We start from the raw sequence: 71,476 nt of genomic DNA on the forward strand, positions 1-71,476 counted from the left end.
TCTAGAGGCATCTTTCCAGAGTCTTTCTAGATGGCCACAGTGCCCATGGAACTATCTCCCTTCATTTAGCTTTGTATTTTCTGGAAGGCTGTGCTACCCATTTCAGTGCCAAACATACACTGTTGGGGACGTTGAAGGGACTGCACAATGCAATCAGGAACTATTTGTGTCTGTGATAAAATCGATCCTGGAAACATTGCTTATCAGATCTCTGCATGCAATTGACAACACCAGAGAAAAAATATTTTTAGAGGTTGCTGACAGGAAAAGTATGTTTCTGCTAATTAATTAATTCATTTCATTTACTCAGGCACAGAGCATTTCATAACCAATTAAGTTTAGGTTCGGGCAGTGGCAGTTGGAAATACGCCATCATCTCAGACCAATGGGCCTCTGGTCACCCTTTCCCTCCTTCAGGGCTCCATCTGGCCGAACTGTGTTCCAGTGAGTCCCGCTTCGCCTCCCCCAAGGCTGGATCGAGTGGCCCTGTCACTCCTGAAGCGTACGTATGCCACAGAAATTCTCCCAGAGCATGGTGATGGTCTACTTTCTTGTTCCCCGTGGGACCCTGAGCTCCTTATGGGCAGGAGTAACAAGCCTGTTATGTCTGTATTTCCTGAACAATGCACGATGCAGAAGATGTTGTCAGGGATATTTGCTGATTTAATGTCTGATGGAATAAATAAGCAATGGAAGGAAGGAGGAAGAAAGGGAAAGAGGGATGGAGGAAATGAAGTTGGAGAAGGAGGTCAGAACTGAATTTGTGTTCAGTTCTAGGCTATTTCCCCTTTCCCCTCATTGTCCTTTGGTTTCTATCCTTAACGTTGCATATAATTATTGTGTCAATGAAGGAGTGACCTAAGACAATTAATAATTACATGTAAGGTCTCTATGGGATGACTTAGCTATAACATTACCAATGAGAGTGACAATTTTGCTAACCCAGGTCTCACTGCAACACAGAATCACATGGAGGTGAGTTGTTGCTACACCTCTGTCATGGGAGCTAAATAGGCCACAGGGAAACTGAGTCAATAGGCTTTATGGCTCAGAATGGCCAACTGTATTTTATAACAAAGATGCAACATCCAGGCCCTTCTCCCTGGGAAAGGCATCTGTAAGCTGGTGGAAAGGCCAGTGCCTTGGAGACTATGCTTCCTAACATGCAACTAAGCATTGCCAATCGCAGAGAAAGGCCAGGCCGCTCCTCCTCCTCCTCGCCCTGCCCCCACTTGTTTTAATGATGTCTACAGTTTCCACCCACTACTCCCCCGAGGCTAGCTCTCCCAATAGAGTATTTCAGAAATCGGCAAAACAGTTGTCAATCACACTTGAGTTCAGAGAGTCTAAGGGATTTCCCCAAATTCACACATTGAAAGAGTAGCAGCATTTGAAATTTGAGTCCTGCTTTTCTCATTTCTCATGCATCACAGGGCCTTGTAATTGCCAAGGGCCACTGGAATCTCCCCAGGCGCCCCACACTGGTTATGGAGTCAGTTGGTCTGCTGTGGTCAGCTGGCAGGTTAACACTTGCGAGAGGGTTCCCACAGGCCAGTGTCAGAATCTTATCTGGGGTGGATGATATGCTTGAGGCTTGAAAAAGTATGTTTAATAACACAGCAAGTTTATACTTAGAAAATGAGAGATATGCATTCTAAAAAAATATGAACTACAGAAAATAGAGTTTCATGAAGTTCTCCTCATTATGCAAATAAGCTGAAGATAAACTCTTGGGGAAAATATCAGAAAATCCAGCTCAATGGATGGGGTGTAAAGATGGCCAAGCTCTTCCCAGGGAAACCCACTGTCCTTTCGCAGGTTCTTCCACCAGGAGTGGCCTCAGGATTACCCTGGGCTGGACAGCATCTCGATAAATTTCATACTGACCTGGTGAGCATTGTGAAAATCACATGAAAAACACTTTCTCGTGTTGAGACAGTTTGCATTACTCTCCAGAATAACATCTCTGGCAAAAAGGCATCAAGCTGCATTGGCTTTGGGAAGAAACAATAGTCTGTTAAACCTAGTGTTCAGTCTGTCTGCAAATACGAGGTCTGTCCGGAAAAAGTCCAGCCATCGTTAGTGTAACAGGAATGGTTTGCACGACATCGATGTAGCCTGGCAGTGAAGGAGAGTGGACTGGAATGCACATTCATGAACAATGACAACATCACTGTACTAGTCAGTGGGGGCGGTAGATGCCATGGAGTGAGCATGTGTACTGTGTGGCCATGGCATTCAAAATGACTGGGCAACTAGAGCAACAAATCTGCATCAAATTTTGTGCTAAACTTGAACATTCCCATGCAGAAATTACTCAGATGATTCAGAAGGACGCAGCTATGGGCAACTGGTGACTGGCAGCTTCCTCATAACAATGCACCCGCTCATGCATCACGTCTCATGCAGAGTTTTTTTGGCGAAACATCAAATCACCCAGGTGACTCAGCCCCCCTACAGGCCAGATTTGGTGTCCTGCGACTTCTGGCTTTTCCCAAAACTAAAATCACTTTTGAAAGGGAAAATATTTTACACCATTGATGAGATTCAGGAAAATATGATGGGGCAGCTGAGGGCTATTCCAACAAAGGATTTTACAGTGTTTTGAACAGTGGAAGAGATGCTGGGAGAACTGTGTGAGGTCCCAAGGTGCCTACTTTGAAGGGGACTGAGGCATCAATGTCCTATGTACAATGTTTCTTGTATCTTGTATCTTCTTCAATAAATGTCTCTAGCTTTCATAGTCTGTGGCTGGATACTTTCTAGACAGACCACATCTCTGTTGCTGGCCAGTCACTTTCCAGACTGCACATGAAGGTTCAAGAATAAGTCTATCGTGGGGCCTGCGAGCAGCCTGGTTATTCTGGAGTTCCGCCTCTGGAGGGGTGGGAAGAGTTGAGACAGTCTATCAGCTCATGGCTCTTAGTCTTTACAACTCTGCACCGCCCAGCTGCCAGCTGGATTCAGCATGTTAAAAATGACAAACCCTCCTATGTAATGAAGGAAATTGGAGTGATTTTTAGAAAGGATCCTTTCTCCAGCTCACCAGTTGTCCTTTGCCTTTCCTCCCTGCCCACCCTCCCCGCCTTGGCATAATCATCTCAGCTGCTGTGTTGCTATCAGACTCCTGTGTTCTGAAAACCATGGGAGACCCAGCTCTCCGGTTGGCCCCCGACAATGTCTCTGATCGATCTTCATTCATTCAACACACATGTGATGAATCCCGACTCTGTGTCCAGACTGGCGTGGGCCACTGGAATCGAGAGAGGTGTTAGTTAGCCTGGGCCCAGCCATCAAGGAGACCACAGTCCAGAAGTAGAGTGTGGCCCCTGGGTGGCTGGTCGAGCAGGGCTTTCTGGAACAGGTGACTCTGGAGCTGTGCCTGGAAAGGCCATGTTGTAAGGACAGCTACTAAGTTCCTTTCCCTTCCTGGCCTTCAGGGCCCTCATCCACATCCATGGGGACCACACCAGGTGAGTTTGAAGTTTCTGTACCACCCAAGTAGCACGTCTGTAAAGATAGGACCTGTGCACTGTAGGTCACAGGGAAGACTTAAGGTGTGTGTCCATTTGTGTAATTACTGAGGAGCTTATATTTCAAAATTCTTTTTCATGCCTTGAGTCTGGTTCAGCTAGGTGAGCATTTGACTAGACGTCAGAAGACCGGGGCCCTGGCCCTGGCTCTGTGTTCTTGGGAAAAGATGCTAATCAGTGTGTCCGAGAGCAGGCCTGGCAGGGCGATCCCCCGCCCTGCCCCATCTCTGCTTCCCAGGGCACTATAGGGACACCAGTGCTGACAACAGAACATAAATATCCACAATACTCAGGAGGCAGGTGGGTCTCCTCCTCCCAAATCCCTTCCAGACCCCTCCCTATCAAGTCCTCCCAGGCCACCTTTCCAGCTTCCTCTGGGCCCCAGGCCTTCTCAGCCTCCCCAGCCAGCAGGGCAGGGGGCTCCAATACCCTGCCAGGCCCCAGAGATTTCTGCTTCCTTCCCAGAAAAGAAAAGCTGGCCTAAGGATGTCACCCCATTGTTTCTCCTTCCTATGGGCCGGGGTGTTCCAGGGAGGATGTGTACTTGCCTTTGAAGTCTGAATGCATTTCTTTTTAACCAGGAGTGATCGGAGAGCTGGGAATCCCAATGGCATTGAAAAATGGAAAGCCTTCAACCTGCATCTCTCCCACCAGCTCACAAGCTTGCGCAGAGCCTGAGCCAGACATCAGTAATCAGGACATATTGAAATTGAGAAACCAAATCTTTGGAGTGGAATTTTTGTTTTCCTAAGAGTCATCTGCTCGCTCTACCTCACAAATGGTGTGGATCAAGCCAGTTGGCAGCTCACAGCTGTTATCTTGTTCACGTCCAGCTCAGCTTTGGAGCTGAGGTCTTGCTCTTCCCCAGATGGCCCAGCCACCATCTAAGCAAGAGGCTGGTACTAGGGCCCAGGCTCTGACGACCACATGGCTGTGGGCAGGCTGCCCAGCCCTGCTTCCTCCAGCTTCCTTTCACTGGGATTTCTCCTCAATAGACCTCCTACATTCGCGATTCCAACTTAACTTCTGCTCGGTGAAGATGCAACTGACATAGTAACACCAAGAGTGGGGTGGTCCATGAAAGCAGGTGGTAAGACAGAGCTTGGGGCTGGATCACACACCACCCAGCTGCCCTGAGGACTCCAAACCAGGAGGTATGCAGAGCCCAGAAGGTCTCTAGTACAAAGTGGGGGCACAATTGCTAAAGCTTTCGGTAGTGGCAACTTTGAGAGAAGAGATACACCCCGGTCAATGCACCGATTCAGTATTTGGAAAGTATGGGTGAAGAAGGAGTACAAGGACGATGGGATGGCATTGCAGTACAGAGAGGCAATGAGAGGTTTAGGGCCATTAACAAGCAACTGAAAGCTGAGTGCGAAGACCAGAGGGCCTCTTTGGTAGCTCACTGAGATGCTCTTTTCTGGTTTAGTGGCAGAACACAAAATGTTGAAGTTCAAGCTCGGGATTTAGTACTTCGTGTAGAGCTTCAAAGATAAGTGAATGTGCCACGAAGGCAGGTTATAATGAAGTCAAGGTCCTGGTTGGGAAAATCTGGGCCCCTGATGCATCTTGGTGGATTAAACCAAAGGTTTGGAATCCCCAGAATCCAGATGCCTAAAAGTCTGAAGACATGGCCCTCCTCTCCTGTTGAGAACCGACATTCCTGTGGGGGAAGATGCTGCAAGACTGCAGGGTTCCCTTTTGGATGCCAACTCAATAACTAGTATGAAGTAACTGCACAACCCAGGTACATAACCCGCATCAGCTGATACTGGAATGATCTCTTAGACAATTCCTCTGCAAGCTGCAGAAACATTTGTACAATGGGTGGGAGAGGGGAGAGGGAGCTGTAGTCACAGCTTCCAGGTTTCAGCATTTAGGTCTCTGTGCTGAGAGCCATTTCCTTCACCAGGGTGGAACGGCTATAGGGATTGGGAGACCAGGTTCAAATACGGGAGTTGGTGTTAACTCCTTCACTGGGTGGCATCCTTCAATTAATTTGGTCTCTTGGAGGCTCACTTGAGTAACATTTGCTACCTGTTTTTAAATTCTGGATGATGATAATAATAATTGATGGATTAAATAAGAGATGTTGGTCCCTATTCCCCCTTCCCCTTCATCTCTTAGGCCAGGTCTTTCTTTCAAAGTTAGGTTTCCCACAGTGACAGCATGTATATTCACCCTGGGGACTCAAGTGCACAGAAATGACCCAGACTTGACAAGGGTCGTCCATTGGCTCAGAGAGGGACTCAGTGTCCAAAGTTGAGTTACGGGGCCCTTGCCTCCTGTTGGGACACAAGACAACCATCCAACTTGTATAAATAAGAGCCTCTAAAAAGCACAATAACTAAGCACTTTGGTTTAGACAGTTAATGCATTGATATATAGTTCATAATTATTGCAGGTTATCATCTGACGCCCATTAAAGATTGGTCACCAAGCTAGTTTCTGAAGAGAAGGGGCTGGCCACCATGGGAAAGACCTAGGATTGTAGTCAGAGGAGTTGGGAGCACAACAGAACCCCTGGTATGTGTATAGGGACCCCGCTTACAAAGCTCCCACACACCTTGGCCCTCCATTCGGAGTCCATTGCCTACTCTCTGGGTGACTCCTGATGTCCTTGATTTCTCAGGACCTTGGTTGCTTTGTCAAAGTTGCTTTGCCAAGCCTTCATTGAGAGTGAGACTTAACCAATAGTTTCAAACACATCTAGCAGCAGAGCCTTTGTCTTTCTTTCTATAAATCCACATTAGAACTACACATGAAACACTGTAAAAGGGAAGCTACTTGGGAGGAGGCAGGGGAGGGGTCTCGGTGGGTCCCTGTCACTCTCCTTGAATGCACTCAATCAATTCTCAACTCCAGTGCCATTCCCCAGTTGAAAGAACTCCACCCTATTGTGTCTTCAGCTGATCAGTAACAGTCAGTGTCCCAGGCTGGCACAGGCCTAAGCTCTTGACACACCCCAACTCAGTTAATCCTCTCAGTGGCCTTGGTCCTTATAAAAGTGATTTGCACAGGGACCGCCAATAGGAGAATAAGAATTCAAAGCCCAGGCCAGCTACTTCCCCAGTCCCTGCCTCTCTCCTGGTGGCCCAGGCCCCATGCCCTGTCCCAGGTCTGGACTAAGTAACAAGGGGGTGAGCTACCTATCCCCAAAGAGATTAGGGAATAAAAGGTTTCTGGCTGGTTCCAAGCCTTGAGACATTAAGGGGGAAATAGCTTGCTGGTTCTGGGTCCCCACCAAGGTGGAGGCTCATTACACAGAGGCTGGGAGTGTGTGCCCACAACTCCTTCCCCCAGCAGCCCCACATGCGAAGCTTTGACAGAACACAATTCAAACGGCCGCTCATTAGGCAGCAGGCCCGTTCTTGCTTAATCACAGGCAGTGAAAGAGCAAAGAAATTGGATCAGCCCATCTGCACCCTAACAAAAGCCACTGGTGGGCCTCAAGCCCTGCAAAGCTATTTTCTAATGATGTACCTCCTAGAAACCTGGGGTTGGAAGGAAATTCAGCAGCAGAGAGTCCCCAGCACCCATGATACCTCCCTTAACGGTTGTTACTGAAAACCTCCCACATGCCCAGCACTGGGTTGGGTGGCACTGGGGACACAAAGGTGACATCACAGGATGATAAGCATTTTGTGGATTTAGAGGACTGGTCCCATGGGCTAGAGAACCTCCATTTCAGCCATGACCTCATGCACCGACCCATCTTTGCAAGGGCTGTGGATGGGTTTACCCACAGGTTGGCAGCGACAGTGCTCACCTGGGCAAGTCTCTGCACACTTCTCCCACACCGATCTCTCTGCTTAGGATGGTACTGCGGTTCCTCTTCCTTCATTCCCAAAGCCCATTCTTTCTGGACCCTGATGCAGCTGCCACCTCTTCCAGGACACCTCCTGACAGACTGAGGCAGGTGGGTACGCATCCTCCGAGCCTCCGGGAATCTGTGTGCCTGCCCCACTCCTCCATTCTGCCTGTCTGCTGCCTCTGCCCCACCCCAAGTCTGTTCCTCCAACCTGCACTGGGATGACACAGGAGGCTCTGCCTTAACATTTCAGGACTGACTTCGCCCCCTGGGCTGCCGATACTTTTGTTAAAGGAGGACCACAGTGGACGGAGTTGCCCGAGGCACCCACCAAGCTGAGGTTCTGTGGATCTGAGAGAAGGGCTCCTGGGAGTTAGGCGATCTCCTCCTTGGACGTTTCCCATCAGGTTCAAAGTTGATGTGGATTTTCCTGGGGAGCCATGTTGCAGCCTGGATGACAGGGTCCTGGGGAAGAATAGCCACTCGTGAGCTTCTACGACACTCGCCCTGAGAACCTCTGGACTCAAGTCCTAGAAAGCATAATGGGCTTCGGGAGTCAAGACTTGGAGTCCACGCCTGACTCTATCCCTTACAGGTGATATCCAAGATGAAAGTTCCGTATCTTTCTGGGCTTATTTCTTAATCTGTGATAGGAACATAATTCAAACCTCCAAAGGTGGTGCTGGTGATTAAATCAGTGAGATATTACTTATCAGTGAGATAGTCCATCTAAATTGGCCAGCCCGCGCCCAGTCATAATAGAAGGGAGCTTTTGCCTTGTATAAACAGTAATCCTGGCTCACCCTAACAGGGGCGTCCCACCTGCTGCCCACACGCAGCCCATGACGGCTGTGAATGCAGCCCAATGCAAAAATCATTCACTTGCCTCAGTCTGTCACATGCAATGTAAATTCACTTAAAACATTCTGAGATTTTTTTGTGCATGTGATTACGTGTCACAATGTATTTAACGTGTGGCCCAAGACAACTCTTCTTCTTCCAGTGTGGCGCAGAGATGCCAAAAGGTTGGACACCCCTGAGGGAAGACCTCAGAGAACATGAGTTCCCGACCAGTGTGCAGCGGCCACAAACCACCGACGCAGAAAGTCATCATTGGTGGGACCCCGGAATTTTAGTTAAATACGCACGATTTTATTGATTGAAGAGATTAGGACAAAAACATTAAACCAAATACAGGACAAAGCACCAGAGGCCATAGATCCCCGCCATGCATGTTACCAATCTTTCCTCCTCCAGGGTTCTTAAAAAACAGGGGAGGGAGAAGAAAAACAGGTCCTCCTCGACACAGCACCATCTTCAGGGTGTGAAACACCTCTCTCCTTCACATCTTCCATTGTCAAAGCAGAATCAAGGGCAAATCCATGGCCGCCTTGTCTCCTGACATGAAGGTTAAGCCGCCCTCACGGGAAGGTGAAGGCTGGGCTCCTGCTGGGCAGGCATAAAGCATCCAGGTCTGCACATACATGCCACATACTATAATGGAGAGCACAGATTCAAGTAACATTTACATACTAGAGTCCACATGTGACCTACCCAAAAACAGGACCATTTCACAAAACGCATACAGGCAGTAAAATCCAAACAACTGAGGTACTGGAAACACAAATACTTATGCCGAAAGAGTTCTGCATCATACAGCGAGAGAAAAGCCGTTAATTAAAAAAAGGAAAGAAAAAACCCAATGGGCCACTCAAAATCAAATAAAGCTATCTAGAAAAGCCAAAGAAAAGGTTATTTCAGGGACAGAAATACTCAAAACAAGAAAAAAATATATATATAAATGTTAACAACAGCATGTAACATGTCATCCCAAGTCAACCCGTAATTGAAATACTGGCTTAATACATCACAATGTGACATTTTCCTTAATAAATAGAAGAGTTCTTGAAGATACAAAGGTGCGTATTGGGATAGAGAGCTGTTTTTATTTATATCACCCTAGCTTTCAGCTTATTTTCTTTCCCGCTTGTCTCTACCGAGGGTTTTTGTCCAAACCAGAGGGCCTTCCAAGCCAAAAGGATCATTCTTCATAAAGAAAACGAAATAGCTGCCCTGTATTTGATACGTGTGGGACAACCTGCTTTGTCTCACTGGTCTCCAATAAAGCAAAGACAAAAACATTGAACTGAGGGCCAGGGGTTGCAAAAGCATCAGACTCCAAAAGCTTCCCACCACCTCACACCACCGCTCTGCTACCACGCAGGTCAAGAGGACGCCTGCAGGACCACCCTCATCCTTCAAAAGAAAAAACAATTAAGGAGTCGAATGTCTCTTTTCCTCTCTTCCTTTTTTTTTTTTTTTTTCATTCTTTAAATTATGATAGCAGTAATGCATCTGGAAGTTTGACTTCTAATAGCTTCCTGCCACAAACCAATTGACAAAAAACAGAATAGCTTATTAAAGGACAGACTGTTCCCCCCCTTCAGGGAGCAAATAATTAACATCTCATTTCCTGACTGGGATATTAAATAGTTTTCTTAGAAGCAGTGAGTCGAAGAGAGTGATTAAGAGACACAAACTGGACTTCTATGTTCTTTTAGTTTAGCACCCAGGTTTCATGTCAGTCTGTGTGCACCGAATTTGGTGTTGAGTGAACATTAATTATCAGATAGGTGGTTGGTTGGCTTCTTTAAAAAGGAGAAAAAACAAAACAAAACCCTTAGCCAATTGTACCTTCCCTGAATCATGACAAGAAGTTAAATGCTAACAGTGCGATGCCAAGATGTGTGTTTGAGGCAGAGTTTCGATTCTGTCAGGATCTGCAGCTATTTTTGAACAAAATGAAAAGTGGGGTAGGCGGAGCCTGACTGACAGGGGTGGTCTCTGGGTCCAATCAGGGAGGAGGAGCTGCAGGGGCTTCCCCCCTCTGACCCAACCCCAGAGCCGAGCCCCACCCCAACACCACTTGCCCCCTGCTACGTGTTCCGCCAGCTCCTGTAAGATTTCCCTTCTCTGAACCAAGATACATGTGAGTGTCAGTGTCTTTCTTGCTACCGAGCCAGGGGACGTGTGTTCCCTGGAAGAACTCCTTTCCGCTGCCCTCTTTCGCTCCTGGTACCAGCTCCGTCTCTGTGGGGCGTGAGCTCAGTTAAAGAAAGGGTCCAAGTTCTCTTCCATGTTCACATCCGGCACCAGCTGGTCAGACGCCTCCTTAGCACCATATCCTGAATTCGAGACGCTAAAATCTGTAGAAAACCAAGGATGGTCCAGAATTTCCTGCGAGGTCAGCCGCTCGGATGGCTCCCTCCGCAGGATGCTTCGGATGAGGCACTTGGCCTTGGGCGACAGAGTCTCTGGAATGTTGAACTGGCCACGTCGGATCTTGCTGAAGAGGGAACTGGGCTCAATGTCATGGAAAGGGTACCGCCCTACCAACATGGTGTACAGCATCACTCCCAGGCTCCACACGTCGGCGGCTTTGCCCGAGTAGCTGCCGCTGGTGTTCAAGATCTCCGGGCTCACGTAAGCAGGGCAGCCATGCTTGTCGGAGAGGGAGTCATCATCTCCCCGCAGGATGTAGGCATCTTCCAGGCTTTCCAGCTTGACCCGAGTCCTGCAAGAAAAGGAGCAAAACATGAGCTCAGAAACATCAGGATCCCATCATTATATCATAGCTCCTGCAGGGTTTCCAGTGACTCTCATTCATTCAGCCAGGCAAACTTCACTTACTGAGCACTTTCTAGGTACCAGATGCTCTTCCGGGGCTGGGGACACAAGAGCAAACAAGACTGACTAGGACTCTGCAGGGAGCTTATAATCTATTAGCAGACTCAAACCTTTAGCATGTAAACAAACCACAACACTATCACCCCATCTTAGTGCTGAGGGAACAAGAGATTAAGTAAGTTTCTCAAAGTCACATCTGAGAAATGGTTGGGATTCTCAAGATTTGCACTCAGACCCAACCAACTGGGAAGCCGACAGAAGCTCGGCCCACCGCTTCCAGGAAACTTCCGGCATATGTGACGTAACAGTCTGCAAGGACCTTTCACGTTACTCAAGTGAATTCTGGTCTCACAACAATACTTTTGTTAGAAATGGAAGGTTTTACTATCCTATTTGACAGACAAGAACATTGAGGCTCTAAGTCTGAGTAACTTGCCCAAAGCCTTTTAGCTGGGAAATAGAGAAAATTGCCGGAAGGCCTCACGTCTTCCTAGGTCAGCCATGGGCACACTGGTGTGTGTGGGGTGTGTGTATGAGTGATAGCATGAGCCCAAGGTCCTTCTCAAACTCATTATCCTGTCCCCAGTTTTCTCCCTCCCACTTGAGGACAACGCACATGCTGGCTGACGGGAATGTAGGACTCTCCTGGGTGCACTGGCTAAGAACAGAGGTGGGAAAATCTCATTAAACTCTAAGTCCCTAGAACCTAGCCCTCATCTTTATACGGTAGGTCTTGACATCATCATTGGGTATAACATATAGTAAGTGCTCAGGAAATACTTTTGGAAAGGAGCTGAATTCTTCTCATTAACTACACCCAATTTTCAGTGAATGGAGTTGAGAACCAGGACGTGAAGTGACTTGTGCCAAGACTGAGGGCTGTCCCCCACCCAGGACCCTAAGCTCATAGCCCAGTATTTTCTGCTTAGCCCAGGCGCCTCTGAGATTCCTGTTTCCCTGTCTTGCCATTCTTTAAAGAGAAAATTAGGAATTCCTACCTTTCAGTGCTTATAACTGAAATCGTCCCGGCCAGAACACTGTCACCACCGCAGAGATCCAGTGGTTCCCAAGCCCCATAAATTCAGTTAATCCCATTCCATCACACTAATTAAGGCTTGCCACGAAGGTGACACAGGACAGGGCAGAGGGACTGGAGTTAGGGGTTAGAACCTCATAAATAGCACCAGCCACATCCGTATCAGACACATCGGTTGGTTCCTTCAACTCAAAAGTGCATTTCAAAGCATCTACCCTGTTGCCCCAGGCGCCCTGAGGCTCAGGGGAACAGAGAATAGGGAAGTGCTTGGAAAAGCCACCATAAGGCTTTAGTCCTAAGTCAGAGCCTGCAACTCAGGTCCATCCACCACTGTCTCTCCCTTCCCCCTACTGAGGATCTTAGTCTTTTAGGGCAATCAGCATGGCCCCTTAGAAAGCTCCAGAAGTGAGTCACAGCTCAAATTAACCCAGGGAGATCTGCTGGGAGCTCTCTATAGAAAAGGTCAGAAAAATCCTCAGTTGATTCTAAGATCTCACATATCCAAATGTCTTCTAACACAGGAGTTTCAGAGACCAAGGAGTGACAACTTCCCTGTACTCATCGCCACCAGTGAGCGAGATATGGTACGGTCAGTGGAAAAGGTGCTGGGTTGGAACTAGGAGGGCAGACTGAGGCCAGAGCTCTCTCACCTGCTTTGTGGCTGTGGGTGAGTCCATCAACCTCGCTGTTTCTCAGCCTTAAATAGGACTGTTGGACAAGGTAGTCCTTCTTTGTTTTTAATTTTAATTTTTTATTGTGGTAGAATATATGTAAGATGAAATTTCCCATTTTAACCATTTTTAAGTGTATTGTCATTGTTGTGGGCCTATCTGGGCAAGACTGTCTTAAAATCTCTGCCAGACTGAACATTCTGGAAGTCTATAATAGAGAGCAGCCAATCTTTCACGTCTGCTCACCTAGGCTCGGCTGTGATCTACTGCATGCATGATTTTCCCACCTCGAGACAGGTAACGATCTGTAAAGATAGTAATGGTCTAGACACACTCATCTGAATTTGTGCTGATGAAACCCCCATCCCCTCTACCTTTTGCCTTTTCTCCTCCAAGGTGGGGGGCAGTGCTGCCCACACACCACCCTCCCTGCATGTCCCGACACTGGAGGTGAGCTGGAGACACTCAGCAAGCACAGCTTCCTCCACCCACCATCACCTTCAAACTCTCCCAGCTTCAGGAGCCAGCCAGGCTCCTCATCTCCAAGTTCACTGCCTTGGCAGCAGAGTAGCTATGGGAATAATGATTGCAGAGGAAATAGTAGTAGTATCAGTAATAAGCCCACCCATCTGTGTGACAAGGGACAGTCCGGTAGAAGGAGCACCAAACCAGAATCAAAGGACCAAGTCCAGGGCTGGGTCCCTCTGCCAAAACCTGCCCAACTGGGGCCAACATTGAGGCTGCCAGGTGGCCCACAGGCACCTCAGCCACATCTTTAGCCACACTCCCTGTCTACCCCAGCCTCTTTTCCGGCCCTCCAATATGCCAACTGACCTTGGCCCCTCCCATGGCCTCTGCTCAGGCTTTCCCCCGACCCCCACCCCCAATGCTCTTCCCCAGACATGTGAGCAGCTCCCTTTTATTCATGTCTCTGCTCAAATGAACTTGATTGAAGAGGCCTTGCCGAAGCATCCTATAGAAAGTAGCACCGCCACCCTGCTCCCACACCCTCGTCACCACCTGAATACTAGGTATTCGTTTTTCTATACTGTTGCATGTGTACTTTATGAATGATTCCAGTGGTCATCTCGAGGTGATCAATCACCTCATTCCTCCCCTACAGGAGCCTTCAGGCAGGTGACTGAGGTCACCTGTGTCACCTATGGTTAATGCCATACCTTCAGCACCTAAAGGAATACTTGGCACACAGCAGACACCCAGTCCACAAGTGAAAGGGACAGTCACACAGTTAAGCCCTAGGAGCTTCAGTGGGCCCTGTTTTCAAGAAACAGGGCCCAGCTCTGCCTGCCTGGCCAGGATTAAGTGGAGGTCAAGTGAAGGACCCCAGGGGGCAGCTGTTGTAAATTCTGCCTCAGACACCTTCCAGTGATGGTGGAAGGAGACATGAGTCAGCCCGTTCAGGGAACAGACATCAGCACCTCAGGCTCTCTTTTTAGCTGAATTTATTGGGATGACATTGGTTCACAAAACCATACAGGTTTCAAGTACACAACTCAAAAAAATATCACCTGCACAGTGCGTCCATCGTCCCAAGCAAAGTCTCTTTCCATCCCCATTTTCCCCCTCTTGCCCACCTCCTCCTACCCTCCACCCCCAGCTCTTTATGTGAAGCCAGATCTAAAGCCCTTCCATTCTTATCCCCATCCAGGGCACAAGCCTAGGTTCAGCCTCGCTCCTTTGCCCCGTTGCCCGCCCCCCGCCCCCAACCGCCAGGCAGCAGAGGCCGCACTTGCCTCCTAAGCCCTCTTCTGAGCCCATCTCCAGGTCAGAGAAAAGGGCCCTAGAAAATGGTGAAGGGCTCTGTCCTAGCAATTAACCCCCTCACTGGGGCTCACCACTCCTCCCCCACCTCCAGACAGGTCAGCAGCTATGCAAATACCTAAGGAATCTGAGAGGGAAATAAAAAGCCACTCCACTCGCTGAGGTTCAGCTGTCCCTAAGCTCATCCATCTGCCACAGCATCTTCCTCCCTTCAGAGGCTGGGCTTGCTGTCCCCATCTGCCTGTCACATCAAGCAAGGTAGGTGTGGGGGTGTGGCAGCCACAGAGTCCGGCCAGTTCAGTGTGAAAATTACCAGGCATCAAAGATCAGACATCCTCCAGGAAGCTGAACATGTGCTAGGCACCTACATCTATTTTCTTTTTAAAGATCGTAAAATCAACCTCCAAAGCAGAAATGATCATTCCTTCCCATGGACCCTGAGCCTAATGCCGAGGGTGGGTGAGCCTGTGCAGCCAGTAAGACTAGTGGGGACTGAGTGCTCACCTCTCCCTGGGCTGTGCGCACCTGAGGGAGGAAGTCTCGCCATCAAGGAAGCTCCATCAAAGTGGGTGGCGCAGGTAACCCAGGGTCAGGGCAAGGCAACCTCTGGGGCAGGAGCCGGCTCCTTCATCATAGGGACACACGCACCCCAGGCAGGGGAGGGGAGAAGGGAAAGAGAAGCCTTTTTTTTTTTAAAGGCAAGGTTGTTTTAATAGACGCTATGATTTGTAAATCTGAAATTTTTAACGTTTTAGAAAGCAGTAATTCTTGTCATCCATATAAATATATTCATGGAGAACTCAATAGGATTTGAAAACGAAGTCCAAATTTTTAAATAGAGTAGACACCATGTCCTTTGTTGGAGGTTTCTGAAAACAAATTTTTGGTAATATCTCTTCAGCATAAAAGATTTTATGAAGTCCAGCTTCTCGAAGCACTAACTCAAAACGAAGTCTAGGGTCGGAAATCATCTGCCTGGAAACAGCATCGCAGGCGATCTGGCCTCGCCTGCTTCTTGGAGCATCCTGCACTTGTTTACATCACTCCCAGGCAAGGGCTGAGGCAGGCGGTCTGGATTACGTCTCCAAACAAGGACCGGCCAGCGCACACGTGTCAGGGACCCGAGGCCGGGCTGGACTGGCAGGCCAGTCCCTGTGGACTTGTTACGCAAGGAAGGTCTCTGGACCTTGACTCCCCCTCTGGGAATGGGGGCCCCTGCCCTCTATAGAGTGGGCGTGGGGAGGGACCAGCAGAGCACCTGCATGGGTCCGAACGGGGGGAAATAAATGAACCTGCTTTCCACTTCTGACATCCCGGAAGAGTCTGAGGATGATAAACTTCAAGGCAAAGAAGCTGATTTTCATAAAAAGTCAACAAGAGCATGGGTGGCCCTAGTCATTCAAATGTCCCAGTCATCATCGGGGCATTTAAACCAGGAGCTGGGGCTACAGATGTGACAATAACACCCATCTTCTTGGTTTCTGTGAGGATCCAATGCACAGTGCTTGCACAGGGCTTTCAAAGTCAAGTCAAGTTTACAGTCACGTTTACAGTATCTACCAAGGAGCCTAGCAAACTGGCTGCAGACGGTGGCCTTTCTGACCGAGTTTGCTATTGCGATAAGGTCCCACCTTCGACTCCAGAGCCTACAAGGGAAGGGAAGACAGATGGACAAGCCTCAAGCAGATGGAAGTGGATGTGAATTCTGTGCCCAGATTCCTTCCTAGGCTCCCTGCACTTGCTTTCCCCTAGCTGGAATGTTCTTCCCCCACACATGGGCCCAGCTCACTCCCGCTCACTATTCAGTCCCAATGAAGGTCTTCAGGGTGGGCTGTGTGGAGGTAGTGGTACATGAAGAACAGAGATTCCCAAAAGTGACAAGGGGAAGGGATGGTGAAGATGTTTGTGACCAAAAAGCTGTAAATGACAGTGATTATCTCCTGCAGCTTCTTGGAGGAAAGAGCCACGAGCCCGCGGCAGGATGGATTTGGCCGAGACGCTGCATCCCGCATGCATCTTACAACCTGCTTTGCTTTCGACCTCTAATGAACAAGGCTCACACGGGTAGCCTGGCACTCGAGGCCGGCCTGGTGCCAGGCCTTGTGTCACTGGATCCTGAGCCAGGTGAGGAAGCCACACCCTGCCTCCAGGGAGCTGCAGCATTGGTGCCGAGAGCCCGACACCCTGCCCACTCTCTACAGAGGCTTGGAGGGCTGCCCGGGGGGAACCCAGTGGAACCAGCAGTATGACCGCAGATTCTTTCAGCCTCAGTTTCCCTTTCATGAAAGGGGAAGATATGGCTACACAGACTGAGAAGGGCTCTTCCAGCTTTAAAATTCCTGATTTTAAGTTTAATTTTTAAGTTATAAGGGTAGCAACACTTTCTATGTGACATCCTCACAATAATGAAAATAATTATAATTAACAACAGCAACCATGAATATCTAAAGGCTGGAATTTTTGTCAGTGTACATTTCTATCACTCCTAACGCAACTGAAAGGCAAATATATACGTGCAAACTTCCTACAAAATAAGGAAGCCGAGGCACAGAAAATGAAATGTCCTAGGTCCTATATAATAGGGTAATGGAAAAATCTGAGCTCTGAATCCACATAAGGAGGGTCCTAACGTTGGTACCCTCTCCAAAATACACCCTGGCACCAACACCACAGTTTACTCGGTCAAAAACCGGGGAACTTTTAAGGAAAAACCCTGGGTATGGGGAGACAAATAGGGCCCCAGGTTTATTCAGCAGTGGGCCACATACAAAACCATACACATGATCTAATTGTTGTAGCTCACAAGGTGGATAGAGGAAACTGGACCTGCCCATTTACCAGATGAAGAAACCGATGTACAGAACACAGATGTGACTGGTCCAAGGCCACCTGGCAAGTGAGAAGCGGAGCTCAGATTCCAACCCAAGGGCTTAACCTCCAAATTTAGTGCTCCTTCCAAAACATCACCAATGGCCTACACAAGCAAATCAGCCTTGGCTTTTAAACCTTTAAACGCCTCTGGGCAGGAAGCGATCAGGACAGGGTGGGCCAGGGTGGGGCCGGGCTGGGAGTTCAGCCAGACAAAGTGGGCCTGGCCAGGATGGGAAGTCCGGTGGCTTGAGGTCAGTGGAATCCGGAGAAGTCATTGAAGGCCATTCCACAGGAAGGGTCCAAGCCGGTGAAGGGTCAAGGAAGGAAGATCAGCTGCAGCCAGGCCTGGCCTTGCGCTGCCCCGCTGCTGCAAAGCTACCCTTGGTGCCTTGGCTACCAGTCCTGGTGCAAGCAAGGGCCCACCTGGGGCTATTGCTGGGTGTGAGGGACAGAGAAGGACTGTCCCAGCACCATGCCAACCTGCCAGCTACCACTGGGACTCTGGGCTGCTAAACTCTGCCCAATAAATCTTCACTCCTTTAATTCTATTTCCTACACACATAAATTTTTCCCGCAGTCACCTCTGAGAGCCACCAATTCACCAGGTCCTATAGATTCGGTGAACAGTCCCAACTCCAAGGCCAAGCTGCTCACAAAGGAGCAGAGAGCAACCGGTAAACCCATAAGGGAAAGAAACACTTCAGAGCAGGGAGAGAACAGTCTATGGGGAGGGGTCACAGGAGAAGGGCTGGTTAGTTGCTCAGGGTGGTCGGTATACCCTCTTGGGACCTTACACACAATTCGGGAGGAGGGGGTTGATGAAAGAGAAAAATCACAGCTTAGAAAGATGAAGTAACGTGCTAGGTGATCGCACAGTTGGGATGAGAGACTCAACCCAGATCCAGCACCCAGGTGTGTCCCGGGCACCTGCGGCCCAACCCCCATGCAGGGGCCTATGTTCTCTGCCTGCAGCACAGCGGCAGAGTCATCATGGCCACAGGAGTGCGGGGAAACCATCCACCTCCGACGCCTTTCCTTCAGGAAGACACCAGGCAGGCAGCCTGCCGTCTCCATAGGAACAGACAGGGAATCCCCAGAAGACAAAGCAGCTCCGGACTCCTCATCCACATGCCAAGGGCCTCTTGCTCCCCTGCATTTAGGCCTGGCTCCTGGAGGATCCCTGGCCCTAAATCAATTATCAATCGATGGCCTCTCAGAAAAGCTTCTGCATACCATCTAACTGCTAATGCGGGACAGCCAAGGGCCCAGCCAGCCCTGAGTCTCCCAGACAGCTAGGCGCACCTGGAGGTGCTACCCCTGCCTAGCTGCTGAAGGTCTAGAACTTGCCTTCCATGCCCCATGGGTGGGGTGTGGGCAGGGCTCAGGCCAGTCCCTTTATCCTCTTCTATCCCTGCACAGTACCCTCCCCCAGCATCTCCCTCCCTACACACAGCATGTCCAGGCTTCCTGGCCTTTGCTCGAACTTTCTGGATCCCCTCCCCCTTCCCTCCTACATCACTCAGACCAGCCATGAAGGAGCCCTTCTCCACCCTGATGAAATCGTTCTCTCCACCCTAGCCCACTGTTGGAACGTTCTCTTCCTGCCCCCAGGGAGCTGTCTGATGCACCCCCTTCCTCTGCAAATGGTGCTAGAAGTAACCACAACACTGTGCTTCCATTAGGCAAAGACTGCCCAGTGCTGACCCCGGCACGCCCAACAGCTAGCAATGTCAGCAGTGCACAGGGGGTGCTGAGTGAAGGTTCCCAAGGCCACATCACTCCCAGGTCTAAGATACCCCCAGATGTCCAGAGTTCAGGACATCTAGTCAGGGTTCTGCTCAAGGATTGCGCTGTCTAGGGTCCGAGGCCATTACAAACAGGTTGGACTCTCTTCCACAGTCTAGAGAAACTCCCAGGACTGCTGGGGAAAGGACACTGAAAAGGCGTATCCACCTCCTGCTCTACCATCAATATATCTAAAGGGGTTTCCTTATAATATTTACGCTCCAGAGCATACGGGGCTATCTGTATGCCCATTTAGTCAGCTGTCACTCGTTCACCAAGTACTACAACACTACGCCCTGCCCTAGGCGTTGGGGTGTAGAACGACCAGCGGACCCCCTCTCACATGTCTGAAGAGGAAACAAACCCCACTCCAATAGGAATGCCCATGAGGTCAGTGAACGGTGGCCCCGTCTACGTCTGCCGTGAATGCCCCAAGAAAATCAGGTGCTGAGCTTCCTTAAGAATCCAACCGGTAAAGGCCGCCTGGTGTATATTTGCTGCCTAATCACTTGAGAAAATCCTTCCTATGGTTTGGGCACAGGAGCCACCGTGGTCTCTTAAGGCACAGGCTCAGAAGTCAGGTTGTTACAGAACAGACCCGGCAGGGGCTGCGAATGATAGACTATTACCAAATGGACCGCCCTTGTGCTCCGGGGGTCGCCCACCCCATACTAGGTTCACCTTGCCCACTGCCAGGGAAAGACGTCTCTCAGAGGCAGAGATTGGTGAAAAGGAAAGGGATTATTTATTTTAAAAGTTATACAGACTTAGAGTAATCACTTAATGTCTTCATTAAAAATACTAAAGTCCTTTAGAATACCCACAAACTCACAGTCCTTCCTTCTCCCCTTTGCCCAGTCCAGGGTACCGTATCTCAGGAAAAGAAGTGGAAGTCCGTGGTTCAGGCTCCCAGCACCATCAGCCGTGTGGCTGCCGCAATCTCCAGTTAATCCAAAGCCATGGGGCACCTTCTCACGGCGCACCAGCAAGAGTCCTTTCACCCCTTTTCTTCCAGGCAAAGTCTCTCCTGCTTCCTAAGCCACGTGGCAAAAAGGAAGCACCCTAAAGCTGCACGGTCCCAACTTTTGCCAAAGCCATGTGGTCCCAAAAAGCCCCAGCATGGCTGTCGTGCCTGGGTTTAATTCCCAGTGCCAGTCTTCCTCTGCAGCCCCATTTCTGACTCCTCCCACAATCAGCTACACCTGCCAGCATTCCCGTATTTTTCCAGCTTTACTGGGCTGCCATAGTAAGCCCGGGCAGGTGTGGCCCAGACTTACTCCCCCTGTGGTGTGGAGCCAATCATCTCCAAGCTCTTACACAGGCTGTGTAACCAGGGGGAGTTGCCTCCCAGTTAAATCCTGGGTTGAAATCACTCCCACCCCCCTGGCTCAAAGCATGGGCACAGCTGTTTAACATATCTATGAAACCAGTTAAAGGTTATAGATATGTTAAATGACCATTCTAGAGGTTATCTGCAAAACTGTTACTACTCAAAACAACTCTCAATGGCCCTGCTGCATGTGTCCCATCCCCAGCTCAGAGTTGTTGGGGTGAAGACATCTTATATATTTTTTTTCTAATATTTCCTGGACACCCTGAGTTCTGGACCCGATTACAAATCCCCATTGAGGGCCCCCCTTGGCTGCACTCTGTTACAAGGTGTCCTGGGTTCCAACCTCAGGTCTCTCACTAATTAGCGCTGAGTCCTGAGCCTCCATTAGGAAATGCACACAATGATGATAACAACACTCATCAGCTTTAAATCAGTGTAAATGTCGTAGTTAATTAGGATGAAATCAGTTCATGTAAGTGTCATAGTTACCACAGGGCCTGGTACGTGGTGGACCCTGGGTGTTCTTTCATTAAAATGCAGGTCCCAGGAGGGCAGGGTGTCTGTCTCACTTGTCACTGCAGTGTCTCCCGCACCCAGAATGTGCCGGACACATAACAGGTGCTCCATGAATATTTGCTGAACGAGCAAGTGCATCTCCAGACGGTTGGGTTACGAGGCCCAAAGCCATCAGACAACAACCGAGAGCAGCCATGACAGCCCCCATCCTAAGTCCCCGCGGTGCCCCAGGCCCCAGGCCAGATGCCCTGACTTCATCCCCTGCAACTCCTGTCGGAGGAGGGAGGCCAGCGCCCAAAGGATCAAAAATCTCCCTGCTGTGCCCTCGGCTGCTTTCGCCCAGGACCCCAGTTTAGCCCATCAGCTAATGTATTAAGTGCGAATAGTCAGCAGCCCCGCCAGAAATGCTGCTGGAGAGCATGCAATATTTAGTCTATTTCTAAGCACAGAGCCCCAGGAAGCTCCCCTCTCCGACGGCGACTAGAGAAGCCCTTCCTAAGTGAAACTGCACCCCACCACAGACCCCAATAACAGTGTCTTACCTACATGCCACTTTTGCATAAATCGTTAAATCCGAATGGAAACGCTGGGCTAATTTCTCCTTGGATGTGGGACTACTTTGTGTGAAAGTAGTTCTCTTTGAAAGGGTGTCTACGTGGCAGGTTCCTAAGTGTTCACCTTGCAGACTCCCACTCTGGGCCATGGCCTCCACACCAGTGATCTGTACTTCTCCCCACCCCTCTCGTCTCTCACTGACATCCAACCTGAGGTGCTCCTACTCCATTAAGGAGAGTTTTCTTCTTTTAAAATATTTTATTTATTTATTTTTTAGAGAAAGGGTAAGAGAGGGAGAAAGAGAAAGAGAAACATCAATGTGTGGTTGCCCCTCACATGCCCCACACTAGGGAGCAGGCCTGCAATCTAGGCATGGGCCCTGACTGGGAACCGAACCAGCGACCTTTCAGTTCACAGGCTGTCACTTAATCCACTGAGGCACACCATCCAGGGCCATAAAGGACATTTTCATTGATTCAATGCCCATAGCGTGCCAGGAGCTGTGAACACGAGACAGGTCCAGCAGGAAGAGAGGAAACCTCACACAAACGTGGACAGAGGGTAGGCAGGTGCCATGGGAGGGGATCCCTTACCATCCTGGGGTAGAAGGGCGGGAAGGTGAACCTTCCTGGAGGGTTGGCAGCGCCTAAAGTATATAAAAGTGGTCAAGATAACGAAGGGAATTCCAGGAGCTCTGTCTCCTTCAAACAACAAAGTTGAGACATTTGCCTAAAATTCAGTGAGCCTACAACTTAAAATAATGTAACTCACTAGTAATGAAAGAAAGCAGAGAATAGTCCCCGGAGCTCTCCTGCCTGCCCTCTGTGCTTTGTTGGATATTACAGCTTCAACACCGGCTGAAAAAACTGAAGATCTAAAGGAAGAGGCAGGAGAGAGATTGGCAACAGAGAAACAGAGAGCTGACCCGGGTGGGTCGGGGAGGGAAAAACCTCCCCCCACCTGGGGCGTGAGGCGCAGATCTGGGGCCTGAGGTGCAGGGCCTTGGGTTCCTAGGAAGGGTCCCAGCTCCCTCCTGCAGAAGCGAGCACCCATCGGCTTCCACAAAGCAGAGGAAATGAAACCTGTGACGTCAATTGATAAAGATCTTCTAACCAAAGAAGAGATGTGTACAGAGGCATGTTTCTCTGTTCACACGAGGCATTTCTGTGCAACGAAACAGCAGCGCTGAACCTTGACTGGGTGCAGGGAGTGAGGGGTGGTCCCGAAGGAGAAGAGAAATCGAGTTGGCAAAACAGGGACTTCAGCAGCCCTGACTGCGGCCTCAGGTTGCACCAGCTGAAAGGACTCCTCTCATCCTGAGTCAGCAAATTGGCCCGAATGTCACCCAGAGGGCCAGACACTCAGGCAGGGGAGGCTCGGGACAGCAGGTGCTGATGAGGAGCCAAGCCCAGGGTCCACTGCACTGATTCATTCAATCCCACAGGGAAGTCTTCTTGCTCTCTCCACCTCACAGGTGAGGCTGTGTGAGCAGAAGAGGTTAGGTGACTTGGCATGGTGAAGAGCAGAGATCTGTTTCCAGCAGTGGCCCTGCCTCCACACAGGAGCAGCCAGCCCTGCCCCCAGTGCAGACTGAAACACAGTCCCCAAAGCACAGCTGACCACACGGATCACTACAGCCACAGTAGGGGTCTGGGGGGCGGGGCAGGTGGACGGGAACACAGGGGCAGGAGGATTTGGGCACTGCCCTCTATCAGTTCAGGGCCCAACCCACAGGGGGCCCCTCCTACTCAGACTTTACTACAGGACTGTGGATGCGCAGGGTGTGCCCAGGGTGCGTTCAATCAGGGTAGAGGTTTGACTTCCTCAAACCGAAAACAAAAGGCGGGGAGGGTGCTGTGCTCAGCAGAAACATCCGGGACAGAAGAGGAGCAGCGGGCAGGAAACACAGTGGGCGGGTGTGACCCTTCACCCCCTGCTGGGCCTCCTGTCCAGCTCCCCTGGCATACATCTTGTCAACCTCCAGGCCTTTCAGAGCTGAAGGTTCCACAGCACATGCACTTGACCTACCAGTGGCCCTCCCAGCACTGATTCAGTGACTATAATTAAACAAAGGAGAGAAGAGGATGTGGCTTCAATCTGAACCCTTACATCACGAGGGCTCCGCTCTTCACGGAAATGGCTGCCAGAGAGAAGGACCGCATTCCCCAGGAACTCGCAGCACAGCACGCTGGGAGCGGCTCACGTGTGACGGCTCGGTGTTCTCAGGACTCCAGGCCAGCTGTCCATCAGCGAGCGCCTGCCCTGCCCCGTGAGTCACCACAGCATCTCACTGAACGTTCACAGCCACCCCACAGGGATGCAACTGTTAATTCAGCTTTGCAGAAACTATAGCTTAGAAGCATTAAATGGCTTATCCAAGATCAGGCAGCTAACAAGTGGCAGAGCCAGAATTGGAACCTAGAACCCAAATCAAAATGAAACAGAAGAAGCAGGGAAGAATCTGTGGTACCGCTAATTCAACCCGGAGGCCTCCAATCTAACATAAACTGGGTGTCAGCTGTGGGAAACTGGACGTAGGGGGCTGGCAGCGTCACTCAGAATGTTTCCCAGATGACCATGGACTCAGAGTTGCCAATGATCCAGAATAGAAAGTCTACCCATAGGAGTCCGCCTACAGGCAGGCCTCCTTCTGAGCCAGGTGGGGCCCAGCCGATTTCACTAGGGAATGAATGCTTTTGCCTTCAGTCACTTTCTTGGTCATCAAGGAACAAGAAGCACATCTTTGAGAAGACTGATGTGCATAAGGTGTGTGCTGATTTGAAAATTACCAACAAAGCGGCCCTCCCAGGTCTCTTCCAGGCTTTTCCCCCTAGGACCGATGCGTACAGGTTTACAAAACAGAGAGGTGCCATCATTTCACCTTCAAAAGTCTTTCAAATTCAGCCCACGGTCTCCCCACATCTGCCATCAGGAGAGGAGGAAGCTTCAGTCCTTTTGAAATGCCTGTTGATCGGATACTATTTACTAGGATAGGAGAGGAGGGCTGCCAGCAGCAGGGCCCCAGGGCCCCTGCCCGACTCCTGTGCCCTTCAGGTCACTGTGCAGGCCAACAGAGACTCAGCTGTATCACTCAGCGTCTGCTGAGGGACAAGTATGCTGATGGACACACCAGTCTCATACTCTGAAATCAAATGGTTAAAAACCAAAACAACAACAAGAAGAAAAAAGGCAACTAGACATTATTCCCCTTGTCTAAAAACTTAACAGTGGGGTTAAAAAAGAGTCTTAGGAGCTACTGATGAGGACATTCAATATGTCCTTAAAAACGGAAGTACCTTCTCAGACCCGCCCAGACAGACACTTGTCACGGTCAGAACAGCAAGTCCACTGGGGCCGAGGCATGCTGTGGGGCTCTGGAGTGAAATGACAGGATTTCCAGCCTAGCTCCATCGTCAACCTGCTTGTGACCTTGAGCAAGGTCACTAACTCCTGGGGGGCCATCTCCTCACCAGTCAGACGGGAGACCTCGCCTCCTCTCCGGCGGCCCCTGGGGACAGCAAGGCTGCAGCGAGCCAGGTGCTCTCAGACCAGAGCAGATGCCCATCAGCGTCCCTCCCAATTCAGCTTTGACGGTCACATGGGATACTTTTTTCTAGTTCTTTCTACAAAGAGTCATGCTCTTTTGCAAAAGTCAAACATAGCTCCCAAGTCAACACCAGCAACCCACAGCCTCCAGCTGGGAGCTTCTTACATCTTGGTCTGTCTTCCCAGGGCCCTGGGATATCAGGGATTTGGGCTTTGCCACCACGTGCTCCTTGGCACTCTTACACACACGGCCATAAAGGACAGGACAGGCCCTACGGCAGCTCTGCCTCAGCCGTTACTTGCTTCCAGCTGCTCCCTGGGCCCTCGGGATTCCTGGAGCCCGCTCATCTCCTAAGGTCTGTGGCCTGGGGACGTCCACCCCACCCTGACTCACTTCACAAATACCACAGTGCACTACCGCTGGATAAGCTGCCCCACACACTCGCTGATGCCAGAAATTGCTCCCTAAAAAGGGGGATCAAAGATGATGCTTGAAAATGGGAAGCCCTGTGAGAGGGTATCTGTTGTCCTTACTCTCTTGGTCCAGCAAATGCCTTTCTTGAGAGCTGGCTTCGCAGAGAATAGGCCCAGACCTCTGCTCTTCCCCAATGTGACTTTGAGATTCCGCCACACTGCCCTGCGGATCCCTCCTCCACAGAATGGGCATGCAGTGCTCACCTCTCCAGTCTGTAGTCAGAGGTCAGTGACATGGTAACCTTCAAGAAGGGCCTTATAGATGTCACCAAATATTACCTTTTATATTTGTAATTAGAGCTAATGGTCACATCTCCTAGAAAGGTGGAATGCGGAAGTGCCAGAAGGATACCTTGGCAGTATCCTGTTGGGGGTCAGATATCTACCTTCCACACGAGAATATTCAAAGGCGCACACACCTGAATGTTAGCATTCAGAGAGACCTTCAAGCCAGGGCAATAAAAGGAGAAGGAACCCAAGGCCTGGGGAAGGGAGCCACCTAAGGTCCCAGAGAACGTTAAAGGCAAATTCCTCCGGATCTTACCCGAGGAAGCGAAAGGATAAGCGTCGCCCCACACTCTGGATCTCGGAGAGTAGCTCCCTCTTCTCCAGTCTGTTACTACATCTAAGCGCCATTCGCTACCAAAGGCCAGGGTTGAGCCGCCACAGATGCTTCTGAGACCCCTTTCTGAGTAAGAACGTGGAACCACAGCCCACCTCTGTGGCTCTAGGAAACCCGGTGGCTGTCTGCACGCCCTACACTCAGCTAGATTATAAATGCTCACGAAATTATTCCATTTGGGTGAAGTAACCACGGGCCCTTTACCTTTCTTAATCCCTGAATGCTTCCCAGACATTTACTTCCCCATTAGCTCAAACCGCAAGGATGGAAAAACCAGTGTGCACAGCACTGGGCCTCTCTCATTTGGGTGCCCTCAGACTCCTATAAGCAAGAGCCCAAAAATACCCCAGGCCACTGGGGTAGAAGGCAGAGAGGTTGGACAGCAAGCTCTGTGCAGACATGCAAAAGATATTCCAGACATGTGAGCTGAGTGAGTGAATGCACAACGCGTAGGAGACCTGCATTCAGATGGTCCGCAGTAGCTTTGCGACAATGGACGGCCACTTCCCTGACCACTTTCCTAGTAATAGGAGACGACAATGCCCACGGCAGTCATGAGAATTCCAAGACATCACGTGAGTACACCCTCTGGGACAATTCTTGGAGTACTCAGCAATGAATAAATCAATTGCCTCCACCCCTCTAAAAAAAAGCACGTTATTAGAGAGAAAAAAAGTAACTTGAAAGAGTTTCTACAATCAAAGTCAGCTGGAGGAGACAGCAAGGCCCCAATGGGGCCTGCTAACTAGAACGTAATGAGTGAATGGAAGAACCAAAAATGGAACCCAGATGCCCAGCATCCTGTCCAGCTGTCTCCTAAAAGAACCAAGACCTGCACATGGCCATGGCTTCGCACCGGTAGCTGTCTCCTCACCTGGAACGCCAGTCCTTCCCACATGGCCTATGACAGATTCATCCTTCAAGTGTTGCCTCCAAATTCATCTCTCTTATAAAAACTCTCTTGACCCTCTGAATCCTAGTTAGAGCTGACATCGCAGCCCCCTCTCCCATCTGACGCACTACCTACGTACCTTTATTTGGGGCCCTGTTGCACCATCTTTATAGGTCAGTTGCCTACTTAATGCAGTTTGCTATTTACAGCACCGAGAACTGTGATAAATACTTTATATATATGCATGTATATATTTAGAAAATATCTATTGAATAAGTGAATAAATGAGTGAATGAATGAATGAATTTCAAATGACTAATGCCAGGCACTGGGTGTTCAGAAGGCAGGATTTTGAATATCTGGCCTCATTCACGTTGAAAATGCCACCCAGCCTCGCAGCCATCTTCAGAGTTCGGAACACCAAAACGAAAATAAGTACCGGGTCATAAAATATCCTGCACCTGTCCTCGGAGCATTTGGTAACAGCTTTTGAGGGGCAGTGACTTACTTTCCAAGGGCATATCAAATCTTATAACATTTACCCCCGTTGGTCCTTCCCCGCTTCCGTCTCCACACCTGGACCACAGGCAGCCGAACAGCCTCCCCTGTACCCTCTCCAGTAGGCTGCACAGAGCAGCCTGTTGTAGGTCTGGACAGGCACGAGACTCACCTTTCTTCGTCCTTAAAGATGAATTTCCGCAGCTTGAGGTCACGCAGCACCAGCCCCCCGCCGTGGCAGTGGGCCACAGCTGAGGCAATCTGGTAGAAGAGCCTGGCCGCCTCCTCCTCCCTCAGCTTCTTGCAGGTGCGGACAAAGGAGTGCATGTCCCCATAGCTTCGCTCAAAGAACACATAGGCTTTGGTCTCCCCCAGGATAATTTCGGTGATTTGGTTGATGTTGCTGTGAGCAGACAGGCAAAAGCACGGGGCCAGGGACTCCTGGTAGCAGCTGATATCAAACACCTAGGGCAGGATGAACAGTGAGACCAAGAGTCAGAGGTGCCTCTTAGACAGCCAGGTCCCATTATGCAAACACCTCCCACAGAGACTGGCTTTCCAGAAGACAAAGAGCGTGCTAATGACCTTGAACCTGGACCATGCTGGGACTGTGTCCTACCAGCTGTGTGGCCCTGAAGAAATCACTGGACATCTCTGAGCCTCTAAGCCCTCACATGTCAAATGGGCAGATGATACTCACCTCACCGTGTTGGAATGGTGACCTCAGAATATGAAGGTGAAAGTGTTTTTGCAAGATACAATCTTAATAAAAACTTACCACAGAGGGCACGTTTTATTTTTTCTCTACCCCGACTGCCTGGTTACAGAAGAATTAAAGCAAAACCTGACTGTGACCCATCCCAAGCTACATAGACAACACCTTACATTCCTTCAAAAAGAAAAAAAAGAAGAAAAATGTACATGAACACGCTACAACTATAACAATCACAGGCAACATACTTGGGGCTATTATACACGTGTCGTATAGCACTACACGACATGTTAGCAGTTCACAGATTAAATGTATAGGCTTTCCCTAATGGCAATCCAATTCGATACCTTCATTTTACAAATGGGGAAACTGAGGCTCAGAGAGTCAGTCCAATCAAGGCCCCGGTGGCAGAGCTGGGAGTAGGACGCGGCCCCGGTTACCAGGAAGGCAGACATGCGTCTTTCTCTAGTCCTTCCACAGATTCTAGCTGAATGAATCAGTTATGCAACAACTGCCTATGAATCAAAGAGAGCCTCTGAAATGCCACCTCATTGTGGGGTTATTATTTAAAAAGAAAATCCACCCTCCACTTCTTTTTGAAACAGACCTAAAGAGGTATTAGCCTACAGAGAATTTTTGAGGTTAAAAAAAAAAAAGCTTTCATTCATTTGTAGACCACTAAATCAGGACTACAAATTCCTGGGTTTGGAATGTGGTTTTACTATCTGCCTGCGAACCCGCATTCAGGAATCTACGCTGAGCCTACAGGAGGCAGGGCAGGCTGGGGGCGCTTTGCCGGAGAACATCCAAGGCCAGGAAGCTCTAACCAGACACAGTGTTATCAGTTCACCGTCATTCAGCTTCTTCTATTCCTTTCCATCAGTTAACACATACTTTCCTTGACCAGCATTCTGCAGAGTGCGGTGGAAAAATGCTGGCCTAGATATCCCTACATTTGAGCCTCTAATCCTGGCTGGGCCACCGCTAATCTGGATGAGGTGGATAAAAAGCGTTTAGGGTCCTGGGGCTTCCCTCTTCCTCATAACTGAAGACATTGATTTACAACCCTGCTGATCCCTTTTGGGTCCAGATCCCACGTGAGAATTTGAGAGAAGCTCTTAGCTGACCATGCCCGCTCTCAAATGCATGCTCCATACTGCATGCATGGGGAGAGAATTTGTTTTAAGGCGAGGCACACGCCTTCCGAAACCCATGCAGGGATGCAGGCTGCTATTTAAGAATCCATGAGTTAAATCCCTCTTCGCTTCAAAAAATAAAATCTGTGAATCAGACAGGGTGAGCAAGAGCCTGTGCTAAACCCTGGGCGAGGAAGCCAAGTAACGTTGTGAATGAACCATAATGAGGCATCTCAGGAAAGCCCTCGAATTTAAGAATGAGTCCTTCAGCATCTCCAGAGACCGCAAATCACACCCCGATCCTGTCAAAGGATGACCTCCAAGCAATGACCTCAGAGGTCCGTTCAATTAAGCATCTAAAATGCTTGCATGAACCGTGACACTGCAGGCAGCAGAGACCCAGGACAGCCTCAAAAATTTCACAGAGAGCCGCAAATGCTGTGCGGAGGCAAATGCAAACATTCTGCGTTATTATCTAGTAACGGCCATGCGTGCTCTGAAGCGTCAGGCTGCAGGCTCGTGGCCTGTGCCCATGGAGGCATGACTGTTTATAATATACTTCCTGCCTCAAGTGCATTTTTAAAACATAAAAAGTGACTTTTGCTCAGCCCCTTTCATCTGTGATCCTGCCCCACTGCTGAAACACTGAATGGACACAGAATTTAAAAAAGAAAATCATACATACTCAGGGCAGCGTCAATGTGTAGCCATACCCTTTGTAAAGAGACCAAATTCCAAGATGGTGGACAGAGCATGAAAAATAAAGCCAGTGCTCACGTTTTCCCAAATGGGTAGGAACCTCACTTTTATTAGTAGCTGTAACAGGCATTTATGGGCTTGGATTGGTATTTAAACTATCACCTTAAGTGCAAAATCAAGCCATAAGCCTGGTTGCCAGCTGCTTCTTGAATGTTTAATTTGGAGCCTCGGTTACATAATGACATAATGTGACAGTTCAGAAAAAGCAAGAAGATTGGGCCATCTTTAATAGCATTTGCAAAAAAAAAGTGTGTGTGTGTGTGGGGGGTGCCCACTCTGCCAAGATAGTAATATGTCAATCTGCACCACAGCTACCAGCATCTCCATGAAAACATAAGCTGAAGACTCCTTAAAGCGCCCTCCCTTTGCTTCAAGTAGGCATGGAGACAATAAACAGGCTTGATTATTTTGGGTAAATGACTCTCAAATCCCCCACCCCTCCCACACACAAACAATGTCGTGTAGAATTCTCTATACAGTTCTCTGTATTAAGTGGCATCTTTACATTTGATCTGTTTTTGCAAAGACCTCTTCCTTGGGTCAACACAGAGCTAGGAGACAAGAACTTTATATTCCAAGACATCAAATGGAACTTGATCAATGTGTAGGTTTCACTGTAAGCCAAGAGCCTGCAGTATACATCTGAGGTAGTTCATAGAAACAGCCTTGTATAACCCCTCGGAGCTTCCTAGCATATATTCAACTATGCTTGCATGAGAAGTCACTAACATCACCTCTGGTTAAAAAAAAGGCAAGAAAACAGAAGCTGCTGTGTCTTAAAGGGATGACCTCTGTCAAGCAGAACAATGATACAGCACTTAAATCCACTTGCAGCCACACAGTAATTGGTGAGGGGCTGCTGATTCAATCTTTGCAATAACGAAACCAGCAGATTAAGTACAGTTTCAGGCCAGAGAGCAAGTCTGCAAATGACACTGTAAGGTCAGCCCAAAGTGAAATATGTCCTGAAGAATCTGAAGGGAGAAAGAAAGAGCAGGGGCCAGGGTCACCTCTGCTTTTAAACAAAGAAATAACAGCAAGATGCTCCTGCAGAATTTGGTAAGCAGAGCCCCCCTTACTTAAAAGCATCTCCAGCCTTTGCAAAATATGAAAACGCTGCACCGAAGTTGAGCAAAAGGAGTGAAAACATTCACCATAGAGTGATTGTGCATATTTCATAGCGGAGTGGCAGCTCTGTGGAACTCATTCATTTCAAAGGATGACTACCCTATTGTGCAACGTTGTAGGTCTTCTGAGAATTCAATCCAGCTCTGAATAGCCTACTGAATTTTGGTTAACCAGGCACGGTTGTTGCCCTGGGTATCAATAACTTGGAGAAGATGCAAAATACCAAATGCTCAGCAAAAGCAGAGAGCAACATTTAAGAGCCTCTTATTTTCCCCTGAGGTCTGATCTGAAGAACTGCAAAGCTGACTGGAGGCCTCCACAAAACCCACGCTTTACGATGCAACACTCCAGTCCCCTATGAAATAAAGTCCACAAGGCAGTCTGTGCTTCACGGTGAAAGGGGCAAGCATTATTTGTAGCACAGCTGTGCAGAATGACCATTTCAAAGACAGCAGGGGTGCCCACTCCTGATGCCCCCCTTCCCCCCACCCCTCCCCGGTGGGGTTAAAAAAAAAAAAAAAAACAGTGACCAAATCTAAAATGAAGTGACAATGAATTCTTGATCTCTGTCCAATTCCTGGGTAGCAGCGTGCTCTACTGCCTTTTAATTAATTTATTTATTTTTGCAACTGTCCTCCTGCTCATCCCGTTGTCTGGAGCTCCGTGGGCGCCTACAAAGACACGCAGACACACAGACACAACCAGTCACTGTCAGGGTCAAAGAGGCAAAGGAACAGCAGTGCCCATCTCTGCATCAGCACGGGTATTCTTGAGGCTCCAAATGTTACGGGCAAAGGTGTGTGTTGGGGCGGGGGGCCGGGGGGCCTAGGGGCGTTCAAGCACGGATGTCTGAGGATGAGAAGAAACCAACACGAGAGAGGAGACTCAAAGGAGTCACTATTTCCTACACCCAAAGGTGTGCAAGCGGCTTTGATTTCCACCCACCACCTTCCTTTTAAGGCTCCAGGCAGAAGAGAGCTCTCGGTAAACTCTTACCCCGCGAAGGGCCCCTGGGCTCTGCCAGAGGGGACACCTTTGTGTCTCTTTTTAAAGGGCACCTTCAGAACAAAGGTTTAACACCTGCACGCTGCTAAGAACAATGGCTGCGAAAGGAACCTTGAAATGCCTTGAAATTAGCGGGGGATCCCCTGTTTCCAGTTGGAAGGGGAGGGGGCTAGGCACCGGGAGAAATCCCCGGGGCTGCGGGACCCGGCGTCGCGCGGAAGAGCTCCACGAGCCTCTGGGAGCAACGCGTGTCCGTGGCCCTCGCGCGGTCCCGCCGCCCTCCCCGTCCTGAGCTCTCCCCAAAACGCCCCCGCCGCAGCCCGCCCCATTGTCTGCAACGCTCTAAAAACTTCGCAACAACTAGTCGCACACGAACAAATAAATAAATAAACCACTTAACAAGGCCACGGGTTATTATCCGGCAAAATCTCCCTCCCCCAGACTCCAGGGCTTGGCTACCTCCCGCCCCCATCAAACGGCCAGGGAATCTTTTTAAAACACAAAAAGCCCAACAAAACCCCGGGCTCCTTACCTTGCACACCAGCTCCTCTCCACTGTGCAGATGCACCGCACGGAAAACGTGGTCTCCCTCCAGAGGTTCCAACAATAAGTATTTCCCGATGCAAGAAACGCAATGCGACAAGTTCGGAGTCTCGGGCGGGCTCGGGGAGCCGAGGTTCGGGCTGAAACTCTGGCTGGGCTCGGCGGACCTTATAGACGACAACTCTTCGAAATCCTGGGTTTTGTTCCGCGATCTCCCATATCTCGCTATTGTGATGGGGGTAGACCTGTGTATGTTCATGAGTGTGAGGAGCGCACACGACAAACAAAAAAAACCCGCTGGAGGGATGAGTCGCAGGCGAGCGCGGCGGCAGGCGACTCCGTGCCACGGATTTTAAAAGGGGACGCGAGGCGAGGGGACGGGAAGGGGGCTACGCGGAGAGTTAGAAGCCCCAAATGGGCGCCGCCGGGCACCTGGTCTGCTCCGAGCCCGGCTCCCGGGGGTACTCGGTCGGCAGCGGCTCCGGCCCTTTTGTTACCCCAAAGCAGCCAGAGATGTGCAGAATCTCCGCACTTTTAGTTTCTCTCTCTCCCTCTCTTTCCAGCGTGGATCTAGACGAGGAGCCGGGTGGCTAAAGTGGGAGCTGCAGCGCCGGGTCCCCCGGAGCGATCCCCAAGCAGGCTTCCGACTTGCAGACGCGGCGGCGGAGCCCTGTTCTAGTTCGTGCGATCTGCGGTGAGCGCACGGTGGCGGCTTGCTCTCCACGCGTTAGAAACCCAACAAAAAGAAAAAGGAAATCAGCACAGGTCTACCGGCTCGCGCCGCTCGGCAGACGGAATCCGCGCTGCACCCCCTTTTTTGGTGGGAAGGGTGGGGGGCGTGGAAGGAGGGGGTGCCGGAGAGGGTAGTTATCTACGATTTAACTGTAGATGGCGTCTGAGGCTTTTCCAAGATCGCAAGAGCTCTCCCAAAATTAAACAAACAAACCAAAAAAAAAAAAAAAAATAGCAAGAGAGCATTTAACTTAGAGCGGTCAGCGCTGCCAACAAAAGATTGCAAAAGAGTGGCGGCGCGGGCCGGGAGCAGGTACCGCGACAAAGCCCAGGGCTTGGCCGGCCGGCTGGAGGTCAGCACAGGCTCATGCTGTCGCCGCTCTTCGGAGCTCCAGGTCGTCCTCTGAAAAAAGGGGAGAGAAGTGCGGGAAGGCACCAGGGGTAGATCAATGGTCTCCGACTTCCCCGGCCCGAGCTTCCGGGGACCCTCCAGACGCTGGAAGGCGATGCGCCCCCAGCCCTGCCAACCTGCGGCGTTCCTTTCCCGCTGGGTAACTGGATCTTGCCTTGGAAGAATTTGCAACCACTCCGTCTCCCCCTGTCCTAAACCCAATTGCCTGGTCGGGTGGGTTTTGGAGGAAATTGACGACTTTTCTTCCTCTTCTTTTATTTGTTTCCTTCCCCTCGGAGGTAAGAGGAACGTGTATTTAAAATTGAAGGGGATGGCCGACGTTGCCCGAGGCCAATCCCCGAGCTCAGCACGCCCGCATCTCCTGGCGAGGCGGTATTAATAGTTACTTACGTGGCCGGGGATCTCTGAGCTAGCCTGGCCGGGTGTGCGCGGGTGTGCGCGCGCGCGCCTCGCTCGCGCTGGGTCTCCCCATTCAATGTCACCGACACATTTCCACGGAGCCTCCTCCCCCCCTGGGCACCCGCCACTGGCTCAGCCCGGAGCCGGCCCCGCCCCTCCCCAGGCCGGGCCCCCTCATTGAGCCTGGCGCCCATCAATCAGCTTCACCGCTGCCAGTGCTCTGGCGGCTCCCCGCGCCCGCCGGCGGCGCGGGCGGCTGCTACTGCCATTGCAGCGCCGGCTCCGGGGCGCGGGCGCTGGCCTGGCTGCTCCCGGGCTCGGCCCCGGCTCGGTAAACAAAGTGCAATATCCTTCCGCGGCCCAGGGCTGAGGAGTGAAGTCACAAGTCGCGGGGAGGGAGGGTCTCGGTAGCGCGAAAACTACCCACCCGTGTCCCCCGAGGCAGCTCCGGCAGTTACTAATGTACTTAATACCCAGTTCGTCTTCCCTGCGCTTTTTCCCAGAAAGCCAGCATCCTCTGAGCTTCAGGCCACCACTGTTCAGATGTTGCAGTGAGCCAGGAGCCTGCTCTGTTGGTGAAGAAAGTGTATGCAGTGCTGTACGGGGGGCGGGGGAGAGGGGTTGCAAAAATTAGTTTCATTATTTTTTCCCAACAGCCTCCTCCCCACTTAAAAAGAAATTGATTGCTTAATTTTAGTTGGGCTTACCCTCCTCCTGCCGCTGCACCTTGGGCCCAAGGCTCGAGTATTTTCAGCAGACCAGCTGAAGGCACCTTCTGACCCAGACCAAATTTAATCATTCACTCTTCCCTTTCCAGGGCAGTCCCCCGAGTGAAACAGACACCCCGCACCCACACCTCACTGCAGGCACTCCTGGCTGCAGGGTCCTCCTCTCTTAGCGCACCCCACCCCAACACACGTGGACCTCAAATGCATTCAACATTGAGAGTCAGGTAGGGCTGCTGTTTCGCGTCTCCACCTCCAGCCCCCAATTGTTCTCAGCTTTCTCAGGAGGGTCTAATTCTCCGGTTTGGACACACTAGATAAAGGGCCTGACTCAGGCAGAGGCTTGAAACTCCAGGCCTGACTCTAATGTATCCTGGTAAATGAGAAGCAATCGGATTGGGGAATGAACTAAACTCAAAAAAAAAAAAATAATAGCCAGGGGACTGGGAAAGGAGAGTTTGGAAGGCTCTCCAGCTCCTGAGTTTTTACGTGCTGCATGTGTACGTATTTTCTAGTGGGTGAGGAAAGGGGGACCACTTCATTTATTTATTGCCCATCATAGGACACTTTTGACTGAACAGGAGAGCTATTTATAATTATGCCCCGTCCTGCATATTTGTAACTTATAATTATGCACAACAAGTTACCCTAGTGATAAGAGGTTCCTGGGAAGTTGGCCAGAAAGGACACAATAGGACCCAGAGTTTGAAAAGAAGGTCAAACAGAGGCCCCACCTCCTGGCCCATCTCATCATCCTACTCCTGACAAACCTGCCTAAGACTCTGCCATCTGTCCCCCTAGGCTGTCACTAGGACTGCTGAGCAGGGTCCCTTAATCCAGTCCTGTTCCATGAAGGTACCTTGTGGTCTCCTGCTTGTCTCAAGAGCAGACCCTAAGGCAGCTTCAGCTGTTGGGTCAGAAAGACCCAGCCCTGCTTTCTTCAGTGGCCCCCAGTAGTGCTTTGTAACCAGGGTTGGGAGAGCTGGTTCCAGCCCTGACTGTGCCCCTGATTTCAAATTGAGTCAACACATTTCTTCCCCTCCTTGTGTCTCCATTTCTTCAACTGTGAAATAAAAAGTGTAACACTCACCCCTCACCTTGCTCAGCTCATATGACTGCTTTAGAATTACATTTGTAATTCCAGGAAATCTGTGAGGGTTTACTGTAAGCCGGGCTCAGTGCTGGGTGTTAAGGACCCAAGTACAAGATTTAGTCCCTGCCACCCCAGAGCTCAGAGTCTAGCCCCAGAGAAAAACAAGAAATACTTAATCTCATTGTGTAACAATGTGGCAATTAGAATTTCAGAGCATCAAGACAGCAGAGAAAAAGAAACAACTTCTCTTGGACTTCAGGGAGTTTTCCCAGAAAATGTTATTTTTTTAAATCTTCAATTAATCCAAATATCTATTGAAACCTACTATGCACCAGACAATGGGTATAGAGATACAATGATTTAAACAAATGTATTTGTCTTTGTAGATCTTGAAAAAGTTCTATGAGTCATAAAATAAGATAAATAAGACATTGTCACTAGCATTTCAGCCAGGGAGAAAGAATGCGCAGAAGCGAAGCAGTGGAATGTTCTGAAATTTCTAGTAACTCACCACAGCTCCAGTATTGGCAATTTGGGAACAGTGGCCAGGCACGTGGCTGGCAAAGTGTATTGGGATTAGAATGGGGAGGGGCTGATAGGTCAGCTAGAGACCACGATCTTAGTAGTAGAGGAGAAATAGAGTCAAGATTGCCATTAAATCGGAGATGGCATGGTTGGATTGAGGTTTTCGAAAGGTCACGTGGGAAAGTCATGTGGAATAAACACCAGTGGGCTTCCAAGGAGAAGAGAGAGAGAGTAGCCGGGAGAGATCAAGAAAATTATAAACTTAGAGTGACGTGTGCTGTGCATGATTGATAGTGTATTTATCACTTCTGATGAAATTATACAGTGGCCACTGACCTGCCCGTTCTCCAAGGCCAAATTCATGACCTTTGGAAGCTATTGCTGTGCAAAGTAAATTAGATCATTTATACCAAGTGCCTCAACATCTCAATACTTATGCATATTGACAGTAATTCTCAGGTTTAAAAAAATAAAACATCTGGTAGGAAGATCTGGGTGGCGATCTTCATTTGTTCAATTTTTAGCTACATGACCTTAGCCGAATTTAGAATATCTTAATTATAAAGTGGAATTATAATGTAAATTTTACCTAACATGAAAATTACAGCAGATGTGTGTAAAGCAACTAACATAATGTCTTGCACATTATAAATAAATACTTATTATTATTATTATTGGAATACATCCACGGTAAGCGATCCAACATGCAACAAGACTAATAGATAAAATGCTACAGTATCAATGAAATGTGTGGGAATTGTTAAACATACAGCCATAGGAATGGTTAAATACAATATGTAGCTCTGATGAAATATGTGTTCACTAAAACAAGGACTATCTAATTCCAGGGAAACATTTAAAGCAGCCCACTGTCTAGGACAGTCAAATCCAGTTGCCTGCTGCAAATGTTTTCCAGATCATTCTCTATCTTGAAATGCATTTAACTGCTCCTTTGTCTACTTCATTGCTTTTTAGTTCATTAATTAGAAAACATACTACAGGTGCCTGCTGAGTGCGAAGCCCTGAGCTCAGCCCTGTCTGATTGTTTATTTGTTGATCAAATAAAGGGTGTTTGAGGACAACTTCTAAGACTACTACGTCACTTAAAAGCTGATCTGTACCATGGGTGATGACATTCATCTTTCTTAAACAACCCTTACGGAGAGCCATACCTAGGCTCAAAAACCGGTGACGAACTTCCCAGACAAATTGTCGAGAAGGCCACCTCGTGCTGACGCACAGGCTGTGGACGGCACGACTCCAGAACAGCTCATTCGCTTTGAGGCCTCTGTGAAAGGGGCCCCTGGAGTCGTGCAGAACCCAGTCTCCTGGGCAGTGCATGGGACTGGATGGAGCACAGGCATGCTGGGCTGGAGTTCAAGAGCGGCCCAGCAGTCGCGTCTCTCCCTCTTCCCTGACACACCCAGCGGCAGCCCACCGCCCTGTGAACTCGTTTTCCCCGCTCCACACCTGATGGGAACCCTCCCACAGCAGAGATTTCCTTTCTCATTTTTAAAACAGCACACGTTTGGACAGCCATTGTTTATTTACAAGGTGATTCCTAGCACCACCTATTAAAGGTGCTTGTTTGTTTGTTTTACCATGGCCAGGTGGGGGGGTGTTTTCCTCTTTGGATAGATGGTCCCCTGGGAAAAGTCCAGTGCATAAATACGGAAGAAATTGGCTTGTCGGAACCAATTTTTCCCCCAGGCCTTGGTCTTGTGTCTCTACTTCTCACGCAGGAAAACAGTTGTGGAGTGCCTGCTTACCAGTGAGGTGAATACGGCGGATATTTGGTTGGTGCTCTTAAAGTAGGGGAGGGTGGAACCCCAGCACACGGGAGTTTTCCAGTTACAGTAAATTGTCTACCATCCTGGTACATGTTGCTGAGAGCTAACAGAAAGAAGTGAAAACAGGTAAAGAGAGAACCAGCTAGTCCAGGAAGCACTACAAACTGACATGTTGCTGTAAAAACCGATGCGGTTTGAAAGGTGTTGCGGGAAATCTGGTGTGGGTTTCCTTGCCCGGCGCAGGGAGAGAGTCCCGGAGAGAAAGCAGCCCGGGCTCCAGATCCCACACCCGTCTGTCTCACAAATGTTAGGGCTGCGAATGGCTCTTAACTCCCCTTTGTGGAACAGGAATAATAATACCTCCCCTACGAAGGGAATAGGCTACATTGAATAATCACTTACATCCCCCTCCAGCTTCTAAAGTCCAGCCCTCAGCATGGGAACCATGAGCTGGTCACCAGGGGACCAGTGTCCACACAGTGAAGGAGCATGGAGTCCTCCTTCCACTCGGGCCCCGGTTCGGCCAATTAGGAACGTGGCCTTGGGCGGCCCCGATGGCTCAGGTTAAGGTGTATAAGAATTAATATATGCACCTGGCTTGCCCATTTACAAAGCACTCTACGTGATTTGTCCCATTTAGCCCTCACAAGAGCCCCATGGGGGAGGTTCCTTTATCGGCCTCAGTGGAAGAGACTGCATCTCCAGGGACTTGGATGACTGGCTCACGAGCCCAGAACTGGCACCTGTCACAGCAAATCCTGGGTTCATTTTATGGGGCCGCTCTTCTTCCTCCCACTGCCTTCCCCTTGTCCCTGCCCTCACTTCTTTGTCCCCTTTCCTCTCCTCTCTCTTTCCTCTCTAATTCTGTCTGTGTCCAGACATCATTCTAAGTTTGAAACAATGTGGGGGTCATGCATGAATTGGGGCTCCCTGCATAGAATTCTGTTTGATCACAACGATACTAGCTGCAAGCCAGAACAGCATGTGTGAGCACAAAGGTGAGAGCTACAGAATAATGCTTTCCAACGGGGGAGCGAGCTCTGGATCCCCAGGGGGCTTAGAGCTCAGCCTGTAGAGAGGGCAGGGAGACTCAGCTGTGTGTCCAGCCACCTTCTCAGGAGAGCACAGATGGAAAAGAATATACGTCACCCATATCCTTACAATTCACTTTCAAACACACTCCCATGCTCTTTTGGTTAATAAAATACAAACCTGTAAACAAATAACTGATTTCATGATTTTTTTTTTCCAGTGAGGCAATTAAAAATATGTCTACCTACCATTGCTATCACTCAGGACAACATGAAATTTTTACCATCCAAATTGGGTGCCAGTACTCAGAAAGGTCGAGGCTTGTTAGCTCAGTATTTCCGGTTTTTCCTTTCATGTCAGGCTCCAATGGCTGGCCTGACCCCTTTCTTTCCCCAGAGGAAGGGAGAAAAGAAAAGAGGAAATATTTAAATTTTTTCTGCATTTAGTTTGCGAGAAGCATTTTGCAAACAATATCTCCCTCATCCTCTTCATGATCAGAGTAAATATAGGCAAGACGACCCCCATTTACAGGTAAAAAAAACTGAGCCACAGCAAAAGCAAGTTGTTCCATTGACTAGAACAGGTAAAGAAAGTACTCAAGCCCAGATGAGTCCGAGCCCCTGCCTCTGACTTTTTTACGCCACTGTAAATCTGCTTGGCCTCCTCGGTGGAGTTCTTATTAAAAGACAGCACATGAGTCTGCGTGGGTAGCACTAACAAAATACCACGGACTAGATGGCGTCAGCGACAGAAAGGTGTTGTCTCACAGTTTTGGAGGCTGGGGATCAAGGTGTTTGCTTTCTCCTGAGGCCTTTCTCTTTGCCTGGTAGAAGGCGACCTTCTCACTGTATCCTCCTGTCCTCTCTTCTCATCACATGCACCCTCCTGGCATCTCTTCTTATAAGGGCACCAGTCCTTGATCAGGGACCCACCCTCATGACCTCCTTTAACCTTAACTACCTCCCTCAAAGCCCCATCTTCAAATATAGCCTCCCTAGAGCTGAGGCTTCCACACAGGAATCTGGGCAGCTGGGAGAACACAATTGAGCCCGTAATAGACAGCACCGCGCTCTGGGTTTTGTGACAGCAGACATTGCAGGCTCTTTGTTACGGAGCCTACAGAGACCCCGTCTCTGCCCTCAGAACTTATCATGGAGGTGCAGACACAACATATACATCAAGTAACTGTAGAGACTACCATGATAAACTATGCGTTACATAAAGGAATAAAGGCCAAGGTTTTGTTTGCCATTGCCCTTTTAGAGTAGTCCTTTGCAGACAGTAGGGGACATATATATATATGCCTCAAATATGTTTCGAAGTTCTAGAGAGAAAAAAAAAAGAATCTTCCTAGCCAGGACATGAATGAGCTGACCTTGAAGTCTGAGCACAATACCAGCAAGTCAAGATAAAAAGGTGTTTCTAACAGAAGCCCTTGACTGGGCCAAGTTCTTGAGGTAAGAAGTCACAGCCCTGATGGGATAAGAAACAGCAGTCAGTTAACCTGAGTTAAAAAGCGGAGGCTAAAAGGATGAGAGGCAAGACTGTTGTCAGACCCTGGGGGGATGGGAACGCTGAGCTAAAATACTGGGACTTGACTTCATTGGTCAGATCTTTATTGAAAGAACTTTATTGGCCAGAAATCTCATGTTGTAGTAGAAAGTGCACTAGACTAGGGGGTGAGCTAGTTGCATTTTTTTTCTCCTTTAATATACTTGTATTAGTTATCTAGTGCTGCATAACAAAAATCCCCCCTGCCCTGCCCAAGTTTCTACTCTTAAGATCATTCATACAGCCATTGGCAGGATCCAGGTCCTTGGCTGTTGTTGGACTAAGGTTCTCATGTTCTCTCTGGATGTTGGCTGGAGGCCTCCCTCCATGTCTAGCAACATGAGCCTCCCCCTAGAGCAGCTCATGGCATGTCATCAGAGCAAGCAAGAGAAGAGTCAGAGAGAGGGCAAGCCGGAGGGAAGTCAGTCTTTTACAGCCTAACCCTGGAAGTGACATTCCACATCACTTTGCCATACTCAACTCCTTAGAAGCAAGCTGCCAGGCTCTTCCAAACACAACAGGGGAGGATTACACAAGGTGTGAATTCCAGGAGGCAGTGATCATTGGGAGCTGTATCAGAGATCGTCTGCCTTGGCTTATCAGAATCTTGGGGTGGAGATTATTATGATTAACAGGAAGAGACAGAAACTAAAAGCTGCTGACCTATGCTGAGAAAGTCAACATCCCTCTGCTACTTTTCAAGGAGTCTTTGCTTGGCATGGTATCGTATGGCTAGGCAATGAGTTATCTCAGTCTATCTGCACCCAGCATCTTCATCTACCTCAAGACACTCAGACATTTTCCTGGACTCTACGAATGGGCAGAGAATTCCCCAATCTGAAGACATGGAGGCCTGTGAGACCTAGGGCCATGTTTTATGTCTCTGTGCACACAGTGCTCGGATGGTGACAAGCACACGATGGTTGTTATCATTGTTTTCTGCATAAATCCATCGACGAGTGGCGTTCTCATAGAAGCCTGGTATTGTGGAAAGAGACTGGACTCTGAAATGGGGCAGAGAGATCAGAGACTGGCCCAATCTGACTGTGCCTGTGCCCATCTGTGCCCACCCAGGACCCTCAGTCTGTGCTTGAGCGAAGGAGCTGCATCTTGTCATCCAGTCTTCAAGTGCCTCCTGGATGTGATTATTTTTAAGTCCACATTTCACAGCTAAAATGATTCCATTGTGTTCTCAAAAATCTTCTTAATTGAATGTTCTCTTTGTCAACCCAATAAACTGCTAGTTTTGCAATAAGATTCCCCTGGCACCTTTCCTGGGAGATTTAGTGTGAGAAATTCACTCGCATAACCACAAATATAGTAACAACTGCCTGTCAATTAGCTCGGTTACGTCGATGGAGCAGCTGCTACGCTTCGAGCACCATGCTAGGCACTGGGCAGAGCACAGCGGATCACGCAGAGACTCACAATAGAATGACAGAAGCCTCTCCTACACAGCCCTGTTTTCGTATCTGAGATTTTTTCTTTCTCTTTCTTACCATATTTTTACTTGGGCCATAAAGCACCAAGATTTTCTTACACACATGAAGTGAACACAGCAGAGAGATATATATGCCCAGGTTAAAAATGGCCACAAATTGTTGACACTCCTCCCATTCAGAGATGGGGATCCGTTCCCCTCCTCCTGAACAGGGACTGGTCTGAGACTATTTGGACCAATAGCTAGGGCACATGGCCAGTTCCAGGCCTTGCCTTTGAGAGGACTGGAAGCTTCCGGCTGAGGCTTTCCAAGCTCTGAGCTGCCATGCAATTAGTCCAGTCAACTACTGTGATGGAAAAACCAGACGGAAAGGCCTCGAGACTACGTGGAAAGAGAGAGGGGCCTGGTGCAGTCGAGCCTTCCAACGAAATCTTTGCAAGGCTCCAGGCATGAGAATGAAGCTGTCTCAATCCCTCCAGACCAGGCCAACAGCCAACAGAGTACCACCGAGTGTCTCCAGTTCTGCCATCTGTCCAAATCCCTATCCCACAAAATCACTATCGAATAAAGTGGTGGTGGTTTTATATCATTAAATATCAGGTTCGTGTTTTACTCAGTAACAGAAAGCTGGGATGATGCGGCCTGGTTGTCTTATTCAGTGTTCTAAGCACATTCTTCTAGGAAGTATTACCCAAAGGAGTAAAAACATTTCTATACTAAGATGATAGTAATAAAAAATAGGTTAAGTGAATCTCAAGTTTCGGGGTAAGGTCGCCTTTCCTGATGGGCACAGTACCACTGGACAACGACTTTTATGATAAATTCTTCCTGGTTAATCGGTTCATGGTGAATCTGACCACGGTGTCAGCAAGTGGGAGCATGCTGAGGATAACGGACCACGTCTTCTCCTCTCTCCCCTGCGGCACACTTGTCACAGGGATGGGTACATATGCCTGCTGAGAGGATGCAAATCCATTAAGAAAACAATGATTGCATTTGTCCAAAGCTTTTAGAATTCATTCAGTCCTGGGAAGAACCCTGGCTGCTGTTCAGGGCCACTCATGTCTGCTCTTGCTGGGCCCCTGATTTATCGGGTGCCTGTGAACAATCTACTCTCTCTCACTGGACCTCAATCGTCTCACCTATAAAATAAGGACGCTAGATCAGATGATACTCAAGACCCTTCAGTCTCTGACACTTGGTATTCAAACGAGGAGTGTGTATGTTCATTCATTTTGCGAACACTGGTAGCCCAGCTGCCATATGGAACTGCATCAGGACATGGAAGGCAATGCGTGTTTCTCTGAGAATGAAGATAGTAGGTTCCTCTCTTCAGGGATTTGCATGCCAAGGAGCACCTGCATACAGGAGGATGGCTGCTTTCTCCTAGTTCTGTGGTCCGGCCATGGTTCTGCAGACAGTTTCCTGTGGAGATGGGCTCCATGGTTGCCCTGGGCATTGGGAGAGGTGAGTTGCTGCGAAAGGACTCTCCTAGAATCCCTTTCTTGATTTTCTAAAAATGCTGATGCTGTAGTGACAACTAATATTTCTTAGTAGTTATAAATATGGCTTTATTTCCTGCCACTCTGTGCAATGCATCATACTCTCTCGTAACTGACACTCAAGCTCTTAACTGCTGGAATACCCTCCTCACCTCCATAATTCTTGCCAAGATTCATCTTGGGCACTGACTCTTTCAGGAGCTCTGATATACAGTGCATAGTTCTATCTTAGCCAGGCCAAATTTCATTGAAAGGATCTCTGCATATTTCTAGTTTCAACTTGTTCACTGAAAGCATGGATTGTGTCTTACAGTGGCATACATAAGGCTTAAACACAGCCTACCCATCATCAGTGACTGAAGTAACTCTTGCTGTGGTACCGTTTATAAAAGTTGTTCATTATTATCCATGTTCAATAATTAAACTGGTTCAGAGAGGAAAGTGACTCCCTTAAGATTACCCAGACACAGGCGCCCGCACACGGAGCCTTGCTATTATTCTTCCCCATGTCCTGAGAGTATGGGATGTCTCTCCCTGGTGGAAGGGAGAGAGTTCAAGGCCTGGACCTCCCCTTGGATATGTATCTTTTATTGTCCATGTCTGGGAAATGCCCCAGGATTCCCTGCTGCGTTACCCTGGGAGACTATTGCTCAACCCCAGCAGCTGTTCTGGAGAAGAAGAAAAAGCAGACATTCTGAATGTATCATCTGTGCAATGCAATATTGAACTGAAGATCGCTAATGAGCAAGAACTCTTTTACTGTGCAGTCTACTTCCAGTGAGGTCTAGCTCTTAATTTTCAGTGGGCGTAACAGGAAGCACTGGTGTAAAAAATAAAACATATATAGATTACTAATACTGTTGCTATATAAAACAATAGTTGGCCAAGATGGTGAAGATATGATTCAGTCCTTGTTCACCAAGTTGCTAAATATTATTCAGCCCGTGGAGTCACCATATGGTATCACTGAGTTTCCTTGGGAGGCTGGGTCATATAGCGCGTTGGATGTAGAATATGGAAATGTGCATGTCTCCGGTGGATAGAGTCTGGATGAAGCTGCAGACTGCTAATCCCATTAACCCCTCATGCAAAGACTAAAATGCATACGGCAAGGGGAAAAAGCATAGCCCTGCACGTATAGCTCCGTGGGGCTGGTTTCTCTCAGAAACTGATGAAGAGTGGGCAGAACCACACATCTAGACACAGATGCAATCTTTAAAGAAAAATGTGTGTGGGCAAGTACAGTACCAGCTGGGAAAGTCTAAATGACTGAAACCTATGACTCAGAAATCTTAAATCGCCTTAAAATTAATGAAGCTCCACAGGGATGACTCAGTTCATTCATGCCCCTAGCTTGCAGGCTTAAACGCTTGCAGAAGGGGCCATTGTTTGGAAGATCAGACCCCACAGAAGAAACTGGGCTCACTCCAGGAGGGGGTCTGGGGTGCGTGTCTCAGGAGCATGGGTTACAGAGGTGGCTCAGCTTGTGTTCCTTCTTTCCAGAGGCTGAGTGACCTCAGGCCACTGAAGCCCTCTCTGGACCCAGTTCCTGTCCCTGTAAAATAAAAAAGACTGAGCAGATGATTTGTAAATTCGCACCAGCTTTGGTAATTCTGATTAGCCAAGGTCCAGGGTCCCTGCATGAAACAGAATTTGCCACAGATGGTTCAAGAAAAAAAAAAAAAGAGATGTGAATAAAGGAACTTCTTATTCATGTGGGTGCCAGGTTAGGGGAACAAGTAAGGGAGAATAAGACACCCAGAGACTAGTGAAAGCAGGAAGCCATTTACCACTCCCACAGCCAAAAAGGAAACAGCGTTACTGGGTTACTAGAGCCCATGGGAATTGCAATTCTGGAGGAGACTCACCCAGAACACTGGAGGGGCCACCCAGTGAGTGCCACAGTTCGAGGTGGGGGGTGATGCAGTCTCTCCCACACACACAGTGCTGACACAGGACAGAGCAGAAAGAAATAACTTCACCTGTATCTTATCCTCTGCCCCCTTTCCCACCGGTGCCTCTCATGGGTCAATCCCAACAGGACGCCATCAGCAAGGGAGCCCAGAGAAGCAGGCCACAGGAATTGGCTTCATGTTCAGGAGCAGAGCCAAGAAGGCAGAGAATGCATCTGGAGTGGGCGAAAGCAAACTGTCTAAGCACCAGCATATAGTGTGTGACTTAACACATGCTTTTATGCTGCCACTTAGGGTCAAGGGCAGAACACTTTTTTTTTTTTCTGGAGTGATTGAAGAATGACTCTTGAGTAACAGAGTTCCTGAGGGCAGGACCGTTTTTTGCTGAGTTCTTTAACCTGTCAGAATCTATCACAATGTCTGACACATAGTAGAGAATCAGGAAGTATTTGTAAATTCCAGGCTGATCACAAATCGACATTTATAAACATCTATGAGAGTACAGGGCGTGATGCATGCTGGATGCTCTGTTAATATCTGCTGAATGAATAATGAATGTGTAGGTTCAAAACAAATTACGTAATCTTTCAGATGAAAGGTTCTGCAAACCTCAGGCAAACCCTTGGTATTTTTGTTCTTGTAGTTGTTTCGAATATGATTTATGGCTGTCATTGCGCAATCTGGGTAAATTTCCTGGACTGTGGAAATGGGCCCTATGGTGTGAGGCTCGATGATGTAATGAATTAATGAGTTAGAGAGGACTTAAAAGAGACGTCTTCTGCCTGTCATCAGGGATGAGTTTTACCAGCAGGAGCCCTGACAAAAGTTGAACGTTTGGTATATTCACATACTTGTGAAGTCATCTCCTGACACATAGATGTCCTTGAGAGTCAGACAGGCCAAGGGCGGACACCCAGCCAACCAGACCATCTCCCAGCTTGCTGACTTGAGACAAACACTTGGCCCACTGCGCCTGACATTCCCGTTGTGCCTGCCTTGTGGGGTCAGTGTGTGGACTGCAGGAGAGGATGTGCGTCCGGCCCCTCAGCCAGAGGCCTGCACATGAGGGATGCTCTCCTCTTCTCAGTCCCACCTTTCTAGTGGAGTCATTGATTTCCTTAGAGCTGATGTGCGGGGCAAGACCAGGGAGGAGAAAAGATGCTTCCGGCATTGTGTGCATATAATATGTAAAAGGAACTCACTAAGTCACAGTTTCTTTTTTTAATGGGACAATCCTGCATGTAAGAGAAGCATAAGAAATAGTAAAAGTTACAGAACACATGTAAATTATGATTGCTTACTGTTCATATTTAGGAGCTGACCTGGACACGTGCATCTCAGCCTATGGAGGATCATCCCAGGGATGTCACGGGACACATGTACTGACATTGTCGTTGTCACAACCAGCAGCCATTGCCCACCCTCCTTCCATGATAGTCAAACCCAGTCCTCTCTACAGAGGCTGAAATGCCCCGTACTTTTTTCCCAGCCTTCCTTGCAATGAAGCAAGGTCATGTGACAGAATCCTGACCCACGGGACTGAGGAAAGTACACTTGGGGAAACTTGGGGCAGGATTTTTCTTTCTCTCTGGTGCAAAAGAGAACTTCGTGGGAGGAAGCCTCACCTTGCTTTGAAATTGTTGCGTGAGGATGTGATGCATGAGGCTTTAAGAGCATCTTGAGACCACAAAGGGAAGACCAGGATGTGATATTGTGCTTTCTAATAAGAAATATGCATTTAGTCTTTCTCCACTGTTCCTGGAACACAGCTCCTAAAACTCACAATTTCCTATATAAGGGACATAGGAACATCCTTTATTACCTTAGTTCCTGAAATAGCTCCAGAACAATAAGGGTGAAATCAGTGTCTTTCACCATTTATGATAAACCCCTTTTAATTATATCTGAGTTTATATTAATGTGGTGACTTTTGGTAAGCCCCCTTGAGGATTGAAGCTTATTACAGGGGAATCAACATGGATTATAAGGTTGGAACTTTCAGCCCTACTCCTAACTCCAGCAAGGGAAGAGTGGCTGGAGATTGAGTTCAATCACCAATGACCAATGATTTAATCAGTCATGCCTATGTGATAAACTTCCATAAGAACCCAAAGGATGGGCTTCGGAGAGGTCACAGGGTGGTGAACCAGAAAGCAGCCATGTGTGTTGAGAGTGCCGCTCCAAAACTCTACAAGGACACATGCTCCTAAGCTCAGGAGTCCTTTGGACCTCACCCTGTGTATCACTTCATCTGCTGTTCATCAGTATCCTTCAATATCCTTTGTAATAAACCATCAATTCAGTAAGGAAACCAGTCTCCTGAGTTCTCTGAGTCTCTCTAGCAAATAAATCGAATCTTAGATGGGTCAGGGGAACCTCCAATTGATAGCCATTGGTTAGAAGCACAGGGAACAACCTCATTTTGGATTATTATCAGAAATGGGGAGCAGTTTTGGGGGACTGAGCCCTTCACCTGTGGGATTTGACTGTCTCCAGGTAGATAGTGTCAGAACTGAGCTAAACGGTAGGACACAAGGCTGGTGTCGCAGAACTGCCCCATGGGTGGGGCAAGTCCACACCTCTGGTGTCAGAAGTGAAGTAGCGTTGGAGCAGAGTATTGAGATTAAAGGAAATACACACCAGAAGGTCGTTTCTTCCTTCATACATGAGACCTGGAGAGAAGTTGCCTGAGGGTCCAGTGGAAGGGAAATGGGGGATAACTGAACTCCTGTCTCAAGAACGCACAGCTTAGAGATTCATTTGCAAACACATTCCTCACGTGGCATTTTAGCCATGCATCTTGTTACATGCAGCCAAAAGCAGTCTGACAGAAAAGTTCTCTTCAGATTTGTTCTGGAGGAATAATTGAGCTTCGCGTGTTTTCTGTCTCTTTTCTCCAACAGGTCAAGTCTAGAGGTGAGAAGTCATGTTAGATGTTTTTGATTCCTCCATCCCCTTTCTTATTTAGCCATTGAATCAATCATTCATTACGTATTCAAGCAGTTCAATATTTACTTATTAATATGTACACATTCTCTACTGCCCTGGGTGACGTCTACTGGCCTTCAAAGTCATGCTCCAGCATTATAACCTTGAAGACATTTTCTGGGGATCCCCATCCTCAACTAAATGCCCTTCCTCTGTGCACCCTTAGCAGGCAAGCATTACATCATTTTGGGGGGTATCTACCATATTATATTGAAATAATTGGTTTGTCTATGTAGCTTTCCAACTAGAATATACTTTTTCTAAATTATGGAACTACTTAGTAGTCCCTTTCCTCTCTTTCTTTCTTCTTACCTTCCTTTCTTCCTTCCTCTCTTTTCTCCTTTTTTATTCTTCTCTTTACCTCTTCTTTTTCTTCTTCAGTATGCTCAGATTATAGCCAAGTTTTGGCCATCCATGAGTACTCAAAACTCCTTTTAGACCAGAACTGGACTGGGTGCTATAGGAAAGAGAGAATAGCAGAACTGGTAATTAAGGGCTTTTTAACTTGCAGCCCTAGTACATGACCCAGAGAAAGTGCTTAGTCAATGTTTGTTGAATGAGAAAATTGGAGTCAAGGAGACTCATTTGCTGAAATGACAGAACTGACATAAGAGCCATTTTGGATGAGTCAATGCTGCCTTGGGTAACATTAGGTAACAGTTATATTTCATAAATATGTATTAAGTAAATAATGTGTACCGTTCATGCATCCAGAAAGTAAAATATAAAATTTTGCCTGCTGTGGAATATGACTCCATCCTGGTAGCTAACGTCTTCATCTCATCTTGTGAGTAGTTTATTCTCTCCCTGAGGACTTAGATTATCAGCTTTATGATGTACTAGATACTTCAATATAGAATGAATCAATTTCCATGGTCTTCGTATTACTACCTGCCCCTTGCAACAATGCTACAGTTTTCCTTAGTGCGTGTATCACCGTGTTGCCTTCCTTGTACCCCCTCTTCTTTTTCAATAATTCTTCGACACTTACAGATCCAGAAAACTTTGGCCTCAAATGTTGAACTCCATAAACCTCTCAAAGTATTTCTTAAAGCTGAAATTTGAAATATTACTCTACTTAGATATTCTGCGATGCGGTATGGAACAATGAATAAGAGCAGTTTGGGAATCAAATGCCCAGCACTAAAAGAATGATTATACAACTTTCTAGCCCGTAATATCAACTCAGAGAATCAGTTTCTTCATTCAAAAATAAATAATAATAATAATAATAACCTATACATAGTGTTAACTAAATAAAGAAAATCATATGAAATATTTAGCTGAGCAGCTAGCACATAGAAAATATTAAAAGCAGTTAATTAGATATTTAATTTTCCAACGTTTTTCTAGAACTTCCCATACCCCCTCCCCAGCTGATGAGATGAAGGGTGATACTTTGACCCAAGGGGACCAATTCATGGGAAGGGTCGAATTGTTCAGATTTTCTGTATTTTTAAGAGACTCCGAAGCCTCTTAGGCAATGACGGTGCACCCAGAACTATGCGGTTGTGTGTAGGGAGTGAAGGACTGCCTGCCGTGGTGGGTCCTGAGGAATCCGTTGAGTCAAACAAGAGATGGAGAGAAGCAGAAAAAAGCCATTCCAGGGGATCATTGCAGAGAGAGGGGACAAGCTTACTTTCCATCCGTGTTCCTACAAGGCTACTTGACGCTACTTGTCCTCCTGTGTTGGGAAGGTCATTCCTATCACGAGTTTCCTTTTAGTTGAGCAAGTCTGCGTGACTCCACGTTCCCTGCAACCCAACAGCCTTGGGTGGAGAAGGGGATCGAATTTTCATGCCAATTTTCTGACTTTCCCATTAGATTCTTTTCAGTACCAAAAGAAGCAACTTAAAACTTGAAAAAGGGAGACTGTGACTCTTTTTAATTTTTCTGTAAAACATAGGGAGAATTGTAATATTGATTGGCCATTCTCACCAGTGACTTTGTGAATCCAATGAAGTGATGTATACGGAAATGTCATCTAAAATGGAAAGGGTCACAGCCATGTTAGAACAGCAATGCGTTGCTCCCGTGAGTCGAAGTGTGTCTAGAAGATCAGGCCCTGAGGACTGGACGCAGGATGGACTTGTGACCCTTCATTTTAGCTGCGACTTGGGAGATCCGTGACCTTTGCAATAACGGTTGCCACTTGCGATATTATGTTAAAGCTTCCTAGTTAGCTGGCAGCTAGTGCCTAAGCAATGATACGGCCTTAAAGTGAGGTTTTAAAAAACTTTGGTTTGTGACAACAAGAGAGCATTTCATTTTTAACCAAATTTTTTACATGGGTTTTTTTTGTTTGTTTGTTTGTTTTTGCTACTCAATAGAGAGGTTCTCATAAGTCAACGTGAATAGTGATTTTTAAGGACATTTAGAAGGACATCAAAACTGGGAGGAGTTAGCTGTCCCTCGCTGCCAGTGCCTGGACACATTCTGTTTTATTTGCAAGTCCCCTGCAATTGCCACTGAAAGAGAAGTGTTGGTTCCACCCTATGTGAGACAGGCGACAAGAGAGGCATGTGTTTAGTCATCTTCCAGATTGAATCGGATGTGAACATGGGTCTCTCCTGAGAGCAGGCACTTTGGCTCCAGTGGACAGGTTACGGCCGCAGCTTCCAGTGCAATATGAAGGCCCACCAACCCCATCTGCGCTCATTTCAGCGCAACCAAGAATTATGCTGTTTTGCTTTAAAAATCAGGAAAATCTAGGAAAACCTAAAACAGGTACGACACTGAAACGACAGGTGTAAACCAAGCCTGTGCTGGGTAAACTGAGCGAGATGGGCGTCCTGCATGGAAAGCAGACACATCAGTTCGCGTCACAAAATGACTGCCTCTTCCAAACCCATCGCCCTAAAACAAGCGCTCATTCCCGTGGCTCTGGGGTCCATGAGGGTCTGCATTTTCTGCTGGGCACGCACACTTCTAAGAGTCGCCGGGGATCGGCTCGTGGTGTCCTGACTCTGATGGAGTTTCTTTCCTCCTCCCCCTGGGGACGGCAGCCAGACCAGGTCTGTTTTGCTCACAGCAACGACAGAAGCAGAGGAAGGCAAGATCAATGCGGCAACTGCATCTCAAACCTTATGTCCCATCAGCTCGCACCTCAGGGCCAAGGCCAGTCCCACAGCCAGTTCCAGAGCCATGGTGTGGAGAGGCAGTCTGCTCTCAGAAGTGGGGGACAAAAGTTACCATTTTCAACCCTAACTAATTCCCCACCGATAGAATCTTTAGGGAGCCCCAATTAAGGGCTTTTACCTTTTATTTTGTGGCTATTTCTTATGCACCATCTTATACTTGACAATACACATAAAATACATTTCTCATTCAGTCATCACAACTATATGTAATGTAAATAACATGCTATTATTTATAATTTACAAATTTAAAAAAATGAGGCTTCGCCGACTTCACCCTCGGCTAGCAGATGACAGAGACCCAATTCCTCAGGTCAGAGGGACCTCACAGCGCCTTCTCCTAACTCTTCCGCTAAAATGCTCTACCTAATTATTTGGCACAAACAAACGCTTTCCCGACTGTTGCTGGAGCTCCTGCTAGCAACTTGGAACACAGAGCCATTCTCCTCTGAGCAGCATATAATTATTGATATAATTTTGAGCCACTGTAATTTCTTTCTATGAAAAAAGTCACAGCATGACTCTGAAATATTAGGAAGATTTTGGAGCTGAAGAAAACAAAGTGCCTGGGGACAAAGCTGCCATATGTGCAGGACCGCAGGGGCATCTGTGCGCATTCATCATCCCCTCCGCCCCGTATCTTCCAATTTGTTCACCAGGTAGCTCGGACAACTCCCGGGGTGGAGTGCCGCTGTGCCCCCGCCCGCGCTTGGCTCCCAGCTTATGCCTAACAGAGTGGTGCCGTATTCTGCTTTGCATCATCGAAGGAGACAGTTTTTCTCCTCCTGACCAACTGAATACCTTCCGAAGATATATCTTCTTTCTACTGAGAGCAGCATGTTCATTATAATGAACATCGAAGCTCCTCTCCCCAGGCCTCTGTGACCCATGCCGTCAGCAGAGAAGTGAGTTGAGAGGAGTGAGCAGGCCGAAGGGTGGGACTTGGGACAAGACCAACAGTGACATGGATTGCTCATGGTCAGAGGGGGTCCTGAAGGACAGGGGGCAGGTCAGGACAACCTAGAATCGACACATTACAAACTACAGAATTGGGGGCTTGCCAGGGTCTCAGAGTCTGCCCCAGACTTTTCTTTTTCTGGTTGAGGAAATAGAAGGCAACATGAATCGGTAATGGTTCGGAGCAAGTCAACATTCAGGTCTGTGTAAATCTCAAGTCCATTCTCTCAATCTCTCTGCTACGCTGTTCTCTGGGGTACTTGCTAGGTGCTCAATAAAAAAATGGATTGTTGAATAAAGGATGTTACCTTTGACACACATTCACTCATGACTTTCAGGTAAATCTCTCAACCTTCAGGTTCATATTCCCACCTTTAAAATGCACATGGAGGGATAGGAGACTTCTCAGTCCCCCTCCACCAGTGCCTCTCTGAGATTCAGGGTTCACTTCAGTGTTCAGAGAGCTGATTAACTTCAAGAGCTGGGAAACTCCCAATCAATCCTTTTCCCAGAGACCACAGAGAAGACATAAAATGTTGCTTCACGTTATATGGATAGTCTCTGTTTTAGTGAGTGTAATAATTTCCCTTTGTTTGTTCACTCATTTTTATCCCTTCTTCCTAAGGACTGGAGAATGGAAAAAGGGAGAAACAGCCCTGGCAAGGTAGCTCAGTTCACTGAAACAAAGTTGCAGGTTCGATTCCCTGTCGAGGCATGTACGGGAGGCAACCGATCAATGTTTCTCCCTCACATTGGTGTCTCTCTCACGCTCTCCCTTCTTCTCCCTCTAAAACCAATAAACATATCCTCAGGTGAGAATTAAAAAAAAATTAGAGAGAAACAAAACATGACAGTAAGGTGAAGTAGAATGAGACCAGGGAACGCCAGTAACCCAGCCCACAAAAGCTCTCCACTGTTGCTGAGGGAGGGTCACGTCTGGCTGTGAGCTCTTCACTGATGAGCTTTCCTAACAGAAGGAAGAGGGACCCATGGGACCCTCTGGCCTGGTTTCACCGACCTGGGTGCAATGTACCACAAAGGTGTCACAGGTGGGCACAGGTAACAAGGTTCTTGGTGATCAGCACAAAGAATTGAGCTGAACACACAGAGCTTATAGCAGAGAACATGGGAGCAGGCCAACTCCAAGCAGAGATCGACCTCATGGGCTGGAGGGATTCTATTCTCATAGGGCGGATCCTTCCTGGCTAGTTTTGGCGGCTTTCACTGCGCATGTGCAAGTAGTTGTATCACTTTAAAGTTACTGCACATGTGGTCTCCCATGATTTTCCTTGATTGGCCACCAGAGAAGGGGCCCCACAATGTTACTGAATGGACCCCCCCTTCTCCTGGTGTCCTCTGTGCTAGGTCCGCCTTGCCTACTGCCAGGAAATTATAGCTCTCCATGTCAGAGATTGGTGAAAAGGAAAGGAATTATTTATTCAAAAGTTATACAGACTTAAAAGTAATGACTTAATGTCTTCATTAAAATCCCAAAGTCCCTTAAAACACCCACAAACACACACAGTGCTTCCTTCCCCCCTTTGCCCGGTCTGGGGTACTGTATCTCAGGAAAAGAAATAGAAGTCTGTGGTTCAGGTAGCCCCCGGCTCTTCCCAGTAATCTGTGCTCAGCCAGCAGGCCTCCCTCAGTTCCTGGCACCACCAGCTGTGTCACCGAGATCTCCAGTTCTTCATCCAAAACCACATGGCATCTTCTCATGGCCCAGCAGCCAGGGTCCTTTCCTTCCCAAAATATCTCTCCTGCATTCTCCCAAATTGCTAAGAAAGAGCTCTGCATCGTTGCTACATCTTGTTTTCCGGCTTCCTAAGCTGCATGGCAGAGAGACCCAAAGCCCTATGGTTCTCCCCTGCTAAAGCCGTGTGGTTATTTGCTAAAGCCATGTGGTGATTCTTGTCATGGCTGCTGCACCTGGGTTTAAATCCCAATGCCAATCTCCCTCTGCAACCCCATTTCCGACCCCTCCCAAATGGACTACACTTGCCAGCATTCCCATATTTTTCCAGCTTTTCTGGGCTGCCATGGTAAATCCAGGAAGGCCTGGTCCTAGGGTGTGGAGCCAATCATCCGCAAGCTCTTACGCAGGCTCTGTAACCAGGGGGAGTTGCCTCCTAGTTACCTTACAGGTTGAAGTCACTCCCATCCCCCTGGCTCAAAGCATGGCCACAGCTGTTTAACATCTCTACAAAACCAGTTAAAGCTCAGATATATTAAATGACCATTCCTGAGGTTATCTGCAAAACTGTTGCTATGCAAAACAACTCTCAATGGCCCTGCTCCATGTCTCCCATCCCCCAGCTCAGACTTGTGGGGATGAGGATATCCCATATTTTTAATATTTCCTGGACACCCTGAGTTCTGGACCCCATTACAAATCCTTCTTTTGGGGGGCCCCTGGCTACCCCCTCTTACAAAGGTGTGACTAAAGCGAGGTCATGAGCCTGGGCTCAATGCCACCTGGTGGGCTGACAGCAGCCTCAGGTCAGACTCATCTCCCTGCCTGGCAATGGACAGGCCAGGCCAGAGTAAACTAGAGGAGACCCCTGGCTCAGAGGGGCCTGGGCACCCTCTTACAGCATGTGAGGCCCTGAGGCAGAGTCCGGCAGTCTGCTCTTGGGTGTCCTGGAGGCAGAGGCAGAGCCAGAGGCGGAGTTGATGGGTGGAGGGTGGAGTGGCGGCTGCTGAGAAATCGGAGCCAAAGGAGATAAGAGCCTGTGAATCTGAAATCCCATTGTTGATCCCTGGAAGCTGCAGAGTAGCTGGAACTAAACGAGAGGAGAACAACCTGGGGTTTCAGAACCTGGAAAGAACCAGAATATAAACAGGAGAGAAGCAGGCGGCGGGGTGGCCTGAAGCAATTCCGGGGTCAGATTGGGATGACAGCAGTGGTTTTCAATGCTATTGCCACAGGGCTGGGTGTACTTAAGGAGCTGGAGCACCTGGACTGCAGACAGGCCTGGACCAGTGCTCACTCTCCATCTCTGCCGTCCCCTTGGTGATCTCTCTGAGGCCCTTGTAAGGACGTCCCACCCAGGAGCAGCCTCAGGACCAACGTTCTTCCGTGTGAGCCTCTGGTCCCTCGTCACTGCCAAATGGCTTCCCCAGAGGCCTTGGCAGTGGGCTTCGCACTTAAAACGGAGACAGAAGCTGCCTGAGAGCTCCAGGCCTTAATAACGGGGACCGAGGGAGTCTTTCCCTTGGAGGGTGCGGCCTATTTGGGAAGAGGGTCTGTGATCACAGAGGGGAACAGCACACTCTGTCGCTTTGCAAAGACCATACGCACATTGGTCAGTCGTGCTGACCTTTCCTGTGGACTCCAGCATTCAGGGTTCTCGCATGGAGTACGGGGTGGCCAGGGGCCATGGTGTCCATCAGACAGCCCGGCCTGTGTGGACTTGCCCTCCGCCGTCCACGTGCAGGCCAGCGCACTCCCCTCCCAGACACAACCCCTCTGCAGGCCCTGGAGAGCAGTGACCCTTTAAAATCAAGTCCTGGTTGGCAGGAGCCCTCAGAGGAGTGGCCCCAGATCCACGTGATCTCTCCCTTTCACTCAAACTGTTTGTCATTTAAAATACTTTGTAAACTGCAAAGCCCTGGCAAATATCAGATAATGCGATTTACTCATTCATTCGACAAGTATTTGCTGGGCATATAAATATGTCCCTGACACTGGGCCAAGTGCCAGCCATAGACGAGGAAGGGTAAGACGCAGTTCCTGCTCTCAGGACTGCAGAGGGTTGGGAGAGATCCTGCAAATACAAGGTCATACACAAGGTCAGTCATCTGAAAGCAAACCAGGAGTTCCAGGGGGAGCCCTACCACCCAGCCCTGCCTGGGGTCTGCAGGGCATGGAGAGTTTTAAAGAGGGGGTTCAGGGAAAGAGCAGTCCACGCTGGTGTGTGGACCAGGCCACCTTCCACGCAGAGGGACCAGCAGGAGCCAAAGCCCTGGGGCAGGAAGAAGACTGTGTGGGCAAGGGAGCCTTGAAGGTCAGCTTACCTCTTTGCAGAGCACAACAGGGAGAACGAAAAGGACTCATGTGTTTAGCAGGGAGGACAGCAACAGGCCGTGATGGGTCACAAAGGGAGTCTGGACTTGTTGAAATAGGTGACGGAGGAATACTAAATTGTTTGTAGCAGGAAGAAGTTTATTTTTCTTTTTTTTAACTCTTGATTACTTTATTATTGTTTTACTACTATTAGTGCTATCATTCTTATTGCTCTTTCTTTTTCTTTTCAGAAAGATCCCTCCTTGCCACACCAGAAGGCTCTCACTTCTGGATGGGTGTGAAAATGAACTATGGAAACTTGAAAATACTGCCCCTGGCCAGATGCCAGCAGCGGTGTGGTGAGACCCCCCACGGCCCAGAGCTCAGGGATTTCTGACCCAGCAAGGAAGGTGGGTGCTGGAGCAGCCCAGAGCACAGGTGGGAGTGGGAGGGACTGGATGTGAGCAGAGAGGCAGCTTTGTGATGGCCTGATTGAATCCCAACCTCTCTGGGAAGAAGGATGCAACTAATACCTGCAAAGCCAGGTGGGCATGGTAACGTGCTAAAGGTGACCAGGGGAAATGGGGTGACCTGTTCTGAGTGTGCAGAGGAAGGGGGCTGGGAGAGGTAGTATGTGAGGGGCAAGGGGTGTGGGTGAGACAGTGAAAACCAGCCCGGCACCTGTAAGCTGGAATGGGTGCTCACCAATAGGACACAGGGCCTGAAACCGGCCACGAGGGTGGTTCCGGCTCTCCCTTGCTTTGCTGTGCATTCGTCTAACATCTCGGTCCTCAGTGTCCTCAGCATAAACCACCACAAACTTGGAGGCTTAAATGACACACATTCATCTCTCACAGTTCTGGGGGCTGGAGGCTTGAGACCCAGGTGTCGTCTGCAGGGCTGGATCCTTCTGAGGCCATGCGTGAGGGTGGCTCTCCGCCAGGCCTCCCTGCCCGCCAACGGCCGGTGGTTCCCTGGCATCTTTGGGTTCCATGGCTCCTAGAAGCATCACCCTGACCTCCGCCGTCATCATCACAAGGTGCTCTCCCTCTGTGCCTGTCTGTGTCCACATTTCTCCTTTTTATGACACAGCCGTATTGGATCAGGGCCCACCTTACGGACTTCTCGGTTATCTCTGCAAAGACCATGTCTGCAAACAAGGTCACGTTCTTGGGCTAGGAACTTCAGCAGTTGAATGAGGGGAAAAATTTGACCTGGAACAGCTTGAAATAAATTTTTATTATTATTATTATCACTTTTGGCCACCTTTGAGTACTAGGCGCTAGACTCTGCATAACATTATTGTAATAATCCTTCCTCAAATACAGTGCAATCAATAGTACTCACTTTATTTTAGAAATGAAGTGACCAAGCTGGAAAGCAGTGTAATAGCTGCCTTGTAGGGGGGCAGGGGCAAGGACGGGGTGGGAGGTTAGGGGGCGCAGGTCAGAAAGAGAGAGCAAATAGCAGAGCCTTTTCTAACCTGGGTCTTCAGCCCAGGCTCCATTATGTCCGCGTCAAGGATGGGGCCAGTCTGACAGAAGCCATAGGCCCTTTCGAGTCTCTGAGGTCTGTATTTTTCTGCCCAGAAAGAGGGAAAGGCTTATTTGTCTTTGCCATTCTCCAGAAACTGCCTCTCTGCCCGACTCAGGGGAAAGGTATGCACGTATTGAATTAGTAACAGGATACCGGAGCACCAGCTGTCTTTCTTTATTCATAGCTCTGCAGAGCTGAGGTACAGCACCGTGCAGGAGGAGGAGGCCCGCAGAGGACCGGAGGTTGTGTAATTCTTATAGGAAGAAAGCCCAGAAGGAGAGGAAAAAATGCCAGCAGGGTCGGCACGCAGGCGACTCTCCAGATGAGATGAGTGTCCCCGGGTCCTGAGAGGGTCCTGGAGCGCCGGGCAAGAGGACGGTGGCTTCTGCAGTTTTGCTGGACGCATGATCTAGACTTCCTGAATCATCAGCTACTCTGCTGAGCTCCGTTAGGCCGTGCTCAGGAAATATGCACCACCGAGAGGATGTGCAGGCTGCCCCTCACACACGGAGCCAGTCCACGCTGTGCAGGACCTCGGAATCCCACAGAGAGACCACCTTAGCCCTCTGTGCAGAAGCAATATGTGGAGAGGTTGTGGGCATGCTGATGGGAGGCTCCATAGGAAGCCTGGAGCAGGGGGGAAATCAAGGAAGTCTTCTTGGAGGAGGTATTGCCTGAATCTTCCGAGATAAGTAGGAAGTAGCAGGGTAAAGTGAGGAAGGCAGCAACACAAACAAAAGAACATGTGTGTGGAACAACATGCATGAGCACCAGCACACATGAGTATTTTCATTCAGGCTAGTAAATTCACCTGGTGAGCTGAATAACGCCAAGCTTCTCTTCAAGGGTTAGGACAGCTCACCTTTCCTGGCTTCTTCCACTGGAATCTCACAGGCCTGAAATGTAACCCAACCTCTCCAACGTTGCAATTTCATTTTGGCACAATAGGCTTTGAGTTGCCAAATATATACTCAGCTGAATATGAATCAGAAAAATCAAAGCACTTTAAGGAAAGGATTAATTATTAAGAGCATATCTATTAAAGCTTAGCACTTAAGAACTCTCAACAAATTAGTTCTGAATAGAGCAGGGAAGAGACTCAGGACCTACTCATCAGGCTCTTGTGCCATGATGTCTCGCAAAACGCCAGCTGACCCAGGTAGTAAAAAGAGACATTCACATAACCCCTGCTGACTACTAAAATTCTTCCATTACCTTCTTGTGAGATCACCCAGAGATCAGCCAAACATTAGGGGACACATCCTGCTGCTATGAGCTCTGTGTACTCTGCCTTCCTGCTGGTAAAACGATGCCTCGTTTGTAAAAGAAGCAAGAGGCAGAAATTCTGAAAAAAAGACCCTGTTGTTAGCATAAATACACTCCCCTCCACTGTGTGAAACTAACAGAGATATCAGATAAAGCAACTACATTACAGAAATACATTTTTCCTTGGAACAAAAGCCTGTTTTCTTTGTAATGTTAATCCTCATGTGGTTTTTAGAAGAAGATTAAATATTGATGATCCTTTTAGAAAATTTGTGGATGATAATGTGTCTTAATTCATTATAAAAACTTTTAAAGAAATTGATGATTATTCTTTCAAAATTCCCTTTCTGACTGTCAGTAAACACTTTGACTTCTATTCAAACGAAATTTTTGCTGCTCAGTAAATTTAAATTTACATTATAAATCTGTGATGAAACTCATCTTCAGGTGGGACATTTAAAATCCGAATCTTGTGTTGTATTGTTAGGGTGGCGTGTTTGCGGGTACATGGCTTTCTATTGTTTGAAAGTACTCTGTCACTCAAGAAAAGCCGAAGTTGCTGAAGTACCGTGTTTAAAACAGGAGGAATTCAATCCAGGGAATTAGCTGCACAGGTGATGGAAGATTTGAGAAGCCCGAGAGAATAAGTGACGAATGCATCAAAGCAGCTTGGAGATGGGCAACAGAAGGAGAGCCAGGACCGTCCCACGCAGGACGGCAGAGCGACGCGGCTATGCCAGCTAGCTGAGACCAGGGCCCCATCACCAGCCAGCTGGAGAGGTGCTCCAAGGCTGGAGAGAAGAGAGAGACAGAGAGCCTCCCAGCTCCTCCCTTCCTCTAGCATTCTGTCTCCCATCCAAGACACTCATTGGCCAAGGGGAGCCCCAAACCAGCCAAGATGGGAGTCTGGGAACTCCCGTGACCGCCCAGTGCAATGCAGGCTGTAGCGGAGGAAGGGCCAGGAACAGACTGATGAGCCAACAGGCCCGGGGTCTGCCAGCTTGCCAGCTTTTCACAGACTTTATCTGCTTGCAGGGCAGAAGGGCCAAGGCTGTGAGCCCTGCTTGGGTAAAGACCAGTGGAAAGAGAAAGTGAAACAGGTGGGTAAACAGAAATGTGCCTGAATTGGATGGAGGGCCACCTCACTTCCGCTCTTTCTCTCTACACGTGGGAGTCTGCCTGCTGCCCTCCTACGGGTATTTATTTTTAATTTTCGTCTGACTCTTCATGTTTTACTCCATGCCTTATAAAAGCAACCCTGCACCTAGTGGGTGCCCCTGAGCAGTACCTTGTTGAGGTGTTGGGAGGAAAGCACGAGCCAGACACAGAGGGGACCCTGCTCCCCTCCTGTCATTTGTGGTTTTGGACATCCCCCACCTCTTCTCAGCTGCTGCCCGCCTGTGCTCCCAGGAGCAGGGCCCCCTCCAGGACACACAATATGCTGCACCCAGAAGGCGTCCAGGGTTTGGGGGTCAGGGTTTGAAACCTGGCTCTGCTGAACTGAATATGTAGCATGGGGGAAGTTCTTCATTTCCCTGACTTTAGTTTCCCCATCTGAAAAGTGCAGTGCAGTTAGTGGGGGGGGGGGGGCACTCTCATATTGACTTTGCATAGTTTTTACATGAATAACTTATGCACTTTATTAAGCACTTGGAATGTCAAAGTGTCGATTATTCATCACTGTTAACATGTCATTTGTGACCTGGATCACAACAACCACCTCCCCAGGGCCTCCCCACCTCTGTCGCACTGTTGGTCCTTGGCAGAAGAATCACAGTGAGCCCTTTGAAATGTGAGCTGGACGTCTGTCATCCTGCAATAGACCCATTGGTGGCCGGCAAGGTTGTGTCACCTGGTTCCTGGTCGCCATTAGGGCTCTCACTCTGTCTCCTCTCCCTCTGCCCCCTACACCTGCCCTCCAGGCACCTCCAGCCACTCCCTCCCTGTCAGGCTCACTCCAGCCTCAGAGGCTTTGCACTGGCTTGTCCAGCACCCGCTTCCCTGGTGCCCACATAGCTGGCCCCCGTCCCCTTTGAGTCTTTGCTCACCCATCACCTTGCTACGGAGGTTGCTCTGCCTCTTCTGTTCCCATTACATCTTACCCCATGCATGGCCTGACTGCCCGGCATTTCTGATCCTCCTTCACCTGTTAAACACCTCCCTTCCCCATGGCTCTTAGCATCTTCTCACACACTCAGCAAGCCCTCGTGCCTCCCGGCGACTCCCTGGGTGTGAATGTCAGCCGGTGAGAGAAGGGGTTTCTGGTCCTGCTCTTGTCACCCTGTCAGCGCGACCCTCTGGGTTTCTGTGTCCCCGTCACACCTGTGAAAGGGTCTGTCTAGGGGAGCTCAGACTGCCTTCAGACTTTACATTCTGCCTTGCTAGCCATCCACTCTGCAGGTGGAGTGCACCTGTCTTTCCTCTCACGCATCTGCCAGCTGGAGGCGGACTAAAGACCCGAGAGATTGAACTCACAATTGAGGGAGAGCGGAGTGAGAAGCCTTCCAGAGGACATGTCTCCAGGGAGGGCGCTCTGCACAGGGTTCTGGCCTCGTGCCCAACCTCGTTCAGGTCTCCTGTCTTCCCACAGCACCTACCGCGGCATTGTCACCGACGTCATGGACATAGAACAGGATGACCAGGGTCCAAGTTCAGCTTGCGTTCCCCTACAGAATAACGTACTCATATATTAGCAATAAATAAATCCAGAGATATATGATCTCTGGAACTATCATAGTTCCCTCCAAACCATTAGATTTTTATAGTATTAATATTATAGTTTATTTTTTCCCTCCCTGAGCTCTCCCCACTCACGCTATTTGCTCAGCCCTGTGTCCACGCTTATCACAGTCCTCGCAGCCCCTGAGGCACCTGTGGAGGGGACCGGCCCTGCTCCCTCATGAGAGTGGACACCCCCATACTTTCCGTGTAGCCTGGCACTTGGTCGGGGGCACCAAAGGGAGGCCAGTGTGGTTCTCAGCATATGCAGCGAATTTCCTCCATAATAAAGATTATGAATGTTTGCTAAATGAAAGACCGAATGAATAGACCCATCATTTAAATGACCATAGAAAAAGATCAAATGACCAACGAAGAAATAGAATAAAAATTGGGGATAAAATGTGCCTTCTCAAGAAAGAAAAATATCTGTATCTTTGTGGAAAAAAAAGGTGGGCATATGGGTATTTCCCTACTTAGAATCTCCCTCACCCCCAAACCAGTTGTAACCAGAGGAGGAATGTGGAAGGGTTTCCAGCCCATCTTTCCTAACGAGCAGCTAGATAAGGGGTTCGTCCTGCCTTTAACCCCGAGGAGAAGATTCGATCTCTGGAGCCACGGACCCTGGGGAGCTGTGTGGAGCTCGGCAGGCGGGCTGCTTTCCACGTATTCCACAAAATTGAAGAGCACCTGGCAAATGTGGACACAGCGCTTGGGAGAAGAGGCAGAGTTCTATTTCCAGCCTCCTGCACTGCCACAACAGAGCGGTCCCGTGTGCCATTCTGCGGTTAATGAACGGATAATTTACATCTTATAATGTAAACTGTCAGAGTTCCCTTTATGCCGTAAGAATAGACCAGACACAGCTACCTTTGTGGAACCTAAAAACATCATTGCTTGGGGCCGGAGACAATGGGCAATAAATAATTGAGCGGCAGAGCTCTCTTCCTTCTGTTTGCATCCATCTCTGTGGCCAAGGTGAGCCCCACTCGGGGGATGGCCAACTCCACATCTCTCCAGCGCGACCCGGTTCACCATGACAAGGCTCCAGCCCTTCCAAGGACACTGCAGAGCTGGGAACTCCTTCTGTACCCCACACCGACACGTGCCTCCCTTTCCCTCATGGCTGCTTTACTCCAAATCAACTCAATGCCTGACAGGTACCTCTATGTGGATGTACCTTCCAACGCATTTCTCCGCTCCTCAAACATGCCACACAGACACTGTGCCACCTTCATACGCTAATGTTTCCTGCCCAAGGAGCTTTCAGATTCCGCATGTGTCCTGGCTGCGGTAATGCCTTTGGCCACATCCATGCACACCAAGGCCCAGAGAGCTGAAGTCCTCCCCAGGGTGACCTACTGTGACAGCCCCTTACATGTGAAGGTGTGGCAGTGAAAATGGACATGGGGTTCCAGCACCAAACAAGACAGAGGGTGTCCTTGGCCTCGTCAGACTTGTGTGTGATGACTGACATTCACTAGCTCTTTATGTAAATGATGATTTCATGACAGCTGTGGTAATGCCATGGGGGTGCGCAGGGTGACGGCGAGCATGAAGCACGGCAGGGGGCCAGGAGGCCCTCGCAGCCAGGGATGCCTTGGAGAAGCTTCTCAGAGGAAGCAGCATGGGCAGTTCGAACCAGCTGGTTCAAAGAGAAAAGAGGAGGGCATTTCCAGTAGAAGGACTGGCATGTGCAAAGGCCCTGGACTTGTTTAAGCAGAAAGGCCTTCATTAAACAGCAGCAGTTTTCACCCCTCAGGGCCTTGCCATGCCCACCCAATGGCCAGGCTCTTCAGGGGTGATAACAAAGCAACGGTGTGGCCTTTGGCCTGGCTGTGGCCTGAGAGGATGCCTCTGCCTCCAGAAAAAGACTCCCTTGTTGGATGCAGGCTGCTTTGGGACACAAAGGGTTAGTAACAGCTCATGGCAAATACACCCAGGTTATTTGAATTCATGGCACTTGACAACAGTGTTTATTTCCTAGAATGGGATGGACATGATAATGTAATAATTAAAATAATGCTGTGATGTGGGATGGGCCAGGGTACTGTCACTGTCACTCATCGGTAACAATGTCAACCAAGTAGTGAATGACACTAGCTCACATTTTGATAGCACTTCCACATGTAATTGCTTCCCAGTCCCTCATCAGCCACGTGACTGCGTACAGGCATCCTCACATTACCACTGGGGTTACGGAAGTCACAGAACTGTTCTCACTCCTGTGCCTCCTTTGTCACGAGGTGGGATGCAAATGCAAGCCCTGTGCTTTGACTTCTGCATTTCCTCTACCTGGCAGGAGCCCTGCTTCCCACATCGTGATCCTGCGCGTCCTTTGACAGCTTCACGTGGATTTCTCCGAGGAAAACCCGTACCTTCACACGTGATGAAGTGATGAGATTCCATCATTCTTAAGCACTTTGTGATCGCCTGCCTTGTTCCGAGCCCTGGCCTGGATGCTGTGACGTCAGAGGAATGATGTGCCATCCTGGCCACCACAGCATAATTCACAGTGTCAGCAGGAGACAGAGAGCAAACCCTCAATGGCCATGCTGTGTGACAAGGGCCACTGCTCAGGGAACTATGGGAACAAAGGAGACATTCCAAATACCAAGGGTGAGGAGAGAGGGCCAGGGCCACAGGCCTGGGGAAGAGTCCCAGAAAAGTGACAGTCAAATATGCCTTAATAAACGAAGGGGACTTTATGAGGAAGACCAAACAGGAAGGGCATTCCAGGCAGAGCACCGTTCACGCTCAGTGACCAGCACAGTGGTGTCCTCTGGTGGCTGGAGCCAAGGATGGGGTGGGCTGTGCTGGGGGGAGGCTGGAAGACAAGGGCTCCCAAACACATGGACTTTGCATGTCATGATGGGTGGGGTATCCTTTCTCCTGGCACTTGCAGGGGTCACAGAGATTTTGAGCAAGAGTGGGGAATAGTCACGTCTGTCTGTTAGAAGGACTATTTCCACGGCTGTGAGCGGGAAAGGGGTGGGTTTCCAGCAGTTCTGGATCATAGGACTGGAGATGAGACCAGCTGACAATGTGAGGGATTTTGAAGCCAACCATATATGCACGTATGTGTGTGTGTAAATATATGTTTATATTTACATATGCATATGTATATATGCAAGTGTACACATGTGTATATGTAAATACATAAATATATGTATATGTGCATATATGAATGTATATATAAATGTATATCTATATAATATGTATATATTGTGTGTATATATGTGTGAATATATAAATATGTGTATATGTATGTGTGTGTGTGTGTGTCTAGAAAAAGTCCAGCCCTTGTTAATATAACAAGAATGATTTGCACGACATCGATGTAACCTGGCAGCCAAGGAGAGTGGACTGGAATGCACATGTGTGAACAATGATGACTTCACTGTGCTCGTCAGTGGTGGTGGTAGACGCCATTGAGTGAGCATGTGTTCTGTGTGGCTGTTGCATTCAAAATGACAGAGCAAGTAGAGCAACAAACCTGCACCCAATTTTGCATTAAGCTTGAACATTCCTCCGCAGAAACTATTCAGATGATTCAGAAGGTCACAGTTATGGGCAACTGGTGATTGGCAGCGTCGTCACAACAACACGCCTGCTCATGCATCACATCTCTTGCAGTGTTTTTGGCAAAAACATCAAAACACCCAGGTGACTCAGCCTCCCTAGAGATCAGATTTGGTGCCCTGTGACTTCCAGCTTTTCTCAAAAGTAAAATCACCTTTGTAAAGGAAGAGATTTCAGACCATCAGTGAGATTCAGGAAAATACAACAGGGCAGCTGAAGGCAATTGGGAGAACTGTGTGAGGTCCCAAGGTCCCAAGAACTTTGAAGGGGACTGAGGCATCATTGTCCTCTATACAATGTTTCTTATACCTTGCATCTTCTTCACTAAATGCCCTTATTTTGTAGTACATGGCTGCGTACTTTCTGGACACAGAAAGCCATGTTGAGATAGAAAAGAAGAAGAAGGTAGGAAGTTGTGTTAAACCCTAGCAGTAAGGCAGAAAAATCCCCAGGGACACAGCAAGATGATGGCAGGGAGCGGTTTCCTTCTGTGACAGCCTGGGTGTGGCATGTGAAGTTTACCACTCCACTCTTCCCCTAAATGCTTCCTACCTGAACACACACCCAGGGAAGCCCCCTTGGGGGTTACGTTCCTGACCACAGGGAGACTCTCCCACCTTTTTCCCGGTGGCCACCAAGCAACCCGACAGCGGAGCAGCACACCGATTGGCTCGGATGGACTGCACGCCTTCCATGTCCTGGCAGAGTGAGGAGTGCCACGAGCTAGAGACAAAATGTGGTGCACAGTCCCCAGAGAAAGAATCACCTCTGCTTAAAATGGCATGACCTCCACTTATGAAGTCATAGGAGCAGCTCTGAGGCCCTGGAGGTCTGGACTGACTTTGTATCTGCATTTATATTCTTGGAATGTAACGTGGGATCTAGATTCTAATCGACACTCAGTGACTATTCCCCAAATAAATAAATATACAGAGAATGAGAACTTAGTGTGCTAATGGTATATTTAATTCCACTTCTTCCTAGTTGATTAAAAGGTTAAACTATGAGGTCCAATTAGAGTACAGGGCAGTGTAACATAAGACACGGGAGTCCTCTGATGACAATTTTCGTGGAAAGGCTCTCAGGGAATGGGAAATTTGAGTTAACTTTTGAAGGGCTTTGTCCTCTAAGAAAGTCTACAGGAGGGGAGCTGATACAAGGGCCTGACATTGACTTCTAGCCAAGGGACAGCCTGGGATAAGGGTCAGGATTTAATCTGGGTCGTGTTGGAGTAGAGATGAGGGGGTGCAATTTCTCTCCAGAGAATCTTGGCTCCTAAAGCAGGTGCCTTCATTCCAGTCCCAAGCTGGAACACCAGCCCTTACTTACCACTCAAACCCTGTGTCTGCTTGCCTTGCTCAAGTTGAATGCCATCCTCCAAGATCCAGCCCTTCCAGGGTGACCTCGTATTCCTTCGGCCTCCAGAAGCAAGAAGAAGTCTATGGTTCTTCTCTGCCCAAGCTGCGTGGTCCCCAAAAGACCCCGCATGGCTGCCATGCCTGGGTTTAAATCCCAGCACCAATCTTCCTCTGCTGCACCATTTCCAACTCCGCCCACAATTAGCCACAGCTGCCAACATTCCCATATTTTTCCAGCTTTACTGGGCTGCCATCGTGAGTCTGGGCAGGTGTGGCCCTGTGGTGTGAAGCCAATCATCTCCAAGCTCTTAGGCAGGCTCTGTAACAGGGGGAGTTGCCTCCTAGTTACATCCTGGGTTGAAGTCACTCCCATCCTCCTGGCTGAAAGAATGGCCACAGCTGTTTAACATATCTATGAAACCAGTTAAAGGTTATAGATATGTTAAACGACCGTTCTAGAGGTTATCTGCAAAACTGTTGCTATTCAAAACAATTCTCAATGGCCCTGCTCCATGCATCCCATCCCCCATCTCAGATTTGTTGGGGTGAGGACATCCTATATATATTTTTTTCTCATATTTCTTGGACACCCTGAGTTCTGGACCCCATTACAAACCCCCATTTGGGCCCCCCCTTGGCTGCACCCCATTACAAGGGGTTTTCAGGGGGGCTGTGCATTGTGAGGATGATTCTGTACTCATCTTAAGACAAAAAACCAATGCTGAGCTATAAAATAAAGATGAATTCAGCTAAGTCGACTGTATGAATGCTTCATAAAAACCATCAGAAATCAAATTTTTAAAGACAATGTTCCTTTTGTGCTACCAGCTTGCTACTCGGACTGCTTGTTGGAGCATTTAATACCAATGCGCAGCTGGGAGGGAGGTCCCACAGGGCAAGGTCTGGCTACCAATGGAGCCTTTTTCAAAGCAACTGGGGCTAAAGCCCAAAGACTAAAGTAATGTATCCTTCAACCCAGGACACTTTTGTGAGGGAAAAGGGACACTGTGAAAGGTGAAGCTGAGAAAGCAGACAGCAGTGAGGATGCGTGGACGCCTACCAGAACCGCGGGCACTGGCTCACTGGAATCAGATAAAGAAAATAAAGGCACGTTTTTTGGTTATATGGGCACACTCATGCATTCAGAACACGCTCGATGCAGCTGTGTCAGAAATCAATGCGTGCAATCGAAACTCCGGAGCCCAGCTTGCAAGGTCCTTCACCCTCTGGCTGTGGCCCCCTCTTCTCACATCATCTGCTCAAGCAAAACCAAACACTTACCACGTCCCTCGGAACTCTGTTCTCCCTGCTTTAAAATCCTGCCCATCCCTCATGGGGCTAGTTCAAGGTTAACATTCTGACTCGCCTTCTCCCAGTTCATGACTGTGGCACATGGTACTTTCAACCTTCATCTGGGAGCTTCAGTCTTACTCTCCTGCCACTTAGGTCTATGCTTTATTCGCCTCTGACAATTGTGCTGTACATAGCCACCTTTTCTAAAGTAGTCTGTAAGTTAAACTTGTATGCTAAGGCAGGATTTGGGATTGACTTTGGAGGAGTGTAGTTTTGCACTTCTTCTATCGTGCTGCATGTGGCACATTCTACTGGGTGCTCAGGACCCAACGGGGTCTCCTCCCTGGTTCCCCCATAACCCCGACTCCTCTTCCCTACCCGGGGGAAAATCCTTCTGTCCTCCTTTCAAGGCCTTTTACTTCCCCATAAATGCCATTTATTTAATGATCTGTCTTTCCCATGGCCTGGGAACTCCTCGAAGGCGGCTGAGACCAGATTGACTAAGCTCAGCTGCCCCCACCCCCACCTCCCTGCTTAGGGAAGGGCCCGCCATCCAGCAAATATGCTAATAATTACCTTCCCGATATTGCTTGCATTCCAGTTTACCTATAGGAAATGAGGGGGGAAGCACATCCTCAATTTCCTCAATTTTCCTCAATTTCCTTTTAGAAAACTAATTGTAGTTTGTTATATGGAGGTGGTGGTAAGGTTGGAAGGACAATAACTTCTTCACTAAATTTGGAAATAAGTTCACAGGCATGCTGTAGACAAGTGATGCTTTTTTAAATAGTGAAAGTTCTCCACTTCTCAATTGAGTAATGCATAGCTACTGACGAGGAGAGGTTAGAAACGTCAGTGGAATCCAAACCTGGAGAGTCAGTCAGATACCGGTTATGTAAGCTTAATTATTTAAGTTGTTAAAGTCATCGCACGCTGACTCACGCTCCCCATTAGCTGTCTTGCAAACCGCAAGCTTTGCCGCTTGTCAAACTTTTCAATGCCTGGAGACATTTCTATTTCATCTGCCTTCTCTTGTCAGGCTCATCCAGGTTTTCTCTGTCTTCCAATTAAGCACTAACACTGATTCTTAGATAATTCATTCAAATTCACAGGAACTCAGCAGGCTAGGGAGGAATTTTAATGACAAGGTAACTCAACCTTCATTTTCTTCCTTTTATCTCAGAACTAGGATTCACTGGCTTTCCGGGGAAACGGCCTGCGACCTCACCCAGTGCACGAGAGTTGGCCAGACCCCATGTGCTGGAAGGAAGAGAGAGAGGCAGATCTCATGGCAGTGAGAAGTTCAGAGAAATGGAGGTCTTGAAGCAGTTTTAGACATTTATCGGTGCCCTCTTCTCTTGTAGGGAGGGCCTGGGAAATCTACAGGACAATGCTGCAGCCCAGCCTCACACCAAGTCTGAATTCTCAGTCTGGTGACTTTTCCTCAACCACCTGCTGCTTCGGGGGCTGCAGGTATGGGGGATGCTACTCTCCCTCCCACATGGACAAGTGCAGGTGTGAGGAGGCTGTAATACTGGGCATCTTGCTTTGAGATCCTCTCTGAATTTTTCCTTCTCCATCTTTCTTTGTGTCTCAGATTCCCTCTCTGGACCAGCATTCTGTGGCCCAGACAGAGTCCAGGTTTTAGATAGAAACTCAGAAGAAAACAAGCCAACCGAAACCAAAAGAGATAATAGCAGTGTTGAGAGTTTTGTTGCTTTTTCTGCAGTCCTCTTGCAACCGACAACTTAAAACTTTTCATGAAGACATTTTATGCTTAAGCAGCCAACTGGCAAGACTTATTTCTGAAAGAAGAAGCTTTCATTTCAACAGTTCAAAGCAGAACTGGCCTGAGAGAATGGAACACTGCTCCTCATTCACCTGTTCCTGGCTCTTGGCAGAGCTTCCTTGGGTAGGAGTCATTTAGAGAAATCCAAGAGGAGATGGACGTGACTTTGGCCATGGACTGGGCAATCTCCTGGATGGCACTTCTGAGTTAGACTAAACAAAGCTGCTAAAATAAAACCAAACATACAACTTTTTAAACTTACTACTGTTTTTTCCCCCAATAATTCACACTCTTTTATAAAGATAGATCCTGATTAAATGTTTTTAAGGTAGTTAAATGAATACAAGATGCCTTTTACTGAGCATCTATTACATGCTAGAGACTCTGTAAGTGCTTTACATGATGGTGGGTACTTGCAATAAATGACATAAGCTATTACCACACAGCCGTCAAAAAAACGGTTAAGATAAAAAAATCATAACACCAAATGTTGTGAGGATGTGGAGAAACTGGATAATTTATACATCAATTGTGGGAAAGTAAATTGGTATAGTTGCTCTAAAAAATTATTGTGCAACTACTATAGGAATTAAGCAGTTTTTCACATTGTCCCCAGAGAAAGGAAACAATGTTCTCACAAAACCAGTATGGGAGTGTTCATAACAGCTGTATTTGTAAGAGCTAAAAACTAAAGCTAACTCAGATGTTCTCCAGTAGGGAAATGGTTTTGCAAACCATCTGGAGTCCGCTGTGCCCTCCTGAGGATGCCCTGGACATCCGCAGTTCATGGAGCAAGAAGCTGGTCAAAGGAGGGCTGAGGGTGCCCCTTCTGAAGT

At 48.6% G+C, this 71,476-nt stretch overlaps 1 protein-coding gene across 2 annotated transcripts; it reads right to left on the reverse strand.

The window, feature by feature from the left end:
- Nucleotides 1-8,474: 8,474 nt before the first annotated feature.
- On the reverse strand, nucleotides 8,475-34,544 carry TRIB2 (tribbles pseudokinase 2). Of its 2 annotated transcripts, none has more exons than XM_045189605.3 (4): nucleotides 34,430-34,544; nucleotides 32,885-34,310; nucleotides 27,785-28,077; nucleotides 8,475-10,918 (listed from the first exon to the last, which is right to left on the reverse strand). In XM_045189605.3, exons 2-4 carry the CDS (start codon nucleotides 33,152-33,154, stop codon nucleotides 10,450-10,452), a joined length of 1,032 nt encoding a protein of 343 aa, XP_045045540.1. In that variant the 5' UTR covers nucleotides 33,155-34,310; nucleotides 34,430-34,544; the 3' UTR covers nucleotides 8,475-10,449. The 2 variants fall into 2 exon arrangements, with proteins under 2 accessions (XP_045045540.1, XP_045045541.1); XM_045189606.3 differs by having other exon boundaries at nucleotides 32,885-34,030; nucleotides 34,156-34,531.
- Nucleotides 34,545-71,476: the final 36,932 nt, after the last annotated feature.

The sequence above is a fragment of the Desmodus rotundus genome, chromosome 5 (genome assembly GCF_022682495.2).
Source record: "Desmodus rotundus isolate HL8 chromosome 5, HLdesRot8A.1, whole genome shotgun sequence".
NCBI classification, from domain to species: domain Eukaryota; kingdom Metazoa; phylum Chordata; class Mammalia; order Chiroptera; family Phyllostomidae; genus Desmodus; species Desmodus rotundus.

What these genes read in the sequence shown, in the direction of transcription:
- TRIB2 (XM_045189605.3), bottom strand. Translation starts at nt 33,154, where the DNA reads ATGAACATACACAGGTCTACCCCCATCACAATAGCGAGATATGGGAGA. An exon ending in GAGAGGAGCTGGTGTGCAAG is followed by an intron (nt 28,078 to 32,884) that starts GTAAGGAGCCCG and finishes ATCCTGCCCTAG; the next exon opens with GTGTTTGATATCAGCTGCTA. An exon ending in ATCTTTAAGGACGAAGAAAG is followed by an intron (nt 10,919 to 27,784) that starts GTGAGTCTCGTG and finishes CTTTTCTTGCAG; the next exon opens with GACTCGGGTCAAGCTGGAAA.